Below are 60,287 nucleotides of genomic sequence, written 5' to 3' on the forward strand. Positions count from 1 at the left end.
AGTCAAGTGGCAAGAGAAAGCCATTTACTAAAAAATTGTTGATTTAAATCCATATGCCACATAAAGAATAATTCAGACAGAATGTTTTCAATGCAACTGATAATTTTTTTCAGTTGCATTGTTCATTCATTTCATGTAAAAAGTCTTGGAGTAAAATGATAACTGTACAAGCCAATGACGACTCAAGCTTCATTGTGTCCGTAGAGGGTTGTATATAGGCTACAAAGTAAAAGTTTCACGCTGACACGTATTTCACAAGTGGATGTGTGAAGATGTGTGTGAGTCCATTTTACCTGCATCAGAGTGATATGAGTAATCATATATGAGTGTGTGAATGTGTTACACGTGTCTGTGCAAGCATTTCATATGTATGTGTGAGTGAATGCGTTCCATGTGTCAATGCGAGCATTTCACATAATTGTACGCGAGTTTTCAGTAGTGTGAATGTAAAACATGTGAATGTATATGTGTTTCATATGTGCTTGTTTAATGACTGAAATATTTCTTAAACGACCCCTCATGTATCATTGACCAACTGACATTGGTGGTCATACTGTAGGCCTTTAATTTAGCTAAACATGTATCAACATTAAAACGTTTTAAATAGTGTTTACATTTAAACATGCAAATGCCTTTGTCTCTTGTATTTGACATTTTGGTCTACTGACAGTTGACACAAATCTGAACTCAAAATGACCATGCCGAGCTGAAATACACTTTTCCTAATGAGTTGGTGTAAATGTTTAAAAGATGACTCTTAGTGGTCAAGTCAATGATATGATCACATCTTTATTAATTAAATTCATAAGATAAGATTGTTTTATTCAAGCCATTTTAAGTAACACAAAATAAGAAATAATATAAAATTATACAAAAAGGAACTTAGTTGTATTTTGTCCTTTCAAACAAGAGTTGAAACAACAATAAAAAGAAACTTGCAGACAATGATTCTCAAACCTTTGCTTTAATGTTACTATACCATGTAGTACATCAAAATTAAAAAGATTTATATGTATATATTTATATATTTATATTGATATAATTTAAAAAATAAAAGCGGAAATGTCTGTCTCATTAATTCACAATAATCCTCTTAAAGTATTCACACGCAATAGCTTGATATATTTGAATATATATGTACACATAATAAATAACAATTATATTTACATCCAGGTACACTGCCTTTCTGTCTCTACCAAGAACACAGCAGGACACAACAGAAGTACATAGCAGCAAATTTTCCCAAGACAGAGGGTATTGTAGGCCTCCATCCATCACTTTTCCTCCATTTTCTTTCAAAGATCCAATTGCCTTCCTTTTAACATTCAGTCCTCATCTTTTCACCTCTATTCATAAACCTTTAAAATTGCCCAGACACATGAAAAAATATATGTCAACATATACTGTACACACTATAATTTTGAGAATTGTTTCTCATGTTTGTAAAATGTCCCTATCTAGTCAAATGTTTTCTTAGATCTATAGAGTTAGTATATATTGACATATACATCATTTTTCAAAGAAGAGTGGGTCCTGTTCAAACAAGTATACCACGCAAAACAAAAAAATAATTCCTAAAAATCATTACTCGTTCTATAAATACAGAATTTCAACATTGTCTACCACCCCATCATACCTGTTGGCTCAGCTACCAGCAACCTATTCCTATTTTGGAAAAAGACAGCCAGCTTGATTAAGCAGCTTCATTGACCAACCTTCAAGCTTAGGTAATCATTTACAAACTTCATCTTTCTCCTCACTTTAAGAAATATCAATAGACGAAAAAGGATCTAAAACGTCAACAAATTACAAGCTTCTTTGAGATTTCATCTACATTAGTTTTTTAAATGAAGAGAAATGCAATATATATATATATGCAGATCAATTCTTCAGTCTAGGCTTAGAGCCATTTTGTGTATTTTGCTCTACCTAGTGGCTGTCCTCAGTCAATGCAGTTATTGACCAGTCGCCCACTCCAGATGGAGTAAACAAAGGCTTCTGAACACTACTCGTGCAATGTGTAGATCATTCTCATTTACAGAATAAACAAACCTCTAACAGCTCTGATTGGCTATTACTAACAGATCATGTCATGATATCCCACCCTTGAGAATTCCGAAGCCTTTAAACTCTATTTCAACCTAGCAAACTCTTGTTTGAGGCTACAATGATTTAAGTACCAACACTCCTGAAAAAGAACATTGCACTTCCTTAAAGCCTCTCTTCAACCTAGCCTTTTGGTTCAGCTTCCTTAGTAATTAGGTGTGGTGTCTGTTCTTATAGCACCAATAAACAAAGATAAACATAAATATCCCCCCATTGTATCTGGATATGAACTCCTTGAACCTAATTTCAGGGCCATGTTTCAAAACCCTTAAAATGCATCCCTTTCACCTTCCTATTTCCTTCCTTGAGGTAGTCTCTGATCAAATCTGATTGTATAGGTTGAAAGGTTATGCTTGTCTATCTGCTCCCCAACATGCCATGTCAGAGCAGTGATTTCTCAAAAGAGGAGAGGAATAAAGTTAAAATTTCAGAGCATTCCAACCGTCATGGTGTTTACCATGAAAATGTCACAGTAAGAACTAGCCGTAGACCAGTTATCAGGGACATCATGTGCCCAATATGCCTTTGGGCCAGCCAAACAGTCGTGCAAAATTTGAGACTTGGTGATGTTTAAAGTTGCTCCCAAAAACTGATTTTGTAAAGAATAAATATGTATTTGACCTGCTCGTTTCTATCATATTTTTGTATCTGCTGATAGTTATAAAGGTTTGACTCCAATCCCAAAACAAATAATGTTTGAATTTATTCCAAACATTTCACCACAATCATGTCCAGGCTCATTTATGTTTTATGTATTTTTATGTCCACAGGGAGAGAACAGAGCACCATCAATTAAGTAAATCCTTCTATCAGTACACAAGTGCGTTTTAGGACTAGATTTGAATATCGCCCCCCCTTACCTAACCTTATAATACCCCCACCCCCTTCCAAAAACTCCCACTCTGTTTAGCCCAAAATCCTTTATGCCCCTTCTACATCATCCCATAGTGCAGTGCGTCCTAGGACCACTCCAGGGTAGTAAGTAGTAATCAGGAGTGCTATTTAGTAGCACTGAATACATTCTGTTATTACAATTTTGTTTAACAGTGGTAGGTTTATGGTATGAAGAGAATGCTTGATATGAATTCAATTGAATTGTAAAACCACATTCATTCTAGAAGTTAGATCTCGGTGGATTCTATCCTCTCCAGACGGGTGGAAACAGGCCAGGGAGGAGCCAGCTGGTGGAGGGAGGGGGGCTTTTTGTCCTCGGGAGTGATGGGAGGTGGGGAGAGGGACAAAGAGAGGGTGGGCAAAGGGGTGGCAGGGGCAGGCAGGGGAATGGGGCCCAGAGCCAGTCCTGGGGGTGGCGAAGAGGTGGAGGTAGAGTGGGTGTTGGCAATGGAGGAAGAGGTGCTGAGCCTGCCCCCCAGTTGCCCCACACGGAGCTCCAGAGCCTGGTTCTTCTGCAGCGTCTCTACATAGCTAAGCTGCAGCTGCGCTTGGTATTTGAGCACACGTTCCTTTTCATCCATCCATGTGTGGCGCTCCTTCTTGAAGTTGAGTGCCTGCCGCTCGCGCTGTTGCCGTTCCAGACGAAGCTCGCCCTGAAGGCGCTCGAGCTGCCTGCGCAGGTCCACTGCCTCTTCCCATGAGGCCTCCTGGCCATGGTGATAATGGGCCTCCTGACGCTGGTGGGCCTCTTGATACTGGTGGGCTTCCTGGCGTTGCTGGACTTTAGCCTCATCACTCTGGAGGCTTAGCATGGCATCTGGAGGTGGAACAGGAGGTGGAGGGAGTGCTGGATAAGAGAAGGCAGAGGCCTCTTGTGGGCTGTGTGGGGAGGGAAGCCCCCCCCTTGTCCTGGATGTCCCCCTGCTCCCACCTTTACCTCCCCCAATGGCCTCAACTCCCCCACCTCCACCCATGCTGAGTTCCCCCAAAGCCTGCTTGAGCCCTAACACCTCTGCCTCAAATACACCCAGCTTGTCTCTAAGCAGGGAGACCTAGGGAGATAAAACAGGAGGAGGGAGGCAAAAAAAGAATCAGTCATTAGTTATTTCAATAAGTAAAAGCTTTTCTCCAAAGTGACATATAAATAGTGCATATAGAATTTGGAGATTAATTCTAAGAGTATTTCTGTGGTTCAGTAGCAAACGGTGACTCTTAAATCTTGGCCCTCTGACCCCAATTACTTGTTGAAAAAAAACACAAGCGCACACAGGATTAAGGCCTTCATGAAATTGTGTTGGTCATTATGCACTATTGAGCCAGCCCGTGCGGCACGATTCACGGTAATTGTGCATAATGACGTTGCGTTGGTACATTTAGCCTACAGATTCTGCAAACACTAACATATTATCTCTCAAAATCTTTGGTTTTGCTGGGCGATTTTGTGTTCAATTTTTTGTCCTCGAACCGGCTTGTGTGTTTTGTGCATCTGACAATAAAGACTTTAATGTGAACTTGTATCCTATCCTTGTAGCTGTCTGACGTGGGGTAAGCTAAATATGGTGCAAGAGGAGGATTGTTTTGTCATAGCATCCCTTATGGAAAGAATATATTTACCAATATATGATTTGAAATACATTTTAATATATTGTAATATATTATTTTCCATTACATTGACCAATATATTATATATGGAAATACATGGGATAATATATTGATGATAAATATATTACTAATATATTATAAACTATGATATATATTCATGTTATATATTGCAATATATTGCAGAATACAGCAATGTTTGCCGTTTTCCATATATTGCAATATATGAAACATGAATATATAATATATGTGGTTATATATCCCCAAATATATGCAATTATGTATTCATAAATAACCACCATAATGTATGCCGCTTTATATGGGAAAATGTATGAGTAATATATGCAAAGATATAGTGTCACATGTATGCTTCATATATGGTAGAATATATTTTAAATATATGTACAATTATATGTACATATATACATGAAATATATGTACTACTACCATGGTCTGGGTGAATACTCAATTCTGATTGGCTGCAGGGGTGTACATTATAGGGTGATAATGGACACCTACTGCGTCATTGCAGAAAAACTGTCTTTTCACCGTTCTAAATTATTCCGCTGGCTACACAGGAGCCTGTACAAAGTATCTGAAATAAGTAAACATAACAACAGTCACGGAGTCAAAGCCTCCATTTACAATTTTGAAAGACTTTACCAAGCTAACTTGTATTTACAACAGTGAGTGACTTCAATATTTATTTTAACCTATTTGAAAAATGTTTCTTTTCTGAATGTAGTGTGTCAGTGTCAAGTAACCGCTCAAATCCCATTCGCTATTCACCTCGCTAGTCAATCTACTTCAGACAGTCTGCGGCCAACAGAACAGTAGCAGCAACTCTACACATGGCCGGTTATTCTTTTCTTAAAAATCTTGATTTTTGGGGGGACAATGACATGGCTCGATAGCTGGCTAGTCTTGTTGTTAAACATACTGTCAAATTATAATCACTGTTTGGAGAAAATGTCAACTTTGATGCGATCATCTCACATCCATTTGCTATTCAACTCGCTCCACAGGCTGCGGCCATACTGTAGCCTAGTATTTGGCGATATTGTTTGATTTTGGGACAGTGACATGGCTGGTTAGCCTGTTCTGGAGACTGTTAAATGTGCCTAAAAACGCCTAAACAGCATGCCTAAAGTAAATTGAAAGCTGTTCTTGAACCATTTGGAGTACATGCATGTAAATGGACTCTTTTGAAAGCTGACACTCTGAAGTTATGTTCCTTGTTGTCAGGACCCCTGTCAGTCCTACTGGTGTTGAGTAATAGAAGCTTGAACACAAGGAAAGTGAAAGTTTCTATTTCCGCCTAGATTTTGTTTTGAAAACAGAGGCCTGAAGAGGCCTAGAGGTGGTAGGTATTAGCTGGAAGACAGAATTGGACCACAGGTTGAAGCTTTACCCAATTCAGATCAAAAGTCAAACATAATACCACAATATATTCATATTTGACACATGTTTTTATAAGAGTACATCCAGGCGTTTTCTAAAAGGGCCTTTTGGAGACTCCAGAATGACCCTTCTAACCAAGGTCAAATTCTTAGGATAAAAAGGTATAATTGTTATCTCTAATGAAAGGTGGTCCTTAGAACTATCATATATAACAGCTAAATCCCTCATTAGTATTACTGAAACACGAAAACTGAAGCATGAACACATTGGAGTGATTTATCTGATTTCCAGGATTGGCACACAAAGAACACTGACATATTGCGCAATCGACTTTTATTTTGAAGTCATTTACAGCTAGCGCTAAGCTACAAGGATAACTAGCTCTTTTCAGAATCAGTCCAAGCCAGTTAGAAAAAATCGTGTAGAGGGGGCGGGGGGGGTCGGCGGGGGGCGGGCTGGACGCACAGACCTAGTTGGCTTTAGAGGACTGTCACCGGGGCATGGAAGCTCCTATTGGCTAAACCAAGGTGTCTATCAAAAGGTCAGAGTGTAGCGGCCATTTTAAGACTATCCCCGTGTTTCTACTTGACCCAGATCTCATGCTATGAGCTAAAGTGCGTTGAGAGACAGAATTTTTTTTTTTTACGAAGTAACAATGAAGCAACAAGATCGTGGCTATGTGTGGATATAATTCTTTGTTTGGACAACTACTCGACATGGTTTGATACTTTGGACCCTTGGGAATGTAAGCAGATGAGGTTTTGATGAGTTGTGTGCATACCTGGACATTCCTAAGTAATCGAAGGTAAGTACAACTTTTTTCTCTGGCATTGTTGAATGAACGGTCACCGGACAAAGACGTTGACGCTACTTTCTGTTGCAAGTTGAGCTTGAATTGGTTTATTTCAATGGAAGCACAAGAATCGTAGCTTTCCAAAGATGTATAACATGTGTACTAGTCGAAAAAAAATATTTATGATTTTTAATGCGTAATAACTGGGGGAGGAGGGGGCAGTGTTTCGGGCCCGCGGGCGCGAAACAGGTTAGCTAGCAAATCTTATTGTCAAACATACTGTAAAATTACATTTACTGTTTGTCAACCGTACACAATATTATTGCCTTTGAATCCTGCTAGCATAACGTTAGCTTTTGGGCTAACAGCTCAGCCAAAGGAAAAGCCGGTGTTGGTTCTATGAGCTGAGCGGACTATAAATATCAGAGTTGGCTAACGTTGAAAAACGTTAGATTTCTATTGCTAAACGCCTTAAAACATAAATTAATGTTTGTAAAAAAAAATCGTTGGCAAGTGACCATGGTATAAGCGGGATAATGCCCTTCGAGGTGTCCAATATCATCTGATAATGGACTCAGCGGAAGCTGCGCGTCGGACGGTTCACGCCTCCGCATCGTCCATTATCAGATGATATTGGACACCTCGTCGGGCATTATCCCTTACATATATATTGTACAATGTATGTGTACATATATGAGAACATACCCACACAATGTACAGACATATATGGTGATATTTACATTTAGCACACGATCTTATCCAGAGTGACTTACATTAAGAACAGGGACAGGTACGTCCCTGTACGTATGTCCCAAGGCAAGTAGGGTGAATTGCCTTGCCCAAAGACACAGCTTCATTTTTGCGCTGCCGGCAATTGAACCGCCAACCTTCTGATTAATAGCCTGATTCCCTAACCGCTCAGCCATCTAGAAGGTATTCTAATAAGGTTGTCAACCTGCTTACTGAAAATGTGCCCCCAAAAGCAGAAATACCGTAAGACTGACATTTATTTAGGGGTAAATGGCTAATTCAAAAGAAGTTTGCTGGAAGCGATCATTGTCATTATATATTTCAAATATTTTTCCATATAATTTTACCTATATTGAAAATGTATTCTACAAGATATTGAACACATCTGTACATATATTTCATGTATATCTTTCCATATAATAAGGATTCCCCCGTCAGGAATAGGCTCAAGGTGACTTCCCCCTGAACTACCCTGCAAAGTTTCACCTTGATATATGAAAATGTGACTGAATTAGAGCTGTTTGAGCTTGGACTAAATGTGACTATGATTGCCATAGGAGAAACGTCTTATTTTATTATTCAGTAACTGAACACTGCAAAGTCTAGATCTTGAAAGGGCTCAATTGGATGAGAGGTTGAGCTGGTAAATGAAGGGATCCAGGTTCAACTCCAGACATAGGCTTTTTTTTTAATACAAAACAGTTTCTAGTTTTCTGGGTAATCCCGGTGTAACTATCTATTTGGTCAATTTTATAATATTTTGCCATCTTGAAGGAGGAATCTGCCATTGTTATATTTTTTACATATATTTAAAATATATTCTACACTATATCTTCTACACTATATCTTTACATATATTAACAATACATTTTACCATATAAATCAGAATACATTATGGTGGTTTTTAAAGATATAAAACTGCATATATTTTGGGATATATAAACACATATATTATATATTCAGGTTGAATATGTTGCAATGTATTGTAAAATGTAAATATTAAATTCCATATATGGACATATATTGCTCAATATATCACATGATATTTTCCAATATACTGCAATATATTTTCCTTCCATAAGTGTCTCTTTTAGTTGGATTTGACATTTAACAGACATTTAATTAATTTAGCAAGTTCTTTGACTCCATTACACAGTAGCGTGTAAAAAAGCACAGCATTCAGATTAGCCAAAATTGCCAGCTTTGATGTTATCTTTACATATAGATGGGTTCTTGTGATTACAAACAATGAGGATGCGCACGCAGCTTCAAGGCAGAAAGATGTGTACCATTTCACCTTTACTGTATATGTTCCCACCACCATTCCTTTCTGAATAAAGTTTGATTGATCTGACTTGTTGATTTCTGTTGCTATGAAAACAAGTTTAGCCAAGCTAACTAACATTGTTTTTAGCTAGCTTACATTACCAGTCAATCACTAACAAAACATTAATACAAATAGCTTGCTAATCAGGCAGAACTGTGTTCCATCAACGTAGATCAAGGAAAAGCCAGACTTATTTCAACAAGTCTCGCTTACTTCAGCGAGAGTTCCGTTCTATTAAGGTGGCTTATTCTAGTTCTAGCTAAGTAACCAAGGAAACTTATACCTCTGAACTAGCCTGGTCCGTGTTAGGCTAAAAGTCAAGCTAATTTAAGATGTGTTGCAAATCATTTCAAACAGGCGGAAACAGAATCTCAAAAAACAGTTCCGTTGAGTGAATTCCGACCCGCAAAACACTTTTGTTTAGTCTGTCCCATAAGTGCAGACTTTGTATCTCACAAGCACTAGCATCTCATCATATTATGCAGTCGGAAGACAGCTAGATAAATATTGTAGCGTCAGCGCCCTTGGGTACCCAGCATGCAGTGCGGCATACCAAAAAAACGCAAAGAGGTGTGGAAAATAGTTTGGTTACAACAGCCGTGCGAGTGATTTCTGACGTTGTATTCGTTATTGTGTTCGTATACACATCGTACATGTGTATAATGTTATTGTTTGTTATTTAATATAATCCTGTTGGCCACCGTAATTGTGCATGTTGTGTAGTTTAATCGGATCAGAGAGTCTGAATATGTAAAAGTATTGTCAGGCGGCTGTACCATCACAAGGTAAACGAGAGTTCCTATAGCCATGTTTTTCTAACCAGTCTTGGAGAATTTTGAAAACAGTGTCACTGTGTGGGGTGTGTTTTTTGGGCTACTTCTGATCCTCATGCGGCCGCTGCACTTATGCCTTGGCGTGACCTGTGCTGGGAAAGAGGGAAACAGCGTGGATGGGGTAAGTGTGTGGGCAGAGCCAGCAGTAGTAGTACATAACCTACTCACACTTCCTTTAGTAAAGTGTATCCTCACTTTCATAAAGTTATTGTTGTAGTCAAAGCTTTTTAAGAATGGATCTCTGCATGATGGGCCTGACCAGAGGACAGGTGGCCTTACAGAACACGCTTCAAAGTTGTCACTTTCAAAAGGGTGGCATTTTGACCCTCTCAGGCCAAGATGTCTGAAAGTTGGTACGCATGCTCATGGGGACCAAAAAAGTCTCAAGAACCCATAATGTCGGCAGCATGGATTTTTCTCTACAGTGACAATTTTTGTGAAGAATTAAAAAAAGACTTAAAATCAGCCATTGCTCCAACTGTCTTGAAATGTTGTGTACATGTACGACATACAATATGTCTGTATCATGTAAATTTAGCAAAAGTTTGATTGTTGATGTTGAGGAGGAACCAGCCATTGCTGCCTGCAACTATATTTGATTAGTTTGTGATTGCGTTCCCCACAGCGGGCAGAACTTGTCATAAAGTTAGTTCTAACAAAACCCACCCATTAGAGGGAAGATATATTAGTCAATTTTACTGTCTATGGAAATTAGTCTTTCATGGCATTACAATTAATTGGCCCTCTGTAAATTCATAGCTGGACCACCAATCACAGTTTCCTCCCAACAACGGAGGCTGCAAAATTCTGATAGGGTGACAAAAGGGGATTTTTTCATTTAAAGGCCACATAACATGACAACTTCACTTTAGGAGGTTATTTAACATTAATATGAGTTCCCCTATTCTGCCTTTGGTCCCCCAGTGGCTAGACATTTCAATGGGTGTAAACCAAGTCCTGGGTATTCTTCTCCGCCTTTGAGAAAATGAAAGCTCAAACGCTCGGTTTTGAAAATCCCCTATTGTGACGTATCCCCTATTGTGACGTCACCTCCCCTCTCTCTGCTTTGACAGAAACTGAGCTACGACCATGCAAGTGTTTTTATCTTCGAAGGACATCATGGCTTGCAAACGAACGAAGCATTACATTTGCTCAGTTTGGTTGTACAAAGAAAATCTAAGTTTGGATGTACAAAGGAAAGGCTTTTTACAGTTCCTTCATCCTAGCCTCTGAAGACCCAGTGTCTTAATTTTATTTTCTCTTGAAATGCGCCGACACAACTTCCCAATGTCTGCGCCAAACATTTCAGCCACGACTGTTTCCTCAACTTGAGCTAATACAAAGCTGGCCTTGCTGAAATAAAATTCTGGATCAGTACTAACTCTCATTGGTCCAGCTACAAGCCTCGAACAAGTAAGTTAACTAACGCTATATCATTTTGTTGCTTTATGGTTACCGAGCTTGCTACCCTTAGAATGTGGCTGTAACATTAGCTCTGCAGTTAACAGCTGAGTTACTGTTGCTAATGTAAAGGTAGATAGCATCAAGTCTGTGTGTGAATACACATGCTGTAACGGCGAGTGTTGTACACTTCTTTGTTATTTGGATAACCGTTCTGCTGTTGGTGTTATGGCGCACACGATATCCGCCTTTCTCCTCATTGAAATGACTATGAGTTAGGGCTTGGCGATAAATCGATAAAAATAACTATCAAAGTAATGACTTCCCTCGATAAAGATATCGTAACATTAATTCATTAATTAATTCATCAATAATATCGATAAAGAAAAATTAGGAACAGCAGTCCATTTAATTTCTGTGATGCAGCAGGAAGTTGCGGATAAATGGTAGCCTACGCTCACTAAAATATACTGAGCACCTCGAGTGGAGTAGGTAATGTTAACCGCGGAAAATTTGTCTTATTCCTGAAAACAGTGGCAGCGATAGTCATGGCGAGGGAGCAACTTCTAATGAAGAAATTATTGATAAAAAGGCTTCTTCAGTTATTTGGAAGTTGTTTGGCTTTTTGAAATCCGACGAAAAGCAGAGCAATGTTTGGTGCAAATTGGTGAAGTAAACAAACAGGTGGCTACCAAGTCTGGTAATACGACAAACTGCAAATGTGGACTTCTTTTTGACCTCGACCTACGGTCTCGGTTAACAAATGTTTTAACAAATCTCTGCTTACAAAGGTGTTGGTAGATCTGTTGAAAAGTCAATATTTGTTTTTTTATATAATATAACAACACGTAGGAAAATCCCATATCAAAACGACAAATCTGGAGCAGACGCCATGTTGTCAACATCTTCAAGGCAACCGCTTATTAGGTCCGTAAATCGTTTGCGGATTTCTTAGAACGTCTCTAGACCAATAAGAACAGCGTATTGGTCCAATTATAATACTAATATATAAGAAACCTTTTTTACCACCTGAAGCAAAATCACTCGTTGGAACATACAGAAAGTGTGAGTTTGCGCCAAGGTATTGATAGGTAGGCTATTAATAAAAATCAAGGTTTTAAAAAGCTTAAGTTACTTGACCCCAGGTACGTGCTCCCTGGGTGCAAGCATTTCTCTCACACCGCTCTGCCTAAACTTTATGCCGAGTGTAAGGAAAAAGTTGAGGAGGAGACTTATTTAGCTACTACTACAGATCTGTGGTCTATCGTTTAATAATCGTTATCGAATGTAAATATAAATATCTATATTGATCATTTTTCACCCATATCGCCCAGCCCTACTATGAGTGTGCACCACTGCAAACCAGGGTGATCAGATGAGAAACGGCAAATTCTAGGCATCTTACAGCAACGGGGCTATGAGCCATTGCGATACATCCATTGTAAACATTAGCGCATGGTGCCGCCTCTCTCCTCCTCATAAACATTTAAAGCTACAGACGCTGAAACAGCGCATCTTGAGGAAAGCTCATTGTGGGACTGCTTGTAGTGGCTGTAATTATGCACCAAAGCTGAATTTCGGGAAAGAGACTTCAGATACAGCACTAGGGGACCACTAAGGCCTATATGGTTGACACCCTGACATCATGGTGTCAGGACAATAACCTCTATCTCAACATCAGCAAGACCAAGGAGACGACTGTGGACTATTGGAGGCGGCTGGATGAGGAGCATGCACCCCTACTCATCAACGGATCTGAAGTGGAGAAGGTCAGCTGCTTCAAGTTCCTCAGGGTGAACTTCAGCAACAACCTCACCTGGTCTGTTCACACGGACAAAGTGGTCAAAGCAGCCCGTAAACGCCTCTACTTCCTGAGGAGACTGAAGAAGTTTGGTATGGACTCAGTCATCCTCACTAACTTTTACAGTTGCACTATAGAGATCATTCTGACTGGTTGCATTACAGTGTGGTATGGGAGCTGCACAGACAGGGACCGCAAGGCCCTACGAAGTGTGGTCCGTTCTGCTGAGTTGATCATCGGCAGGAAGCTCCCAGCCCTACAGGACACTTACCACACACGTTGCCTCAGGAAAGCTGGCAGGATTCTAAGAGACCGCTACCACCCATCCTTCAGTCTCTTTACCCCGTTGTCTTCTGTCAGGCGTTACCGCAGCATCCGGTCGCACACACGCAGACTGGACAACAGTTTCTTCCCAAGGGCCATCAGGCTTCTAAATGGACACTGATTCACTGCACAGTAGTCACTTATACACTGTCACTTTCAGCTACTGGTTGCACTATCAGTAACATTGCACTACTGTACCTCACTGTACTTTGCCATCAGGCTCCTGTATGGTCATTGACATAGTCACTGATCTGCAAATTTGCACTATTGTACTGTACTCCACTTAGGTTAGAATAGGTTATAGGGTTGTAATAGGTTTTATTTGCATTTAGGGGTTAGTATAGTGTATTATTTATTGTTATCTGTATATTTAGGAAGTTTTAGTATTGGGGGTTAGTATAGTTGATGATTTATTGCTACCTGTATACTTAGGAAGTTACACTTATTTAAGCTCAGCATAGATGTAAATGATGTTCGGTGTACTTATATGTTATGTTATGCCAGTGGTTTGCGTTGTCTTATCTTAAGAATTTCAGTGCCCAGTCTGACCTTGTGTTGTTCTGTGTACCTAACAAATACAAGACTTGAACTTGAACTATATAAAAGCATCCACAAACAGCATGTCATGTGACCTTTAACTCTTCACATTCCAACACAAACTGAATTGGCAGCATTAAAGGGTTTATTTCAGAAACATTGTCTTTAGCAGGGGCAATTCTAGGATCAGACCTTTAAGGGGTCATTGATTGCGAAACCGATTTTACCTTGTCATAGTTGAATAAAGACAGTTCGGTACTACAGTACTATACACTATAGTACTATACACTATAGTACTACAGACAGTACTATACTATACTATTAAATATTCAAGTATATTGATTGATTGTTTGCATTTTCTCAATATAATATGTATAATGTGATATATTGGTTTTATATTGCATTGCAAGATTATTATGTACGCAGTATTAAACTGGCGTGGGTCATAGCAACACGATAACACTTGTGTGTCTCCTTGTTTTCACAGTTAAATCAAAGATACACAGTACTGTCCAGCCTGTGTTTCACTTGCTGCCGGTCCAGATATCCCCTGCGTCTGGAGCCGGTAACACTAATAACTGTTACCGACAAAATCATACTACAGCTTGCGGTTATGATGAACATAAGGTCGGAACGCAGCTCTTTTCAGCAACAGCGCCATAGCAAATCCTGCTTTACATTGTCCCAGGTACCAAAACCGTACTGAAATGGTTTGCGCAAATGTGTTGAGGGTTGAACTGCACAGGGATCTTCTACGCTACGGTACAGACAAACATCAGCCATGCCCGTCTAGTTAATGTTAGCTAGATTTTTATTAACGCTGATTTGCAAGGGATGCAAGAACAGCTAGTTAGCAAAAACACCTAGACTGTAGGCATGTAAACTAGTTTAGCTTGCTAACGCAAGAGCATACCCTTACGGAAGGAGAATTTATTGCAGTATATTGGAAAATATCATGTGATATATTGGCAATATATGTCCATATATGGGATGTAATATTTATATTGTACGGAAATACATGGGATAATATATTGATGATAAATATATTACTAATATATTATAAACTATAATATATATTCATGTAATATATTGCAATATATTGCAGAATACAGCAATGATTGCCGTTTTCCATATATTGCAACATATTCAACATGAATATATAATATATGTGTTTATATATCCCAAAATATATGTAATTTTATATCTATAAATACCACCATAATGTATTCCGAATTATATAGGAAAATGTATTGGTAATAAATGTAAAGATATAGTGTCACATGTATGTTTAATATATGGTAGAATATATTTGAATTATATGTAAAAAATTATAGCTGCAAGCAGCAATGGCGAATTCCTCCTTCAAAATGGCAAAATATTATAAAATTGACATAATAGATAGTTACACCGGGATTACCCAGAAAACCAAAAACTCTTTTTGAAATATATAATGACAATGATCGCTTCCAGCAAACTTCTTTTGAAGTAGCTATATCCCCCCCCAAAAAATGTCAATCTTATGGTATTTACGTTTTTGGGGGCACATTTTCAGTTAGCAGGTGGTACTGTTTGAATCGGGATTCCATTCGCAATACTGCCGTTGACAACCTTCTCAGAATACCTTCTAGATGGCTGAGCGGTAAGGGAATCAGGCTATTAATCAGAAAGTTGCCGGTTCGATTTCCGGACCGCAAAAATGAAGTTGTGTCCTTGGGCAAGGCAATTCACCCTACTTGCCTCGGGGTATGTCCCTGTACTTACTGTAACTTACCTGTAAGTCACTCTGGATAAGATCGTCTGCTAAAGGACTAAATGTAAATATCACCATATATGTCTGTACATTGTATGGGCATGTTCTCATTTATATACACATGCATTGTACAATATATCTTTCCATATAATTTTACATATATTTAAAATGAATTCTACCATACATGAAGCATACATGTGACACTATATCTTTACATATATTACCCATACATTTTCCCATATAAAGCGGGATATAAATTGCATATATTTTGAGATATATAACCACATATATTACATATTAATGTTCCATATATTGCAATATATGAAAAACGGCAATCATTGCTGTGTTCTGCAATATATTGCAATATATTACATGATTATATTATAGTTTATAATATATTAGTAATATATTTATCATCAATTCATTATCCCATGTATTTCCATACATTATTTATTGGTCAATGTAATGGAAAATAATATATTATAATATATCAAAACGCATTTTAAATCATATATTGGTAAATATATTTTCTTTCTGTAAGGGTAGGTAGATTGTGTGATGATTTAGCCTAGTTGATTGGCAATGGGGCTGACATTATTTTGTGTTCCTGACTGTGTTTCATTCGAATAAATAACCTGTGTTACCTGTCATGTAAATCTACAATTCAAGATGCATGTTTGTCCAGGGGCCTGTACTACAAATCAAGATCAACATGCTCTGGATTACTTTCCCGGCTACACAAAGCCTAACAATCGTAATCACGATAAGCGGTACTACGATGGCGGTTATCAACTCTCTAATTCAATCCATATCTTTCCAATCTAGAGACGTGCACGTTCACATAAAGGGCGGTGTTTGCACCGTATGTCCAATCGCAAACATGGACAAAACAAGCCGCATATTTCACGCAGGAGGAGCAGACAATAATCTTACAAACGCTGTTTACTCCTCCTGAGTAAAATATTCTAATACAAACATATCAGGAATACAGACATATGATACAGACATAAATTAACAAAGTCACTGCTGGCATAAAATAGCAGACGCTGTAAATGCGTAAGCTACAAGACTTATTGATATCGCACCAGGCACAAGATGTGACCATAATTGCATGTGTGCATTCCATAACTTTACACTTTTGTTGCTGTATTATTTTGGTTGCAACCCTGGCAGTGGCAAACGATTGTGGGAGCAAATAAAAAATTAATATAAAACCATAATTCTAAACAAAAAGTAGCAGTAGGCAATATTTGCACATATTCAAGTATATACAAGTACAAAGCTGAATTGCCTGAGTCAGTCCCTTTTGTAGGATATTGGTATAGCTACAAAGGGACTATAGAACAATGACATTGTTTGCAACCAACAGGAAGAAAAATTAGGCAAAGAAAACTGGGGGGGCCCTCCTCCACAGCACTTCACTCCTGCTGAGGAGCTGGCCCTCAGGGTCACCCATGATGGAAGGAGTGGAAGGGGGCATTTCTTCAGACTCTGGTGGCAGCAGCTCGGAAACCCAGGCGTACAGTGCCCTCCAAAAGTATTGGAACAGTGAGGCCAATTCCTTTATTTTTGCTGTAGACTGAAAACATTTGGGCTTGACATCAAACGATGAATGTGAAACCAGAGATCAACGTTTCAGCTTTTATTTCCAGGTATTTACATCAGGATCTGATGCACAAATTAGAAAATATCACCTTTTTGTTCGAACCCACCCATTTGTCACGTGAGCAAAAGTATTGGAACATGTGACTGACAGGTGTGTTTTGTTGCCCAGGTGTGTCCTATTACATACATTATTCAATCAATAAATACCACTGAATGTCTACACTCAGGTTCAGATTGGGTAAGATTGGGTAAGAGGTTTTGTCTATGCAGACTGTATTCAGAGGTGAAAACAACATGAAAACCAGAGCGCTGTCTTTGGGTGAAAAACAAGCAATTGTGAGTCTTAGAGAAGATGGAAAATCAATCAGAGCCATTGCAGAAACATTGGCCATAGCCAGTACAACCATTTGGAATGTCCTGAAGAAGAAGAAAACTACTGGTGTACTAAGTAACAGACGTCGAACAGGTAGACCAAGGAAAACATCAGCAGTTGATGACAGAAACATTGTAAGAGCTGTAAAGAAAGACCCTAAAACAACTGTTAGTGAGATCAGCAACAACCTCCAGATGGCAGGAGTGAAGGTATCACTATCTACTGTTCGCAGAAGACTTCATGAACAAAAGTACAAGGGCTACACCAGAAGATGCAAACCACTCATTAGCAAGAAGAATAGGAAGGCCAGGCTGGAATTTGCCAAAAAGTACAGAGATGAACCTCAAAAATTCTGGGACAAAGTTTTATGGACTGATGAGACAAAGATTAACTTTTACCAAAGTGATGGAAAGGCTAAAGTTTGGAGAAAGAAAGGAACTGCTCATGATCCCAAACACACAAGCTCATCTGTGAAACACGGTGGAGGTAATGTCATGGCTTGGGCTTGCATGGCTTCTTCTGGGACGGGCTCATTAATCTTCATTGAGGATGTAACACATGATGGCAGCAGCAAAATGAACTCGGAAGTCTACAGAAACATTTTGTCTGCCAATTTAAGGAAAGATGCAACCAAACTGATTGGCAGAGCCTTCATCATGCAGCAAGATAACGACCCAAAACACACTGCCAAAACAACAAAGGAGTTCATCAGGGGCAAGAAATGGAAGGTATTAGACTGGCCAAGTCAATCTCCAGACTTAAACCCTATAGAGCATGCATTTTACCTGCTTAAGAGGAGACTGAAGGGAGGAACCCCACAAAACAAACAACAACTGAAAGAGGCTGCAGTGAAAGCCTGGGAAAGCATCAAAAAGGAAGAATGCAAAAGTTTGGTGACGTCAATGGGTCACAGACTTGCTGCAGTTATTGAAAGCAAAGGATTTGCAACTAAATATTAAGTCTTATTCACTTAAATATGTTTTAAGTATATCTGTTCCAATACTTTTGATCACATGACAAATGGGTGGATTCAAACAAAATGTGATATTTTCTTAGTTGTGCATCAGATCCTGATGTAAATACCTGGAAATAAAAGCTGAAACGTTGATCTCTGGTCTCACGTTCATTATTTGATGTCAAGCCCAAATGTTTTCAGTCTACAGCAAAAATAAAGGAATTCGCCTCACTGTTCCAATACTTTTGGAGGGCACTGTATATTGCAAGGCTGGGTGTCAAACCTGCCCCCACCTCTCATATGCTTAAGTCTGGAGTTTCTGGACGGTCTCAACTTGATGGCTCTCACACCCCATTCAAGATGTGGTCTGATTGGTTGTAATGCATTGTTCTTTGGATTCTTCATCTCCTGAGACCTTCTCCTTAGTTCTCCCTTGTCCTACTGTCCTACTCCTTGCTCACCTCTTGCTTTCTCTCTGATTTACAATGATCACGGTAGAGTGGGTAAGATTTAAAGCCTTCATTTTGTAACATGTTTGCCTTGTAATTGATTTCATTCATTTGCAATGTTATTAAATGCGTATTTCATTTAACCGTACTTTGACCATTCTTGCTCTGCTTTTACCCATATTGTCAAATACCTGGAATTCTATTGGTATTGGCATTATTTGGTTCATGCTAATACACTGTTCAGTTTCCCATCTTCCTTTAAACCATAGGGGAATTCGTTTTGGTTGCTTGGCCAATATTTAACCCCCTACAGTTTCTAGTCATCTATGTGACCATGTTCATTCAAAAATTATTTATGAATATTGTAGGAGTGAAATAGTGAAATGTATTACAGTTCTCTGCAGTGACAGGAAATACAGTGGTGTTGCTGCCACCACCCACTGTCGTCCCACTGTGCCATACAGAGGGAACAGCGAAACTAATAGTCATACGCCAGTATGTATGCTATATGTGGTTGCTGAATATTGATCAAATATGCCATTTACTTTCTCAAGTGGAGGTCGGCTTCGATGTGTCGCATTGGCAACATACGGCTCAAGAAGCTGGGAAAGATACGTAAATCCCTCTGCTGAGAATCTATATCTTTCATAAAGATACTCTTTATGAAATAAGATGAGGTAATGCAAAAGGGTTTTGTCGGTCTCTAAATGTTCTGTCTCTTCTGAGCGCACCTCTCACTATCCGTGTACCAAGCTCCACAGGATCTTCTATGAACGGTGACGGCGTTATCCTCAAGAATGAGTTAGTGGGCGGGGCTTTTATAACGGTTGATCTCTGATCTCCAACTTAACCTGCTCCCGACCAGGTCAGGCGTTCAGCATGTGTTACCATGGCGACCTACCCCGGTAACAAGTGATACACAGTCGTAGTACAGAAAACCCTGGGTTGAACCTGAAATTTACATTTAGTCATTTAGCAGACGCTCTTATCCAGAGCGACTTACAGTAAGTACAGGGACATTCCCCCGAGGTAAGTAGGGTGAAGTGCCTTGCCCAAGGACACATGTAACCCAGGGTTAAAGGGCACAAATTAATTAAATGTAAAATACAATTATTTAAAAGTAACAAATAAATAACTATTATATTCACAAAAGTAATGTACAATAGCTATTATTTATTTGTTGATTAAGAAAAGTGATGCTGGTGTGGTTTGGTCCCAGGTTGATGCTGTGGATCCATGTACGTATTTGTTTCATGTTTTTATGTTAGGATAACTTGCTGTGGGTGAATGTGCATCTTTCGGGGTGCAGGCGGGAAAGTTAGGGGTTTCGTGCGAGAGCGCGCAGAGAAGGAGAGGCTGACTGAATTGGAAGAGAGACGAGAGACGAAAAAGATAGCGAGTTAAACAAATTACATTTTACTGAAAAGAAAGAGAAAGCGAAGATATGCGATTTAGTTAGTAATATATGTTATTGTTTTGTGAATGAATAGAGTATTGATTGAGAAAATATTTATTCTTTTGCTTATAAAAAAAGAACGTTTTGTTTCCGAGTGTTTTGGTTTTTGCGGTTGGCTACTGTACTGTAGTCTATCCGAAGAAACTGCTACGGTTGGAGAACTGTGCTACCTGGCTGTGTTTTTTCTACTAGGTAATAGAGGTAATAGAGAAACAAAATATCAAAAATAATAACAACAACAATTCTATTACCTCTAAAATATAGCCAACATGTTCAGTGTGTTTCATTCTGTAGTGCAAACAGTACCGTCTTTCCAAAGACACCACATATTCTGATACATCTCCCATTGATCACATTATTCTCTGTAGCGGTGTTAAAGTAAGACACTCGTTACAGAAAATTGGCGAGCCAGCCAGGAGAGAGATCGTGTTTTCACTAAAAGTGATCACACTATAAAACTGAGTTGACAAAATGTGTAAATGTACCAAACTCTGTCATTGTTAATGGTCTTACACAAACTAACTTAGACAAAGAGCTTGAGGAAAGTTTAGAGACTCATGGCCCTATTAATCGCCACTTGCTTATTGATAATCCAAACTCTGAATTCCACCGTCATTCAATAGTTACATTTACATTTATGCATTTAGCAGACGCTTTCATCCAAAGCGACTTCCAAGAGAGAGCTTTACAAAAGAGCATAGGTCACTGATCATAACGAGGTAGTCCCAAACATTGCAAGCAGCCAAAACATGAAGCATACATTGTGAAAAAACTAAACAAGTGCCAAAGGGAAGACCCATAAGAGCATGCAGTTATACAAGTTACAAATTAAAACAACATGAACCAGAACTGTACCTGTACCTGTAGAAGAACAATCAACAGTAAAATATTTCACAGCGAGTACAAGAGTTAACTTCGTTATAACTAACCTACAAGAGCAACAAGTCACTCAATAAGAGTCATTGTGATCCTGGAGGAAACTAACAACAGGTCCAGCCAAGCATTCCTAAGTGCCGTTGTACTCCCGGAACAAGTGCGTCTTGAGCCTTTTCTTGAAGGTGGGGAGACAGTCAGTGTCCCTGATGGAGGTGGGGAGCTGGTTCCACCATAGGGGGGCCAGGCAGGATAAGAGCTTGTGTTGGGACCTGGCAGTCTTGAGCGGTGGGACCACCAGGCGGTTGTCTGAGGAAGACCAGAGGTGACGGGTGGGGGTGTAAGGTTGCAGGAGAGACTTGATGTAGTCGGGTGCAGTCCCGTTCACTGCTCGGAAGGTCAGTACCAGGGTCTTGAATCTGATACGGGCGTTGATGGGTAGCCAGTGGAGAGAGATGAGGAGCGGGGTAACATGGGAGCGTCTGGGTAGATTGTAGACCAGGCGGGCCGCTGCGTTCTGAATCCTCTGAAGAGGGCGGGTTGCACATGCTGGGAGACCAGCGAGCAGCGAGTTGCAGTAGTCCAACTTGGAGAGGACCATTGCTTGGACTAGCAGCTGAGTTACTGGATAGTCTCAACTGGATGGCTCTCACATCTCATTGTGTTACTTACTGTAGCATTGCTAGTCATGTTGATAAGTAAGGGTCAAGATTCTGGTGTGATTGTAGTTGTTCTTAAGGAATTGTGAAGCATGGTTCTGTGGATTATTGACCTCCTGATACGTTCCTAGAAGCTCTAGCTTGTCCTACTCCTTCTTCCTCACTCTTGCTTTCTATCTCTGGTTTACAATAATCATGGTAGAGTAGGCATAATAATTAACGGTCATTGATATCATTCATTTGCAATATGATAAAAATTCTTGGACCATAATTTGACCATTCTCAAATTCTCTGATTTAAACCAAAATTCAAAATAGGCAAATAACTGTAATTCCATTGGTATCGGCTTTATTTGGTTAATGTTAATACACTGTTCAGTTTCCCAACTTCATTCAAACCATAGGGGAATTAGTTTAGGTTATTTGGCCAATATTGAACCCCTACAATGTTGAAATAGATATGCTGAAACACCATTTTCAGGATGATACATCATGTAAATTGTAGGAATCACATGAATCATGTAAATTGTAGGAACAATAGCAGAGAGAAATAGGCTAGGCTACTCATTGTCATTTCTATTTGTAGGCAATGAAGAAGACCAAATACAATTTCGATTATTTGTATTTATTTCAGTGCCCAAAAGCATCTGGTCAAATCTGAGTGCATGTCCACGGCATGTAACACTAGCGACGAAGGCCCAAGGGCTGAGAATGTTGGTAAAATAAATTTCAGATTGTGACGGGAAACGGTAACGTTAACTTAGGTATTCATCAGGGAATTAAAGCACATCAAATCACAGTTTTAAAATCGTCTCCCAGCGTATAACTAACCAAATTAAATTTTGTTCCGAGATCGCTCGGCTGAACCAGGTAGGCCTAATGATATGCCGTGTCTGCCAAAGCTATCGGGCTTATAAAGCGGGAGGGGATCGGTAGAAACGCAGAGTTTGGCATGGAAAATCTGCTAGCGAGCAGGTTCGTTTCACGGAGTAAGTTACCATGGAAACTTACCAAAAGGTTTCGTTACCTCTCTTTCTGGAACGTGGAACTCGGAGTATGCCTCTTTTCAGGGTTGAACAACTCAAAGTTTTCACTAAACCCGCTACCTGGAATACCCCCCTGAAATATAGCCAACGTGTTCAGTGTGTTTCATTCTGTAGTGCAAACAGTACCGTCTTTCCAAAGAACCACATATTCTGATACATCTTCCATCGATCACATTATTCTCTGTAGCGGTGTTATAGTTAGACACACGTTACACACAACATAATTTTTCACTGCCGGGAATCAAACCAGCAACCTTCTGATTACTAGCCCGATTCCCCGAGTGTGGACTTGCACTCAGATTTGACCAAATGCTTTTGGCACTGAAATAAAGACAAATAATTGAAATTGTATTTGGTCTTCTTTATTGCCTACAAATAAAATCTAACAATGAATAGCCGATTTCTATTGGCTATTGTTACTACAATTTACATGATTCATATGATTCCTACAATCTACATGATGTACCGTCCTGTAACTGTTGTTTCAGCAAATCTTTTTCAACATTGTTGTGGGTCAATATATTGGCTAAACAATCAAAACTAATTCCCCTATGATTTGAAGGAAGATGGGAAACTGAACAGTGTATTAAAATTAACCAAATAATGCCAATACCAATGGAATTACAGTTATTTGACTCTTTGGGTTAAATCAGAGCAAGAATGGTCAAATTAAGGTTAAATAATATAATCATTATATCATATTGCAAATGAATGCAATCAATGAAGTTAACTCTTGTGCCTACTCTACCATGATTATTGTAAACCAGAGATGGAAAGTATGAAGTGAGGAAGAAGGAGTAGGACAAGCCAGAGCTGAGGAGAAGGTCTCAGGAGATCAAGAATCCACAGAACAATGCTTCACAATTCCTTTTATACCCAAGAACAACTACAATCACACCAGAATCTTGACCCTTATCAACATGTCTAGCAATGCTACAGTAAGTTACACAGATGTGAGAGCCATCAAGTTGAGACTCCATCCAGTAACTCCATATTTTACCATAAGAGAGGTGGGGGCAGGTTGATAGACTTACAAGATCAGCCTTTATTCTTCTGCCCTAAGTACAACATCTTTTGGTCAAAATAGAAATTCAGCAAATTAATTAGCCTGGCTGCCAGCCCAACTTAGCTCCGCCCACAAAAACTTGGTTGGGAAGTTGGGTCTGGAGGGGCTCGTATTGGGGACAAACTAAATAAGACCAGGAGCTGGTCGGACCAATGAAATTGCCAGGGCGGGCTTTATACAGATGATCAACAGTAACGTAATCAACAACGTCACGAAAGAGCGCTTGGGTTGAATTTGTTTTCAACAAACAACATATTACGTTGCTCTGATTGGTTGTAGGCCTATCCAATTGAGCGAAGAGGTATTTGTTTTACGAGTTCGGTTGAAACACGCCCCATAGTCACAGCCCAATGGAGAGTTATCAGACTCATATTCTGACTAGAATTATGAGTATGACAACGTCAGGCTTACAATTAATATTAATGTAGGTTATTGTTCCTACAATTAACATCACCTGTGACCATGCATCCTCCCGTAACTGGTGTTCCGGTATTTTTTTTCCGAGATAAGCCTTAATTCTTCTACGTTAAGTAGGCCTACACAATCTCTTGGTCCATTTTGGCACTTTCTTCATGAGGTGCAATTTCTACCACTCATTTACTTGTAACTGGGTATACATGAGATTACATTAGCTACATTTCCCAGTTTCACATGCAAAATTCTGAATTAATTCAATGAACATCTCACTGTATACAACATCCATGCTATGTTCAACAGGATCAGAATGTGCATAGTTTTGGTAATGTAGTTGACGTATTTAGTCTTGCTGATCGCACATAACGCCGCAGTGAAAAAGCAGGAGGGGAGGCAGCCAGTAGCTCTGCCTCACTGAAGGGGGCATGTGTGAGCACACAGGCTTGTTCTGCTATTATTCTTCTTCATGTATTACAGACACATGCCATTGTATGGTTGTTGCTAGCTAAAAAAGTCAAATAGAAAAAGTGCACCCTATCGTTTTTTTTTTTTTTTTTGCCCTGATTGATGTAGTGAGGTCAGCAAGACCACACAGAGCCAACATCTTGCCACACCTGAATAGTGATTCAATCACATTAGACAAACCTAATCAGCCCTTGTGACACCCTCAGTATGCTGATTCCCCACCAAACGCCGATGCAAAGGAACCATAGAATTGGGGGGGGGGACCTCCCCAATCTCAGCCCTCTTGCTAGCTTGCAAGCTTCAAGGGGCCTGCTTGAGACAACACGTCTCCAGCACATTTGCGCTACGTTTTGGCGGCAATTTGAACAAGGAACATATTAATCTGAATATTTGAGGAAAGTTCTTCAGACTTCACCTTTACCACGAGAGTACAAGGTGGAGAATTATGAGAGAGATATTTGTGTCATGTTTGTTACTTTCTTTTAATGTTGTGTTCACTGAAATCTTGATTCTAGTAACTACTCCTTCATCCTGAAAGATAACCATGTCATTTTTGGTATCTACACAAAATTCTCATAATAAAACAATCATTCAACTATATTTTGTAAGTGTACCAAGATGTCCAGAACAATATTTGAACAATCTTATGAACCAGCCAGAGACCAGATCACACCTTTGGTAGGTGTGAAGGAAGGAGGGGGGAGTTGACAACCCAGCTTTCCCCAATCAACGTCTGACCCCAGACAGGTCCTCCCTCGAACTCTGAACTGTATAAATATCTGAGATGACCATCAATCTCTGACTCCAGCGAAACCAACCATGGCATGCATGAGTTATGGGTAATACCTGCCGCCATTGACACAGCAAGGCAGCTCATATGCTGTCTTGAAAAATGACGATTATGTGACGTATTTCAAGGTATATTATTAAAGCAGAAGAGAAGGTTTAAGACGTTTCGAACAGTCCTTGCTCTCTTAATAGGAAGGAAGGAGGCATTTTAAGACATTTCGAACAGAGCCGTGGTCTTTCTACGAGTCTTTGGATCATTTTGCACGTGACCGGCATAGGCTCTGTACTGGTAGCTAGAGGAAACAAACGATTCGTTCATTTCCCGACTCGGTCTTTCTACGAGTCTTTGGATCCATTTTTCACGTGACCCATATTGTATTTTTTTGTAGAGGAAACAGTTTTCTCATTCCCTTTCACGTGGCCGCTGCTTCTCCTGAGATTCAACTTTATAGTGGACGCTATCTGGACGATTCAACAGAAGAACCTTAAACGCAATATTAATTGCGACTTGACTGAGATCCCGCAGACTAAGTTACATACAGCGCAGCCGCGCTTTGACTTCAGATTCTTCAAAAGGACCTTTTGTGCGAACCGCCTTCAATCTCATTGATCAACCCCTGATCAAACGTAACAATGGCTAACGCTCTTTCCTCCCCGACTTGGCGTTGGCGTGAGCTCTGTTTATGATTTCTGATCCGTACAATTTCTGTCTTTCTTTAAGTTAGACCATTTCATTCTGTTCATTGAAACCAATATCTCATATCAAACCCATAATCTAACTTGTTCATAAGATATGTTTACCTTACTTGAATAAATTCATTGTAAAGATATTTTGACGTGCGTGTTCACTGATGTTACGATTGGCTCTATACTTATAACGAATTCATTCCTAAAGATGAGAATGATTATTACATGTTAAATGTAGGATTCCCTAATGTCCTAAACCAATATTATGGTGGTGCCCCGAACTTTATGATAAATAAGTATTTATATTTTAACATGAGGAAACCCCGCTACACTGATTATAAGATTATATATATAATCTTGCATTTTTATAATCTTGCATATCTTGCATATATATAAACTTAACATTTCTCAAAACTGGAAGTGATAAATCATGGAAGATCGATGCCCGGAGCTAAAAGATTTGCTTCAAACGACGGGAAAGAAGATACAAAATTTATATGAAACCAGATAAGAAAACATTTAGTTATTTTAAAGAATAAAACTACATTTGTCTTTTTGTTATGGACTGTACATACTTTCATTTCTATTGAATGAGTATGAATAGTGGAATTTTGATGGCAAAATAAGAACACGGAGGATGCGGAGCAAATGCGCTCTCTCTGAGCCTCCAATTTTCACCCTACGTCACACGACTGTCAAGCTGGCTCAACTGTGCATGTCGGTTGCTAAAGACTAGTGATGGGAATTTCGGATCATTTTACTGATTTGGTTTTTTGAATCTCGTTCAGTAAAATAAACTAATCTTTTTTGGAGTCATTCGTTCATTTCAACGGCGGGAGGGGGGGCTATCCGTCCACTGCAAACACGTACAGTATGTTCTCATGTAGGTTAGTGCATGACATGTGCACCAGCAGATACTATTTTAAAATAAATTCCTGCATTAAAATAATGTATCATGACAGTTTGTATGATTTGGTCATTTATTATCACACTAGCATTTAATTATCATGGCAAACAATTACACTGCACTAAACTGTAAGTGTAATGTAAAGTGAAAATAACAAAACATTATTGAAAAATGGATCCAAAGACTCGTAGAAAGACCGAGTCGGGAAATGAACGAATCGTTTGTTTCCTCTAGCTACCAGTACAGAGCCTATGCCGGTCACGTGCAAAATGATCCAAAGACTCGTAGAAAGACCACGGCTCTGTTCGAAATGTCTTAAAATGCCTCCTTCCTTCCTATTAAGAGAGCAAGGACTGTTCGAAACGTCTTAAACCTTCTCTTCTGCTTTAATAAGATACCTTGAAATACGTCACATAATCGTCATTTTTCAAGACAGCATATGAGCTGCCTTGCTGTGTCAATGGCGGCAGGTATTACCCATAACTCTGAGCGCGGGGTTACCGTGAGCAACAAGTTAAACAGAATCCGTTGACTGCCATTGCTGTAAGTTTTTACAATTCATATTTCAGCTAAACGGTACTTGTAAATCAGCATCTGAATTAAAATTTAACGAGATGTGGGCAGTGTAGTTGCTGAAAATGTACTTATTTTATTGATGAAACTCCTAATTTTTTAATTTGCTCAGACTTTTCGATAACGTAGCTAGCATCACATTGCAGTACAGACACTAGCTAGTTGCTGCGTTTTATCATAATCCTATCAAATGAGTGAAATACAAACACAAATGTTATGAGCTATATTTAACACAAGTTTAAATACAGTTTAACTTAGTGTGACAATAAACTTGAGTGACAATAAACTCAATGCAATTCACTGCCGTCTGACAGAGCGCGCTAGTGCGAGCACATAAGTACACGCAGCACGATGACGTACATCTTATCTTAATAGACTGTTCGAAATCAACGGTTTTGGGGATACCTTCCCCCGAAAGGACCGGTCTCGTCAGACACCTGTCTAGTAAGAGATCAAGGATTAATCATTAATTCTAAGATTTCGAACACAGCCCGAGTCGGGAAATGAACTAATCGTTTGTTTCCTCTAGCTACCAGTACAGAGCCTATGCAGTTCACGTAAAAAAAAATCCAGAGACTCGTACCCAAAGACCGAGTCGGGAAATGAACAAATAATTTCTGTTTACTGGGACGAGCCTATGCAACAGTCCTAATGCGCGGCCACGAGAAAATGAACGAATCACTCTTTGAGAGGACTCGTTACTCCCGAGTCTTTCACGAACGACACATCACTACAAAATACGACCTTCTCACGGGTATAATACACTGGAGTGTCGACCAGGTCATCATATATCTCTGTCCACTGGATTACAGGGCTTGACATTAACTTTTTGAGGCACTTGTCCAGTGGAAAAGTAAATTTACACTTCACTTGTCAATGCACAAAAGTCACTTGATCCCGATACCTTTAAATAGCCTGACCAAGTGATCGGGCAAAACTAGCCTGGCTAGCGGAGGTCGCTTTCTCAGGCAAATGATGAATGAAACAGGCTTGGTTAAAGAAATCCGAGATGCTGGCTATCTACAGCAGGCTCGTATCTACGATAGGCAGTCAGTCCTCCCTGACGTTTCTGGTGTAGAATGGAGTGAAGTACAACATTGTGCACACTGCCAGTGGGCGACGAGTCTGACTGAGGCTAACGTCAAAACAGTGTAATGAGGACGCAGTCTTACTCAGATTGCCAGTTTAAACAAATCACTAAAATAATCGGACGAGCTGGCTATAAGCAGAATTCCCATATCTCTTGAAAGCTGCCCTGCTCGACTTTTTGGATGTAGAATTGACTGTAAAACTGTAAAATTATGAACTTTGTAACATGACGTGAAGCCATGGCTGCCGCTCGACTATGCGGTCTGTACAGTACCGGGTGACATTCTCATTCAAATTTCAAGACTTTCATGACCCAAATCAAAATTCTGATGACAGATCAATGGGGAATCACTTTCTCTCTTAAAGGCTGTCCTCCTTGACTTTTTTGGTCTTTTTAAATCTAGCTATTTGTATGATCCATGTGGTCCTTTTGCCATTTTAAATGCTATCCTTTCCCGGTTTTCTGCAGCCACATTGCGCGCGCATCCCGAATGTTTACAAACAAAAACTTGGTCTATAAATTTAACACTTTTCCTTGGCCAAATGTGTGTGTGTAAATAATGCTGATACGGTATATGAAACATAACCATTAGTCAATGTGCAAGCAGCCAGTTGAATGGTGAATTGATGCTGCTCTGTTGAATAAATAAATCTGACTTTGAAAGAGTCAGTGCCTCCCCAGCCACAAACCTCACCGCACATCACTGGTGGTGTGGGGGTAATGTTCTTACTGTTATGGTCCACCACTTGTGGGAATGTAAAGAAAACACTGTAGTGTTGGCTGTATCAATGTGTGTGTATGCCAGTTCACCTTATTTGCATGTGGACCAAGTATGGCACTAAATGCATTTTTCTAGGGAAACACAATTGGGTTTTTTTTTGGGGGGGGGAGGCTCATACAAATAGCAGCCTAGGGGTCCCTGACCACCTTAATCCATCCATGCAGGTAGCTAACAGTGGTGAAAGTAATATTTGTTTGCAATCTGTTACGAGACAGTGCTACAGGATCCAAATCCACTCCACTTCAAGATGTTCTGCTAAGTGCAGCTTTGGGTGCCCATAAGCCAAGCACAAAGTAGTTAGTCCAGGTGGAAATTGGAGGTACAGTATGTCTTCAGACCTCATCGGAAGGATGGTAGTGATGAAGACTAGAGATCATTCCACAACTGAGGAGCACAGAAGGAAGAGCACCGCATGGTAGGTGTGCGAGAACCCTTCTTTCTCTGTCTAGGGGTCATTTGACAACTCGATGTTGCAGAGCGATGTGCCCAACTTAGGGTGTACAGATGGATGATGCCCTAGAGGTATGCACGGCTGGTCCTGCTGGCCGTAACGTATGTCAAGGTCAGAGCTTGACCTTGATCCATGCAGTGACCAATAGCCAATAGAAAAAACCTCAGCAGGGGTGTGAATCCTTGGGTTTGTGTATGTATGCCTTTGTGAGTGTGTGTGACCCCTGTGAAAGAAAATTCTAGCTGGACTGTGTAGATTTGAATAGTCGAATATGCCGGTTTCAATACAATTTATTTAGACTATACAATTACATAAGATTAAACAAAGCACTTTGTGATCAGTCATTACGAAGGGTGCACTAGTCACAAATCGTTCGCAAGAGTGATAGTGAACTATCACACATGCACTGCCTTATAGAAACTTTAGATCAAATGGCATTCTATAAGGTCAATCAATCAATGTAGCAAACTCTGTGATTGGCTAACTTAACTCAGTGACAGTTTGAAACAATACATCTCCATACCAAGTGTCCCAAAGTTCTTTGATGTCACAGCTCTCTCCAGAGCAGTAGATAATAAAGCCACAGGGGTTGGCCAGCTAAATGGTCAACTGTCCTTGGTGTGGTCATCTTCAAACAATAATTTTAATTAACACAAACAATGAAACAGGACACAGTCCTTCTAGCCAAAGTTCAGAGTAACTACGTCAATAGCCCCTTACACGAACTAGGGGACAGAAGGCCACATAAGATGCTTTACCCATCCCCCAGGGCAAGCTGCCCACAGAGCCATCAGCACCTCACATTCCTTTGAACTCAACTTAATTATCTTCCCTTCCTGTCTCTTACCAATAAACATAGAAGCTTATAGATTTCATACACATACATCTATGCATATGACCAACATTTCTACCACACCCCCACCCCACCGCTTGTCACCTCTTTCAGCGTCTTCTGCAGCTCCACCTCGCACCTATCCAGCTCTAGGGTCTTGCTGGTGTAGGAATCCTTAAGGCCCAGCATGGCGTCCTCCCTTTCCTTCAGCTGGACGTTGAGCTCCTTTAGCTGGCCCCGAAGGGCCACCATCTCGCCAGCCCGCTGGGTCACCTCCGCTTGGCTCTCCCGCAGCTGCTGCTTCAGAAGGGAGATTTCCCCTGCCTTCTGGCAAACCTGGGGTATGGAGGTGGAAGAGGTATGTGTGGAGGGATGGGTAGATTGGGGTTGGAGGGGTGGTTGGGGGTGGAGGGAAGGTTAAGAGGAAAGGAAAATAAGTTGGAGAAAAAGAAGGGTTGTTTAAAGAAATTTCCAAACTAACCCCCAGACCCTCGGACATACACATTTACTTGATATCCCTAATCCCCCTCACTCACACATTCCAATCTCACCTCCCACTTGGTCTCTTCAATGCGGGGCAGGATGTCGGCCTGCTCCTTCCTGTAATCTAGACACTTCCGTTCAAGATCCTCCCTCTGGGCCAGCAGTGCGGCCATCTCCTCTTGTAGACATCGCTTTTCCTGCGACAGACGGCTGATCTGGGCCTGCAGGGCACTCTGGGAGCGCTGTGCTCGCCGTGTAACCTGCAAAGAGGAGATAGTTGTTAGCAAAGATATGGGGCCATGAAATCAAGTAGATGCCATTAAATATCAAACAATATATGAAATGTATTGTATTCTGTTTACAGATTCTTGGAAATGTTTCTCCAAGGAAAAGTATTGGTTGGTGTTGACAAATAGTTGCCTATAAACTATCTAAGATGACTAACCTAATCATAATCAGACTACATGTTTTTTCTTAAATAAGAGTTCTGTGTCTCTATCCTCCACTTTAAATAGAAATTAAAATTCTATATTAGATATTGAAATTCTTATCAGACCTTGTATCAATGGGGTTAAGAGGATTATGCATTTTCTTTTAAGGCAGAAATCGGTCACAAATTTGACAAATGTAATATCATTGCTTAGATAGCGTCATTTCAAATCCCACTAGAATCTGATCCTAGATGTGAAGTTCATGACTGCCTGCTGTAACTTTAATTGCAACCATGGAATGCTGGAAACTCATCACATTGGCATTTTGGGTTTAGAAGAGGCCCGAAAGCCATTTGGCAAACACATATGACACTTTTATCAGTGAATATAGACCCAGGTAAAACGGTTTGTATTTCAATAAGCTGGTTTGAGCTTTGGTAAACTTTGGTAAGATTTGAACCTTATCTGGTATAATCTCTGAAGTCACCTGCTGTAGACGGGAGGCATAGTTCTGTCTTAGCTCATCCATCTGGCGCTCCCAAACACGCTGTTTCTCCTCAAACACCTGGACGATGGCTGCCTCGCTCTGGTCCAGGTTACGACGCATGTGCAGCACCTGAAAGCACCAGAGGAGAAGAGAGAGAAGGTGAATTTTTCCATTGTAGGAGAAAACAACAAATTACAAAATAGCCCAACATGGGTTCTGAAGAAGAATGTTGAAAAGTAACTTAACACCAAAACTTATTTTGTTAAACCCCTATGGTTAAGACTCATGCATGGCTTGTGACACCCAATAAATATTCACAAAATATCTCCCTACATTTAGTAGACGCTCTTATCCAGAGCGACTTACAGTAAGTACAGGGACATTCCCCCCCAAGGCAACCGACTATGCACCAACACATTTGTATGTTTTTATCATATATACTAAAATCATATTTTATCATATCACATATATCATCATATTTTCTTTCCTTTTAACAAATTTTTTCTTTTTTTGTACAATATCTTTATCCCAATGTAGCAATGTTCTTGTACTTCCAAATCAAATCTTACACCAAACCGTTTATCTCCTACCAATATATTTGTTCTCAAAGCAAAGTGTTACACCCACAGTCCTGTTTACAGGATAATCTGGTCAAAATACTTTTTTACATAAAGTTTTTTTAACTTAATCTTAAGGCATTGTCTGGGTTTGTAACTGTTGTCCATGGTTTGGACTCTCCCTCACCTAAGCGAAGTAACAGTATTTATTTGCTGTTGAGTAACAGTGCTCATGACCAAATACAGTACCTTTGTCTGTTGAATTAGGATAATACTTTCAAGGATAGTAAGCTTTGAAAATGTTAAATGTTCATCCTAACATTAGGACATTCATACTAAGCTTTATCTTCATCATTTTTGGTAATCCCCCTCTCCTTCTCTCCTTACCTCTTGCTCTCTTTCCCACAGCCTATCCTCCAGGTCTTGAATGACATCATCAGAGGAAGGGGAAGGGCGTAGTGGTCCGGGAACGTCGCTCAGGTGGCTCATCCTCTGGTAGGATGAGGAGCTTTTCCCTGAGGAGGAATGGCCACTGTCTGAGGCGCTCAGTCCATTTTGGTAGCCACCACCCCCTCCGCCACTGGCCCCGCCCCCGCCTGGCCCGGGCTTGTCCATTTTATCTAGAGCTCCGGTGGCCCCTAGCCTGTTAATATGGCTGGTGGAGGCGCTGAGGGGCCCCAGGATCGGCGGTGGGCCATAGCCCGAGCTGGAGCCAGCGTATGTAGGCAGGCTGGTGAGAGAGTTCCTTCCCGAGTCAGAGAGGCACCCCTGGCCTCCTCCTCTTCCACCTCCTCCCCCACCTCTTGTGCCTCCTCGACTCCCGGGGCTGTCCGTGTTCCTAAGGGGACCGGGCATACTTGGAGGTCCACCACCTGCACTGTGGCCTCCTCCTCCCCCTCCAACCCCCCCACCAGTCTGAGGAGGGCACACAAGGTTCTGCATGGAGTGGAAGCTTTTGGGAACCACTGGCTTGAAGGCTGAGGGTCGGACCAGTCCATCGTTGCTCTGAGAGGGTAGGGGGAGAATCAATCCAGTTAGAAATATAATAGAATTACCTAAGTATATGATTTTTGAACTCTGACCATCAAGAATGATAAAAACGTATTATTATTATTAGTATTATTCAAAAGTCTTATTCTGTAAAAACATTTGAAATATACAGTAGCTACACAGTAGAGGAAAGGGCATAGGTATAAAATGGCTTGCCTTGTCTCAACCACAATACCAGTCTACCCTTACGGAAGGAAAATATATTGCAGTATATTGGAAAATATCATGTGATATATTAGGCAATATATGTCCATATATGGGATGTAATATTTATATTGTACAGAAATACATGGGATAATATATTGATGATAAATATATAACTGATATATTATAAACTATAATATATATTCATGTAATATATTGTAATATATTGCAGAATACAGCAATGATTGCCGTACATTTTCCCATATAATATATATATTATATATTAATGTTATGGAACATTAATATATAATATATGTGGTTATATATCCCAAAATATATGCAATATATTGCATATATAGGAAAATGTATGGGTAATATATGTAAAGATATAGTGTCACATGTATGCTTCATATATGGTAGAATTTATTTTAAATATATGTAAAATTATATGGAAAGATATATTGAACAATGCATGTGTATATAAATGAGAACATGCCCATACAATGTACAGACATATATGGTGATATATATGGTGATGCATTATATTCCCATATATATGGAAATATATGGGAAAACGGCAATCATTGCTGTATTCTGCAATATATTGCAATATATTACATGAATATATGTTATAGTTTATAATATATTTGTAATATAATTATTATCAATATATTATCCCATGTATTTCCATACATTATATATTGGTCAATGTAATGGAAAATAATATATTACAATACATTAAAATGTATTTCAAATCATATATTGGTAAATATATTTTCTTTCCTTCAGGGTATGGTTGATGCATTGCAACATATTACCATATAGGAGGGGGGGGGGGTGTAATTCATTAAAAGCAGCTTGTCATGTTTGGTACCATAGATTAAAAGTAGAGGAAAGTGTGAATATGACAGTTTCTCAGTACTGGTAAGGTATCCTAATTCATGCCTGTATATTTATCAAATATATACATACAAAAATAGACATATTTGCCCACACACATCATATAAATGTAAGCCATTTGACATTGTATCTTTTAAACTGCCAATGAACAAGTTATTTAACTGGCTACTCACAGAAAGGTACATACAGTATACATTACCTGTACTACTGTTACTCACACATAAACACACACACAGGCAATGTTACCCACCTGTACCTGCTCCAGCTTCCCAGACATGGGCAGGACGTTAGAGGGGTTGTTGTGGTTGTCCAGCTTGGCACCAGCCCTGGCACCAGCCTCCTTGTACTGCGCCATGTGCTGCCTGCTGTTCTTATCATTGTTTGTGCTCACCACATTGTTCCCACATATATCCAAACTCAACGCCCCTCGGGGCATATCCCGTCCGTCACTCCGTGCCCCTCCATTCACAAAAGCAGAGTTTGACACCTGTCTGTCGCCGTTGCCCCCTGCTGTCACCGCCCGGTTTCCATTACTAACTGCCCGTATACCATTGGACACCACCTGGTTAACATTGTTGTGAGCAGCACCTTTGTTCCTGTCTCCGCCCTCATGTGGTGGAGGGCGGTCAGTGCTGTAGTACGCAGAGTTCTCCTGTGCAAAGGTGCGCTCATCCGCCGTGATGCCTTTGGCGTGGGTAAGAGGAGGCTGGGAAGGGTGGTCCGAGTTGTAGCTACGGTCCTCTAATCCAGCCCCCCAGCCCCGGTGGTTGGACGAGGTGGCGTTGGATGATGATGAGGAAGAAGAAGAAGAGGAGGGTGGTGGGGGAGGGGCCCGAGGCAGGCTGTTCTGGGTGGTACGGGTTCCTACGCTACGCATGGTGGCTTCCTGCTTCTGCTCTGAGGTGGTGGTGGTGTTGACCTCGCTGGCCACGCTACTGCCCATGCCCTAGGGACACCCCCCCCCCCCTCACTGCTGCGGACCCCTCGCTTTACACAGCGCGCCATGTGAGGCATGAAGGGGACAGGACCAGCTGACACACACTGTAGGTAGAGACAGAAGGTAAAGGAAGAAGGGAGAAGTAGGTTAATGAAAATAATTCAGACAGTGTACTCATACTAGAAAAGAGAGACTGTGAAAGAGAGGTTAATTATAGAGTAATGACACAACACAAGAAAGAAAGTACATGGACACATGTACAGCAGAAACATTCACACAGTCTGACAGTCTGACCCGACACACAAAAGATTAACCCATAGGGGATCAGATGGCTAAGCGGTTAGGGAGTTGGTCTATTAATCAGAAGGTTGTTGGTTCAATTCCTGGCCCTGCCAAATTACATTGTGTCCTTGGGCAAGGCACTTCACCCTACTTGCCTTGGGGAGAATGTCCCTGTACTTACTGTAAGTCGCTCTGGATAAGAGCGTCTGCTAAATGTAATGTAAATGTAAATATTCTGAATCTTTACGAATCAATCATATGCCAGTACTTCACTTTCATAGCAAACAAATATAGTTTGACAGTCTGTTTTATCTTGCAACATGACACACTAAAATGTGTGCTCCTCCCTTCCCTTCTCTGCTCCTTGTGATAGATACAGCGGATGAGGTCATCTTTTCCAAAAACCTTCCACCCCCATCCCTCCAACTATGCCCTGCTCCCCTTCCCATGGCAATGAGTTTCAAATTCCCCTTGCACTCTCTCCTCAAGTATTTCCCTTTCTCTTCCTCACACAATCTCCATCTCGCTGAGATGGAAGTCACACAATTTAAACTTCAAAGGACCTCAAGATCCATATGCAGGGCATGACAATGGCACCCGCCCACCCGCCAAATTCGGGTAGAATTAGGCTGTGGCGGGTAAAGCAGTCACTCTTACTAGCCACTTTGGCAGGTGGAATTCTATCTCTCGCTATAAGATTTTTTATTGTAGTCTTCTCAAAACAAAATAATAAACTCATTGCAAGGTTCTCAAGCCTCAAGCATTGACCATGAGACGCACGCATTTCAACCAGTACGTATCGTTTCCCCTGTGTTAAACAGTCTCGGCCACTGTACGTTCGTTGCTAATCAACATAGACGCGCGAACACACGTGAAAGCTCGTCTCGTGGGGCTTTTGATCAAACTTGAGGACCCTGCTCAGTGCAAGTCAAGGATGTGGCGGTAGGCTACTTAACAAATGTAGGAAAACCCGGAGGGCAGACAAAAAAATAGAAAAACTGGGGATGAAAGTGAAACCGAAAATCAAGAGACAAAAAAATAATTGTGTTGTTTATAAATATTCAACTGGACAAAAATAAATTCTGTTTAGTTCATATATTTTCAATACATCTTTACACCCCGTTATATGCAATGAACTACTCTTTTTGTCTTTGTCTTAATCGTTTAGTTATTTTCATACAAAAGGAGCTTTACAAAAACCACTAGCCACAGTGGCTGGTGGGCACATTTTTTTATGTCAGGCCCTGTCCATATGCATACTCTTTGAATGGGATAATAATCTCATTTTAGAATATAGCTGCAAGCAGCAATGAAGGGAACAAGCAGCATCCGATCTGGAAATTCAGTAGCAAAAGCAGCAAAACCAAACTCTTAATAAAGTCGCCATAGGGTTCAGTGGAATTGTCTGAATCTAAGGAATCTAATGATACCTCACTTAAGAAAAATGGTATTATGGTTCAAAAGTAATGGGCGTGAACACACTTCCAAATTTGACCCCTTGGTGGCGCTATAGTGCTTCAGTGGTCAACATGAAACTTGGTGACGATAATCAGGAGACCACCAATCGGTTCTATGGGCTGTCATAGACTCCTAATCCTAAGTATAAATATAAATCTCCTGAGAATTAAACGTTATCGTTACCATTATGATTATACTGCTAGACAGCTACTGTGGCATACTTGGCTTCGCTAAACAGATAATCCGGTATCAAGACTTGCTTGACGACTGTGGCTGGATTCGATCGTACGACCTTGCATATCAAAGAAGCCCGTTTTATCCCAGTGAGCTATTCTGGCTGCTAGGAAATAATGTGTTAGATTATTTTATAAAAAAAGGAAGCCGTTTCTCCCATGGCGAGCTTTGTCAGATTTGACCCAACTATAAACAGCTGTAATTTGTCATATTTTGACATATCAAGGTTATTGTGGTACGAAGATGAATAGATGACATGCTCGTGATGAAATTTCCAAAGTTTTGTCTCCATATGGTAAACCGTCGCAGAGTCACGCTTTGGCATGCTCTTTGTCAAAATCGTTTGCGCGTTAATTGTAAACGGTTTGAGTTATCGATAAAACTCTAAAGATTTTGCATCGGCATGGTCTGAAGATGATCTGTTAAGATTTCATAAAAATCGGAGCAACGGCCTAGGCCAAAAAGTTGGCATTTCTTAAAATACAAATGACGGAAAAAACCTTCGGGACAACAATAGAGTTCAGTCAAATCGTCTGCATCTACGGAATCCAATGAAACCTCACTTAAGAAAAACGGTGTAATGGTTCAAAAGTTATGGGAGTAAACGCACCTCCAACTTTAACGCCTTGGTGGCGCTATAGTGCTTCAGGGATCGACATGAAACTTGGTGACGATAATCAGGAGACCGTTCCAAATCAGTGTGCCAAATTTCAAAACTTCGCACCAATCACTATGGATAATAACAATAAATATAGCTGCAAGCGGCGATGCGGGTTCCTCCGCAAAATGGCAAAATATTATACAAATGTTCATTGTAGAAGGTCAACAGTTGGACAACAAGATAGCAAAACTACTTCATGTTGGGCCATCATACCTACAACCTTATATTTTGCAGGTCACTGTCCCAGTCCATTGAGCTATTCTCAGTGTTGAAGATTATCATTTTCAGTTACTGTATAAAAAAGTAAGCTGTTTCTTCTGTGGTAAGAGTTGTTAGATTCAACCAAAGTTTAAACTACTCAAATTCAATCATATTTTGACATACTAAGGTGAAATTGTTGATGGTACTTCAGAGTGATGTCACCTTGAACCCAATAAGGTTTGAAAACTATCAGTCAAAATGATATTAGATTTTATTGACACAAAGATATTGAGGCAGTGTGGACATTTACATAAATACACCCCTTTCATACATTTTGTATTACATTTCTCATTCCATTTCACCCTATATAAAAACACACCTACCCGCACACTATCTCAATCCATGTCGTTTTCCTCCCTCCCAGCACGGGTCACGTCAAACAGAAATATTGGAGTGTACGCATGAGGTGTAGACATCAACCAAAAATTGCCTCCCACAATCAAAACACATTGATCGCAACACTGTTTCCAGAATTTCTCAAAGATGGCTTGAAGACTGCTTTTCAGAATCACAGCCGATTTAAAATCAAGTGTAGCCTCATTTGCAATAGGTCTATGGCACAGCCCATGATAAACTCCTTAAAAGTCTCAATATACAATGGCCGACCCTCCCTTCTATTAAACCACACAACATGCACTCTCAGGGTTACCAATATGATTATTTTAACTAACAAACAACAATATTACAAACATCTAACTGAACAAAAGCAAAAACTGAAATCCCTTGCATAGTAGTTGTAACCAAACTATTTTCCACAAGTCTTGGCGTTTTTTGACATGCCACACTGCATGCTGGGTACCCAAGAGCGCTGACGCCGATTATCTAGCTGTGCTCCGACAGCGTGATATGACGAGATGCTAGTCAAAGTTGACCTTAGCGCGTGCTAAGGTCTCGGAGTCTCCTGAAATGGAACGCGTCTTTCTGCTTTGAAGCTGCATGCGCATCATCATCAAGACTCCATGTATGTCAAGAGAACATCCAAGCTAACGATTTCGCCAAATCTGACTGCAGGTTTGTATACCATATGTACTGTGTTATGGTTGTTTGAGTTAAACAACTTGCTTAATGAATTAAATGTCTGTTAAATGTCAAATCCAACTATAAATCTATAAAAGAGAGAGTTCCAATCAAATCTGAATTCTTCTTAAACCTAGAGGTTTAAAAAACAACCTTTGCCTAAACTGACATGCACCAACTCAGAGAACTGAGTTTCAACATCCATTTACACATTTAGTCTTAGTTTAAGAACATTGACTAAATGTGTGTAATGCGAAAGGATAACACAAAAATGTAATTGCTGTCCTAAATTATATTTTTTATTACACAATGGTGGAGCAGAAACTAGCAATTCCATGAATCCCATGGAAACAAAGGCAAATGTCTGAGATGGAACTGATGTGGAGCACAAATCATCCAAGAAGCAGTACTTCTCTTGAGTGGTTTTTATTCAGATGACTAATCATTGGATTCAGGTCAAAAGTCTATAACTTGAACTGGTTTCATTACTTAAGACACTAAAAGTCAGCAGCTTGGCATACTGGGACATGGAAAGGATTAAACCTTTAGACTTTCATCAAAGTAAAAAATGCTGGTTTGTCCTTTTTCATCAATGTCCTCAAAAAAGCAGTCTGCAGAGCTACTGTGTCTGTGGGGTGACTGTCTGTCTCTGGAGGGCTGGCAGGCAGGGAAAGCAGGGCCTGCAGGCAAGCAGTCAGGGCAGGCCAGCTAGATGAAGCTGGCCTGCGGTCAGGGCTGAAGAGAAGCTGTCCAGCTAGAGGGGGGTAGTCCAGCAAGGGATCTGTTTTTCTCTCAGCATCCTCTTTTGAACTCTGTTGAGCAGGCCTCTGCATGACCCTCCAGACCTGTAAAAGTGAAGAAAGGATCCATGTCAGTTGTGAAAAATGAAGCTTTTTACATCTACACTTGACATAAACTACAGTTTTGACTGTGAAATGCAGTGGCATTACTTGAACTTTAATCCAAATGTGTTGAACTGATGGAGACCCGGCCATGCAAAGTTACTCAAAAATTTGGCTCAATTCCAGGCTCTGGCAAGAGTATTTAGCTCTAAACTGGTCAATATACACATCTGACCTAAGACCAGCTCGACCTTTGCCTGTAAACAGTGATCCTGACTGTTAGAGACCTTTAAATAGGCTGACCGAGTGAAACTAGCCTGGATAACGTAGGTCGCTTTCTCAGGAAAATGACAAATGAGATAGGCTTGTTTTAAAAGAGCCTATATACTGACTATCTTCAGCAGACTCTTGTCTACAAAAAGCAGTCCTCCCTGACGTTTTAGGAGTAGAATTTAGTGAGTTACGATATTGTTTACATACTGCCAGTGAACGAGCCGAGTCTGTCTTTGAGGCTAAGTCAAAGCAATGTACCCCCGGGACGCAGTCTCACTCCACTTGCGAGTTTTCCACAAATCACAAAAATAATCGGAGCATCTGGCTAAAAGCACGCGACCAAAACATGGCTGCCTAAGCCTATGTGGTTTCCCTGGCGCATAGGCTTATTGCAAAGACTTTCACGACCCAAATCAAAATTCGGAGCCGACATGTCTGTGAGGAATCGCTTTTTCTCCTAGAAACTGTCCTCCTCTACCTTTTTGATGAATTTGCCGAGATGCTACATGATTCACTAATTACACAGAGGGAAAAAGCTAGCTACTTTTCGAGTTCGGTTTTCCGTCACTTCAAACTCACGATTTAAAGGTCTCAAAGTGCTCAAACCTTCACCATAATTCAAGAGTAGTGTACTTTCACGAACCCAATCATTGATTCTAGCTTAAAATGTGTAAAAATAGGACTTACCGAACGTGGCTGCCTCCAACACGGCTATCAGGCGATTCCAGTTGAAAACAACAATGGCCACCGAAAAAGAATTAATAGTCATAATGGCGAGCTGCAACTGGAAGCGCGCTGTGGAGCAATTCAATTGAATTCAATCATATATATAGATTCATACCAAGCTGAAATTGTTTGTGGTACTTCAGAGTGATGTCATCTTGAACCTTATTAGGTTTGAAAAACCATGAGTCAAAATTATATTAGATTTATTCGCACAAAGATATTGAGGCAATGTGGACATTTACATAAATACACTTCATTCAACCATTTTGTATTGCATTTCTTATTCCATGTCATCTAATGTAAAGACATGTATTCTACACATCTGTAACACATTTCGAGTCGATTGGATCTATGGTTCATGAGGAGAAGGGTTCTGAAGGTTGGACCAAATTTGGACAGTACAGCAAAATCTATCATGGCGGACCTTATGGGTTCTTGAGGCGTATTTGTTTCCCATGAGGAATAAGGCATGTATACCAATTTTCAGGCATTTTGGAGTAATGGGGCGCTGGGGAAATCACATAGACTTTGAGCGTGTTTTATAGCGCCACCTATCGGCGTACATGGGCCACTAGCCGTCTGGGAGTAATGAGTGACCTGTTGGATCATTGGGCCAAATTGGAAAAATCGGGACCTTTTGAGCTATTGAGCCATTTAACGGAGAAGAAAAATTATAATAATAGGAATACAAAAAAAAAACAATAGGTTCCCTCCTACCGGAGGAACCCTAATAAAATGAACAAAAACAATAGGTGCCACAGCAGCTTCGCTGCTGCTTGGCCCCTAAATATTATATAAATGTATAATGTGTGTGTTTAAATGTATATAATACACATGTAGAATAGGGTTGTTCACATTTATTCATTGCACAGTTCAATTCATACAGTGCCCTCCAAAAGTATTGGAACAGTGAGGCCAATTCCTTTATTTTTGCTGTAGACTGAAAACATTTGGGCTTGACATCAAACGATGAATGTGAAACCAGAGATCAACGTTTCAGCTTTTATTTCCAGGTATTTACATCAGGATCTGATGCACAAATTAGAAAATATCACCTTTTTGTTCGAACCCACCCATTTGTCACGTGAGCAAAAGTATTGGAACATGTGACTGACAGGTGTGTTTTGTTGCCCAGGTGTGTCCTATTACATACATTATTCAATCAATAAATACCACTGAATGTCTACACTCAGGTTCAGATTGGGTAAGATAGGTTTTGTCTATGCAGACTGTATTCAGAGGTGAAAACAACATGAAAACCAGAGCGCTGTCTTTGGGTGAAAAACAAGCAATTGTGAGTCTTAGAGAAGATGGAAAATCAATCAGAGCCATTGCAGAAACATTGGCCATAGCCAGTACAACCATTTGGAATGTCCTGAAGAAGAAGAAAACTACTGGTGTACTAAGTAACAGACGTCGAACAGGTAGACCAAGGAAAACATCAGCAGTTGATGACAGAAACATTGTGAGAGCTGTAAAGAAAGACCCTAAAACAACTGTTAGTGAGATCAGCAACAACCTCCAGATGGCAGGAGTGAAGGTATCACTATCTACTGTTCGCAGAAGACTTCATGAACAAAAGTACAAGGGCTACACCAGAAGATGCAAACCACTCATTAGCAAGAAGAATAGGAAGGCCAGGCTGGAATTTGCCAAAAAGTACAGAGATGAACCTCAAAAATTCTGGGACAAAGTTTTATGGACTGATGAGACAAAGATTAACTTTTACCAAAGTGATGGAAAGGCTAAAGTTTGGAGAAAGAAAGGAACTGCTCATGATCCCAAACACACAAGCTCATCTGTGAAACACGGTGGAGGTAATGTCATGGCTTGGGCTTGCATGGCTTCTTCTAGGACGGGCTCATTAATCTTCATTGAGGATGTAACACATGATGGCAGCAGCAAAATGAACTCGGAAGTCTACAGAAACATTTTGTCTGCCAATTTAAGGAAAGATGCAACCAAACTGATTGGCAGAGCCTTCATCATGCAGCAAGATAACGACCCAAAACACACTGCCAAAACAACAAAGGAGTTCATCAGGGGCAAGAAATGGAAGGTATTAGACTGGCCAAGTCAATCTCCAGACTTAAACCCTATAGAGCATGCATTTTACCTGCTTAAGAGGAGACTGAAGGGAGGAACCCCACAAAACAAACAACAACTGAAAGAGGCTGCAGTGAAAGCCTGGGAAAGCATCAAAAAGGAAGAATGCAAAAGTTTGGTGACGTCAATGGGTCACAGACTTGCTGCAGTTATTGAAAGCAAAGGATTTGCAACTAAATATTAAGTCTTATTCACTTAAATATGTTTTAAGTATATCTGTTCCAATACTTTTGCTCACATGACAAATGGGTGGATTCAAACAAAATGTGATATTTTCTTAGTTGTGCATCAGATCCTGATGTAAATACCTGGAAATAAAAGCTGAAACGTTGATCTCTGGTCTCACGTTCATTATTTGATGTCAAGCCCAAATGTTTTCAGTCTACAGCAAAAATAAAGGAATTCGCCTCACTGTTCCAATACTTTTGGAGGGCACTGTATATTGTTTTATCAGATATATATGTATTTTTCAGATGCTTCTGGTAGTTTGTTCAATCTCATTCCTTATTACAAGCATACATCAAAATTGTTATTTTTGCTTCATAATCCTACCAAACATTCTATAATGTAGTGATCTCCATCTTTTTATACAGTGTTATACTGTGGCTGATCAAATAAAGGAAACCATCAAATGATATGAATCAATCTATACACACACTTTGTTTCACTCACAAAGATGATACAAATGACATTGTTTCTTTAGCAAATGCTGATTGTGGCTGCATACTCAAAAACAGCAAACTTACTCCATAACACATACATACACACACAGACACAATTATCTTGTTTTGATCTGTTCTCACCTGTCTCTCACTGTCTCACATGCTATTTCCCAATTGGTTAAGGTGTGCGGATTGTTTTACACACCTGGTGCATTTGCATGTTAACCCTTTGTTTCCTGCACTCACGCACACACACAGGCCAAGCATGACACATTTCCCAAAGTCTATTACAGTACAAATAATGACAACATCTATTATAAACATTTGTCAACCTATCTAAGAAACAATATCCTGACACAACCTATTCAGTGATGTAGGCTGTCTGTAGTATAGCTATGTAAAGTCAGTGAATGCAAACCACACCCACGGAGTGTATAAGACGTGTTCTCTGGGTTGTGACATACTGCCGATACCATGCAACACAAATCTGCAAATGAATACATCTGTATTCAAAAAGAACTTAAACAGAACTGCACAGTTTTCTGTTCATATTAAAAGGTTGCAGCCAAACCCTTTGTGTTTGTCCAATCCTTCAACTTTATTGGGGGGTTTCTACTTGTGGCAGGACCAAACGTGTAAGAGGCAAGTTTTCAGATCTGTTTTAAAATGGTGGATATTGATATTCGATAGTATGTATGTTATGGGAAACAACAGTGACGAGACAGGGGCTGCTTGTGGATGCTTAAGTCGAGTTGCTCATTTTGTCCAAAATAGCTTCTAGGTGTAGTACTGCCTTGTGGCCAATTGAGGGACCACTCTCTGAGTGTTGGCTGAGTAATGGCACGTGCCTACACTCCCCTCTCTCTGCCATAGTTACACACGCCGAGGCATTACATCATTGTCTCCATGCTTCAAACAGAAAAAAGAGAGAGAGTGAAAGAGAGCGAAAGAGAGTGCATACACACACATGTTTGCACCCCATCTCTCATACACACTTAAACACATCCAATGCTCTCTCCCTCTCTCATACACTCACAATGAAATACATTCAGGGAATTTTTAATCTCCCCTGCAATGCTGACATTAGCTTAAGTATGGTAAATAATGGGATACACACACATACACTGCAAAGGTAATACATTATCTTTTTTATATATTATTTCCCCTCTTGTATTGACAACAGCCAGACACCTTGTCAACAACTGTGGTGCAAAGGCAAACAAATTGCTCCTTTAACAAAGCACTTACTGTTTTCACCTTAATCCACACACACATATGCAAAGGTAAAGAGACAAATAGCTGGTCGTGTCTGCAATGGGCTGTATAGGTCTAAAAGTCTAAGTAGGATGCACATTTGACATTAACACCATTTTATTTAAGCTTGTATTGAGGTTATATTGCCTATTAAGGCTATGAGTTTGAATATCAGCCCCCCCTCCTGCATCATAATGAAGATCATAAAAAATACATTCTCTTCATGTAATTACCTTGTAATATATGCATAGCCCACAGCGAGACGACAATGAAAAGAGGCCTAGAAATCGAGAACAGTGCTTTGACGACTGCCATTGCTGTCAGCATCTGAAGCCTTTGGCTTATTTAGCCTATCCAGACACTTCTCCCAATGGCAAGACACAGTACGCTTTTTGGCTTTGACGTCAGTCTGTGTACGAGTACAATCGATATAAAACATCCTCTTCAATTATTTTATATTTGAAAACGGCCACATCAACGACCCTCGCCTCGCTATCACGGCACAGATGTGCACAGAGGCAGGGTGACTGTCAGCTGACACGGTGATGTTGGTGCACAATGGAGATACGGCAGCTTCTTTGCACCAGCGTGAAAATCATATTAAACCACGTAGGGGTGAGAAAGCCCCACGAAATGATCATTGGCCATTTTCTCTCCGATTAGGATTACATGTGTGGCCCAGGAATCAAAGTCATTGTGTCTACTCGACTTGCAACTGTGGAGCAAGTACAAAAAGACCCCACTTGAGCAAGCATCGTTTACAACCGCTCACACAACGCTCAGTGCCCCCCCCCCCTTTTTACTCCGTCTTTACATTCACTCCTACAAACAAGGTATATGCATCCCTCCCCGTTTCTCTTTTGCTCTGTAAATTTCAGCAAAATGTCACAGCCTCCCACAACCTTTGCATCAATATTTTTTCTTCGTGTCAGCTTGTGCAACATGTAAAGTAGCACGGCAGATGGATTGGTAATGCGGTTCAATGGCGATAAATATCGAGGAACGCAGGTGTGGATTTGCGCCTCGCAGTGTAGCCTACAAGGTGCGCGGATTTCTCTATAGAAATTAAGGACTGGTGGGCACCATCACCTCGTTGTCGACAACAGCTCCGCACTTACTATTTGCGCCAGTAGAAGCACAGTCAACGCCAAAGGAAGCCAAATTACTCCGTCCCGCAGCCTCTCGGCCCGCTGTCCGATCCTGCTGTGCTCGTGGTCGCAAATAGGGAGGTTGTAGCGGCAGTGCGTGTCTAGCTCCAGTTGTGGGAGGCTGCAGCCGCTGTTGCCTGTAGCGAGGATCGGGTGATGGAGGCAGCTTGAGGATGCGTGTATCAGCTGTGTCACACACCCACCTCCGCCCCGCCCCTTATGATGAACAACAACACCGCCCCCCTCCCTGAAGACCCACCGCGCCTGCGCCAACACAAGTCAAAGCAAAGGTGTGAATTTTGGTATGTAAATATGACATAAATGGTCAATTGTATGTGTGACTTGACACTGTGTGTTTGGATGAGCCTGCATTTATTAACGTGTGTGTAGAGCTGATTATTGATAGGGAGGCCTGGAAAGGCCTTGGGCAGCGTGATGCAGAGTTTCTCATGTGAGAGAGGGAGAGGGACAGAGGAGAGAGATACAGAGAGGGAGGCTCTGTGTAGATGAGCCTTACTTAGGACTCATCAATACAGAACTGAGATGGAGCGTGAAGGAAAGTGGAGAGCCAAAATGAAGGTATTTTGTGGAAATAATATATTGTGAGTGTACACTACAATGCAAATTAGAAAAAAAGTATGGCCTAAATAAAATGGCAAGCCTTTTTTCAAATCCCCAAAATTTGAAATTCAGAAATTGGGGAAGACAGGAGGAAAACCGACCCACTGCATCATGTTATTTTATACTAGTTGGCTACTTATCTTTACTTTCTTATGTTCAAGTTAAGTTATGTTCTTATGTTCAAATGTAGCTGTTATTCAACTAGCAACCTAATGCAAACTTACAGCTACATTTGAACATAAGAACATAACTTAACTTGAACATAAGAAAGTAAAGAAAAGTAGCCAACTAGTATAAAATAACATGATGCAGTGGGTCGGTTTTCCTCCTGTCTTCCCCAATTTTTAAATTTTAAATTTGGGGGATTTGAAAAAAGGCTTGCCATTTACAATTTATTTACAACTAAGGTAAGGTAATGCACCCAAAGTTTATCCCCATCTTCCATAAGGATCAAATAATATATTATCATATAGCCTATTACAACACAAAGGATTCATAAACATATATTATATTATCTGTGAAGCTGTTCATCCAGCAGTCTTTATCCTTTCCTTTGCTGCGTAATCCAAACTGTGGAATGGTTGTGAAAACAAATAATCCACAAGTGCTTCTTCCGCATCACACTCGCTGCGGTCATGCCTCTCTGTGACACCCTCACTCAGGCTACAGTTACTTGCTTCGTTAGCATCCATTCAAGCCATAAGCCTAACGCTCCTTCAGGGCTGTCACAATAAGCTAACACTAACTAGACATTTCTCGATACAAAAACGGAGAGGGAAATTAGAAAAATCTAAAAGTGGTTTGCAATTTGCATTTATTATTTATCTTTTCTAATATGGTAGTGTATCTACCGCTATTGCTGTATTGCCATCCCTATCACTTTACCACCAGTTCGTCATACTCACAGTACAGTAACCTACATGTGATTGCGAATTCAATCAGAATCAGAAAGGGTTTCATTCAGCATGAAAGTTTGCACAGACAAGGAATTTACTTTGTCAGGAAGGTGCATACATTAAACATATAGGAATCCTAAAACTTTAATATGTGGTCTAACTATACTAAAGGTACAAGTCTATCTAATACTAATACAAAATATAAAATAAAGTGTAGCCAAATAATTTACAATATAAAAATACAAGTAGTACAAGTAAGATACAAATAGTTTAATATAGTGCAATTGCAACGTGGCAAGGTATCATTGTGCAGATTGTGAATTAAGTCAGTGTGAGCTCTTGGCCTTGTTGAACAGACCAACAGCAGATGGGAAGAAACTGTTTTTGTGCCACTCCCCTCTGGCAGAAGGCTGCGGTCCATCAGGTCCAATACAACAGTGGTTCTCAATCCTGGTCCTCGGGACCCCCTGCCCTGCATGTTTTAGATATTTCCCAGCTCCAACACACCTGGTTCAAATAAATGGGCTTGATAACGACCCATAAAATAGAAATAAAAGAAATAGACATTTGAGATTTAATTTTCAAAATATGCCCCAGCAAATGAATACCAAAATTCAATTTGAAATGTAAAATTTGAAAATTAAAATGCATTTCTAGAAATGCATTTTCATATTAAAAACGTGGCTGCAAAATCGTGACCACAATTCAAATTCAAATGCATTTCCAGAAATGCATTTTTATTTTAAGAACGTGGCTGCAAAATTGTGACCACAATTCAAATTAATTCCCAGAAATGCAAAATGAACGAAAAAGCATTCTGAGCGGCGCAGCAGAGTGTCGTCAGTAGCCGCTCTTCTTCAGCTCCCTGCTAACCGAGCTACCCATCTTGTTCGGTGGGGGGCGGTGTGCACATCTGCATTGCATTACATTGCAAATGTGCCGGGAAATTGATTGAATTGCCGGGTCTTTAGAGGACGCATCACGGACTGAGAAACTTGATGTCAAACAATGACTAAAACAGTGGCAGAGCTACAATTAATGTGTAAATCTGTATGCAGTATGCAGCCAAGCTCTCTATAACTTGTTCGATTCGGTCACGGGCATCAGACTCAGATATATTATTAGATTCTACCTGCTCAGATTATTCTAACAGTGTTTGCACAATTTGAGGGAGCGCCATGATCTGTGATGTGTCCTCTAAAGCAATGGTCCCCAACCTTTTTTGCGCCACTAACCGCTTTCATGTAAGACATATTTTCACGGACCGGCAGGGACGGACTGGGAGGAAAGATACGCCCTGGACAGCTGCCCTGCTAATGCATGCACATTCTGGGTTTGATGTGATCCTAGTTAGTGACTTCCACACCTAATGCGAGCGAGAAAAATAGTTTAGCTTTGAACGTCAATTGAACGTGCTGTATCTAACCAACTGTCTAACTTTCTTTCTCAGAACAACCTGCTTGACCCCAACCAATCGGCCTTCAAGACCGGCCACTCCACAGAGACTGCCCTCCTTTCAGTCACCACTGCCCTCCAGTCTTCCAGAGCGGCTTCGAAGTCATCCGTCATCATTCTGCTGGACCTTTCTGACTGTTGCTCTTGTTGGATAGTGGTAGCTGATTTAAACTGTTGTATTCTATTTTAGTTAATCCTATTTTTGATTGCTTTCCTACAGGTACACTTGCACTTAGAGATTCATGTTGTGTAATTGTAACTTGCTTAACTACATGCTCTTGTGGTTTCTTCCCTTTAGCACTTATTTTTTGGTTGTTCACAATGTGTACTTCTTGTTTTTGGCTACCCGCGATGCTTTGGGGGCTATCTTGTTGTTATTCAGTGACCTATGCACTTTGTAAAGCTCTCTCTTGAAAGTCGCTTTGGATAAAAGCGTCTGCTAAATGAATAAATGTAAGTGTAAATGTTTAGCTGATTTGAGCGGAAAATTGTTTTTGGAGTTTTATGTAAAATAAACAGCCGTTTTTTCAATTGACAAAACCATGTCTAGTGAATGTGATGTATTTTTGTCTCTTTATTTTTCAGCCCCATCATTAAGTTTCTTAGCCTGGTTTTCCATCGTTATATTGTTACTAGCTAGCTTTCGATGTGTCAGTCCCACTGTTGTGAGTGACTATAAGCTACGACAGTGACAGTGCGTTCCTTATAACCAGTTTAGGCCTATTCCATAATTTTGTTTGATTGCTGTCACGGCAGAAAATCCCGCTTGATGTTGGAAATTGAAGCAGTGTTTTCAGTGCTTTAGTGGCGATCTCAAGATAGCCCTCATCCAAAACACCGATAGAGTTGTTGTCTCAACAGGCTTCATTGAGTGGTAACTATCACTTGTCATGTGTCAAGAGGAAGAGACGCGCATGATACCGCTCAATAAAGCCCACAAATTAGCTAAAAATGAGTAAACTCATATGTCTTTGCAAAGCTTTTTTGCTCAGGGAAAAGGTCACTTTTCAGAATAAAACGTCTTTCAGACTGATAATTAATTAAAAGGAAATAATGATATAAATTATTTTTGCGCGGCCCGGTACGAAATGACCCACGGACCGGTGGTCCCCGGTTGGGGAACGCTGCTCTAAAGACCCGGCAATTCAATCAATTTCCCGGCACATTGGCAATGTAATGCAGATGTGCACACCGCCTCCTACCGAACAAGATGGGTAGCTCGGTCAGCAGGGAGCTGAAGAAGAGCGGCTACTGACATCACTCTGCTGCGCCGCTCAGAATGCTTTTTCGTTCATTTTGCATTTCTGGAAATGCATTTGAATTTTCAAATTTTACATTTCAAATAGAATTTTTGTATCCATTTGCTGGGGCATATTTTGAAAATTAAATCTCAAATGTCTATTTCTTTTTCATTTTAATTGAGTGAAAGATTGAGCACTCTTGAAGAAGAAAATTAAAATGCAAATAGGATGATTGATTACTTATTTCATTTATGAGTCAAATAATGCAGCCACATTCTGAAAATGAAAATGCATTTCTGGAAATGCATTAGAATTTTGGTAACGATTTGCTTCCATAAGAGGAAGCTAGTTTGAGCAAAGCTGACACTGAGAAAGCGCATGTTCTGCATTGCTCTGAGGATATTCTGCACTTTACCATAACCACTTAACTGTGGCAGGAAGAGAAAGGTCCTTAAGTAAACTCAAAATCATAAAATGACTTGCGCTCCACAATGAGCCAGGAGAGGCTCAATCATTATTCTTGCTATTGTGAAATGGCTAAACAAATTGACTTCAAATACATTATAAAAGACTTTGCATCCAGAAAGACAAGGAAGATAGCTGTATCATAGGCAAAGATGAAGGCAGGTAAATTGCATTTTATACTAGAAAAAGTGGTGTGAGTGTAGCAGATCTCAGTGTGTCAAATTGTAATTTTTATGTGTGTGTGTCAGGCCCAGCGCCACACAAGTTGTTAAGGCCTCTCAGTTATATTATTAAACTTTATCTTAAAGTTTAATGTATAAAGATGTATTTGTTTTTCTTAGTGCTGTCATTTTAACACGTTATTAACGGCGTTAACGCAAACCCAAATTAACGGCGTCAATTTTTTTATCGCGCGATTAACGCTCTTTTTGGCCTAGCAAACTTTGTAGTTTTTTTTCACATGCTGTTGCAACAACTACCGAAGTTAGAAAAACTACAACACCACACCGGATCTAGCTAGACCGGAAACAAAACAACAGGCACGCCACACACTTGTTTGGCTTGCAATCCGGCTAAAGCGTAGTAGCAGAGCCCGTTTACGGATATGAGACATTCTATGGTAGTAGGTTAACGTTTCGTTTTGAGTGGATGGCGAGCGCGAGACGCCGAAATGGATGCCAATAAGATTCTGAATGGAAAGTTTACTTTTAAAAAGTTGCCAAATGGTTCCATTGACAAGACCAAAGTGATCTGTGTGTTTTGTCGTTGTAAACTGAGCTATCATCGCAGCACGTCCAGTCTGAAATACCACTTGATGGCCAAGCACACAGATGATGCGAATTCTCCGCCCCCTCGTCAAAGCCAGGCAATTGCAATGTTGTTTTCAATAACAAAAAATATTTGCACGAAGCAATCCGAACCACTTTTCCATGTTGATAAGAGCATTACAATTTGAAAAAAGAATGGGACAAAAAGAAATCAAGGGACATTTAGAATAGATAAAAATGTGCGATTAATTGTGATTAATCGCGAGTTAACTATGACATTAATGCGATTAAACATTTTAATCGTTTGACAGCACTAGTTTTTCTATAATGTAGCTCCCATAAATGAGTAAGTCTCTCTCAGTTTACATATGCTTTATGTAGAGAGAAAGAGCACACACGTGCATGCGTCAATATAAGTAGTGTTGGAAGCTCAAAAGTGGTTCTTAATGGTGTAGGAAATAACAGGCTTGGAGTCGAGGAAGTTGATTACAAATGCTTTCGTCTTTATTGCATAGGCTCTTGGGAACACACGCGGAACTTCTCTAGCCAGAGAAGTCTGACATGTAATCAATAGACAAGTACTTTTATACAGTCCTACCTACGTCACACAAATATCTTGTCACCATTCAGACAACACATGCTTGTTCAAGATAAACAGATGTATCTGCTCTATTTGTTGGGTTCCTATGATACCAGGGTCGTTCTAACTAAGGGGAACACGCTGTTAGGTCATCCTGACCTGGCTTCCTGATGGTAAGAACATTGTAACGGGGGGGATGAGTGAACCACAAAGAAGTTCTTGTCCCATACACAAATATGGGACAACAACAATGTCTCAACTTTAGACTATTTCCTTACTAGGGGCTGTTTCCCAGCCTTAGCTGACCTCTGTCCTGGGCTACTCCCTGCACGTACCACCTCACCCAACATAGGCCCAAAAAAGACCCCAACAGTAGCCTAAAGACCTATTAGGGGGGGCCATTCACTATACCTTTTCAGGGGCCCAGCAATTTCTATGGGCGGCCCTGCCAGTAGGGAGGGGCGGTCTTTCCTACAGGCGGTATAGGCGGTCGCCTAGGGCGCCACTGCTTAAAATGAGCCAGGCCTTAAAAAAGGAAGGGGTACGTACTTTCTTGGTGTTATCAGAACATGCTAGCACAGTGAGGCGTTTGGTTAGTGTGTGTGTGTTCAAGAACTTTGAAGAACAAAATAATGAAGAGGCAAAAGCTATCCGGGGCGAAATTTAAGAAGAAAAGAAGGGAAGAATAAGAGAAATTTGCAAAGGCGAAAGGTAAATCCTTGAATTCTGGTCTTATCCTATGATGAATTCCAGATAAGAAAACGTTCATGAATGTGTGAATTGCCCCGGGCACTTTAGTGGAGTTAGAAGAAAAGATGTACCTTATCATTGAACGTGTTCCCACTCCCTGTCACGTAACCTAGTTCTTTAAGGATTTTACAGAGGCGGGTAGCCTATATCAAAAATTATATGTCCATTTATTCTACGTTATACAAAAAAAACACGATTAAAATAGGGGCGCACATATAAAGCCAATATAGTGCAACAACACTACAAATATCTTACTTGTTGCATATAGCACACCCAATAATTGCCGTGTTTGTCTTCCTTAATGTCCTTAATGCCTAATGGGTGTGCTATGCAACGACTAAGATAATTGTAGTGTTGTTGCATTAGGCATGAAGGAAGACAAACACGGCAATTTGTCAACAAGTGAGGAATGGTAAAAATCCAAGTGTTGTATTGTCAACTTTAGCGAATGGATTGAATGTAACTGTGACTTCTGACGTTCCTTGTTATTGCCATTCAGTCTAAACATCAGTTCAAGTTCAGCTGTACCGCAATTTGCGTCATTTTTGATGTGTCATGAAATGTTGGTGAATTCCGTTTTGTCTAATTTTGTTCAGGTAGATTGATTGCTTAAAATGAGTGAATATGTGCCACAAGTGACCCAGACCTTCTAAGATTGTTGTTTGCCAGGCATCAACAGAACAGAAGACAAAAAAAACACTAGAGAGCATACAATTTCTAGGGAAATTGTGAGGGTGCGCTTGCGGCTGCCCCAGCTGCCCATAGTCTCCTGGTGTTTAAATATTTAAAAAAGCATTTAAATGTATGACTGCAGTTCTGACCATTGTGTTCCCTTGATGATAATTTTGTAAAAATTACATGTATCACTCAGATGGAGGAGAGGTGATACTGGTAAGGAGGAGGCCAAATGTAGCTCATGAAGATGCAGCGCTAGGTAACTTATTAAATTGTAATCAGATATAAACAACTTGTTGGTTGCCCAACAAGAGGAAGACACAGCATCTGCTTCTTCAACTCCTTAATCCTCTCGAGGCAACTGTTGCACCTGGTTATGAGGTTGTAGGCTATGGGACATCTAATATTGCATTTGTCTAATTATGTGTAGGACCGTATTTCTCAAGTGGTAGGACGTTTTGATTCATAAGAGCATCTAAATGTAGCCTATCAACGTCAATATATTAATGTTTCCTGTTATTTTAAAGCAAGCTCAGAGACGTATGAATGTAGAGTTGGTCGCTATATGGAGTAGCCTACCGTATAGCCTACACCGTGAGCTGAGCTCGCAATGCCTAGCCTACGTGACGCCGCTTTTTATGACACACTTCAAAGATGTAAAGATGGTACCATTTAACCCTGTAAGACCCCATGGTTGTAAAATTACAACGGCACTTTGAACGGTCTAATTGCTCTTTTTTTTACATTATGGGTGGCTCTTAAGAGAGCCGTTGTTGTGTGTGCTGTGGCTAGCACAGGAGTCGTCGGAGACCGTCTTGGATGTTTCCCAAGAACACATTGTTTCCAACGTGATCAAGGTGGACACCGTCGGGTCGGTACATCCCCACGAAACCGTGTCGTATTTGGGGGTGTTGAATGCTCCCCATCCCACGGTCGGCCAGGAAGCTAGACACAGCTGCGTTGACTCAACGTCTTGCCCTGTCGATACCAGAAGCGCTGGTGCTCCTCTGATACCTCCGGACGCAGCGTTCCAGGATATCCGAAAACACCAGCAGAGTGTTTGGGAGCATCTCCATGATGGCCCCCAGGTCTCGCTTCATCCGCCTTGTCAGGTCCAGCCCGGTCACTTGGCTGAGGTCGTTTCCCCCGACGTGGAGCACCATTATGTTCGGGCTGGGAAGCATGCCACGCTTCTCACGGAGCTTAGGCACAAGGTCTGCCCACCTCATGCCCCTCACCCCTACCCATTCAATATGGCACTCCAGTGCAAGGTCGGGGTACAGTCCGACCTCCTCCGCGTGCCGCGCAAGCCAGTAGATCAACGAGCTGCCAACGATCCAGACGTGGGGATGACTTTGGTTTTCCATGGTGTGATATGATCCAACATCCAACATCTGCCTATTATATACTAGTTGGCTTCCCGCTTCTTCTTTTTCAAACAATGCAAGGCTAACATCTGCCTGTTTATTTGCTCCCTGTGTCTGTGTTGTTTTTATTCACAATATTCCCATTGGTTGGCCTTGAAGACAAATAGCTCTCTATTATTTCTGAGACACTTGCGTCCTATTTTGTAATTTTACCGCCCTGAATGGCATCATTTGAGTAATGATGGCAAGCGCAGGCTTATTGATTAGACTACTTAAAAAACGTTATGTTTCATTATGCAAGATAGAGGAGTCTAGTTAGAAAAGGATTTAGGAGTTGTATTATTACATTAGCCTATTGTATTGATAATTTTTGAGTAACCTCAAACCTTTCTTTTGTTTCTTTGACCTTACATTTTCTTTGAGGGCTTATGGTCTCGGTTTAACATCATTATTTATAGCGACTTCATTATTTATAGCGAAGAAGCCTACCGGACACTGTTAGCTCGCAACGTAGACAAAGAATGCTCCTGCAACAAAGTTGTTACTTAACTTCATTGCCACAGCCTCAACCTCTTGGTCAATGTCAAAACTGTCTGTTCATGAAAATACTTCATTTCAGCCTAAACTGCTAGCTAGGATATACATTTCACTGGGTCTTGCAGCGCTGCTTGATTGAATTAGCCGGTCTGTAGAGATCTTGGGACGAAGCCACTTTTTTGGTGTTTTACTGATGCAGAATTCGGTCAAATAAAATCGATAGACGTAGCCTAATGAGTGGCACATAACGTGAAGTAGGCCTAACATTGCATTTAATTTTATATGAGTTTTAATAACTTGTCCAGTGCAGTGGGGCAAGTAGCACTAGCCTAAATTTCTCTTCCAGACTTCAAAAATCCACTCTTCCCGGAGAAGGCTTAGCTACTGGCTAGACTGTTGCTACAGATCAGAATCCTTCATATCTTGGACACCCAAAATCAGCGAATCTTGCAGCCAAATCAAGTAGCCTATATATATAGATAGGCCTTATATGGCTACAAACTTCTGCTGGGCGTCTAGTATATGGTCTAGCTGGCCATTTGTTATTAAGACAACTCTTTAATGTGACACATTAGGCTATTACATGCAGGTTTTAAATTGGCTAAATATACCGGTGTAAAAAATGACCTAATCTCTATGATTTAAACATCATTCTAAGTTTTTCCCTTCTCGTGATATTTTCAGGCATTAGTAGCCTACTCATTGCATTGATTCATAAGCTTCTTTCAAAAAACGTTACTGTACTGTACCAGCAGTAGCTATCTCAGATGGAATCGCGATTCAAATAGTATCAAGTAGTCCAAATATTGACTGAGTTTTAGGGGTGTGAAGAGAAACAATAATAATAATAATAATATATATGTGAGATAACAATGGTTTGTGCTCGCCGAAGGCAAGCACACCCCAATTATTTGCAGGCGATGAGGGAGTGAATGTGACCGTGCACCGTGTGTGCACCATTGAACAGGGGGGCGTGGCCAAAGCGTAGTTCAGCACAGACTTGACATTTTCTCAGGGATTTTGTTCTTTATTTAATGTTTATTCATCGTTGTGATCGTTGTTGTGTTTATTTGAAAGAAATGCAGTCTTGCAGGGCAAAATAGCGTTTGAAAGTTGCAATTCTGTTTTTGTGCAAAATCATTTTAAACTTTTAAACTTTAAACTTTTTTAACGAGTGAAGCTCGCTTAGAGCGCCAAATGTGGTAGGACCGCCCCTGCCAGTAGACATACAGTATTTGGTCATTTAACTTTGTCATTTTGTCCGGTAAAGTTACATCTTTCCTCTTGTGGGTTTTGATTTTATCTTTTACCCTAAAACGTTGCATTTGGAATTGCAAGTTGTCAATATTCTGCTCTAATCCCTATCTGTTTTGAGCTCTGCATTTACCTGCTCGAACATATGCGGTACTTGCAAATTCCCTTTACATTGGACGTTAAGGTGATCTATGTGATTGTCTTTCCTTTAAATTTTCTATGTATGTTACGTAGGCTACGTTGACCAGACTTTGTCTTTCCGTCGATTTGATTAGTTCAAAGCGATTTTCTTTTTTTCTTAGCCTGGTATATTTTAAGCCACATATATTTACGTTCCTTAGTTGATTTATCTACTTCTACTATTTGGTACTCTATTTTAGTGGCGTTAACAATGCTAACTTGTTCCTGTAAACCAATCACTAAATCATAAGGTTCTCTAACATCAAAAATGTAATTTTGACTTGTCTCATCTGCATCATGAGACGCGCAGGGCAGAGTTTCTACAACTTCACGCCCATATTATGGAGGCAGTAGCTCAAACACCACACCGAGACACGATTCTTTATCACTAACTCTGACTAAATTATTGAATCGTTTCATCAGTTTACTTACAACAGTATGTACTCTGTTCCATATTTTATCATCAGTCATGTTTGTGGAGTTTAAAGTAATTTTTTATTATATTAAACATTACAAGGTTGGGAGTCAGGTGGCTGACCGGTAAGGGAATCGGGCTAGTAATCAGAAGGTCGCTGGGTCGATTGTCAAATGACGTTGTGTCCTTGGGCAAGGCACTTCCCCCTACCTGCCTCGGGGGGAATGTCCCTGTACTTACTGTGAGTCGCTCTGGATAAGAGCGTCTGCTAAATGACTAAAATGTGAAATGTAATGTAAATGTGTGTAATGTAACTTAGTCCTATCTAAAATGATACCTAATTGTACTGTCCTCCTTAAGGTGTTTCTAACCCGAATTAGACAGCCAGCCAAACTCCTATCATCACGACACGGGAGTCAGGAATTAGCCTTCTAGCTCCTGATTTATTTCGAAAATGACAAAGTAGTGAAACTGTAAAAAATACAGAATACAATAAAAATGTGGGTTGTATATAAGCAAACAAACAGCAAAGAAAAGCGACTTAGAAGAACACAATACTCACAAGCAATGCTTACGCACGGAAGAACAACAACACTTCGGAACTCGACAGCATGTTATGTGAGGCGAACTTCTAACTGAAACTAAATAGCTGCCTGGTAAATAAACCGCTGGCCAGCAGGGGGTGCTAAAAACACATGCATCTTACATTTAAAGGTAAGACAAAACATTCCCCGCCTAGCGGCTATGAGATGCCGCTAGCAACTAATTAAAGCTAACTTATCAACCCTCTTTAGGCAGGAGAAGAATGACTTCCGAAACGGGTCTCAAGAATGTTCCGGCACTACCTTGAGACGTCCTCAATTCAACCTTGCGTACCTTGCCATCCCGTCCGGATATGGCTGAAGTGATCCGTGCCATTGGCCACTCATTGCGAGAAACCTGATTGTCCTTTAAGATCACATGGTCCCCAGTCTGAAGGTTGCAGTGTGTTACGTTCCACTTCCGTCGACTCTGCAAAGTTGGTAGGTACTCGGTCTTCCAACGAGACCAGAACTTGGTGGCGAGACTCTGAACTTGTCTCCATTGGCTCCTGAAGAGATTCTCGTCTGTGAAGCTTCCTGGTGGAGTAGGAGATGTACCAACCTTCTGCGTCAGTAGCATTGCGGGTGTTAGGATGAGTGGTGAATCGGGATCGGTTGAGACCGGAACAAGAGGTCTTGCATTGATTATGGCAGTGACCTCAGCCATAAATGTGCACAGGACCTCATGTGAGAGGTGTGAGGTATCTTGTAGCAGCATAGAGTCAAGGATTCGGCGCGCAACTCCAATCATCCGCTCCCAAGCTCCACCCATATGTGAAGAGTGTGGAGGGTTGAACTTCCATGTGCAGCCTTGTTCACTCAGGAACCCCTGAACAGCAGCCTCTTCTGATTTCTCTTTTAGTCCTAGCTCATTACTTGCTCCAACAAAGTTAGTTCCACAATCTGACCTGAGTTATTTGGCTGGCCCACGAATTGCAAAGAACCTTCTGAGAGCATTGATACAACTTGGTGTCCATGGCTTCTATCACCTCGATATGGACTGCTCTTGTGCTCATACAAGTGAACATAACTGCCCAGCGTTTACTATGGGCATGTCCTCCTCTTGTTCTCCGGGCAGTTACGTTCCAAGGGCCGAAGACGTCCAACCCGACATAAGTGAAGGGAGGAGCTACACAAAGGCGTTCTGGTGGAAGATCTGCCATCTTTTGTTCTTCCATCCTGCCACGGAGCTTTCGACAGGTTACACAACTGTGAAGAACTGAGCTGATGAGCCTTTTACCACTAATGATCCATAGGCCTGCCACTCTGATTGCCCCTTCTGTTAAGTGACGACCTTGATGTTGAACCTGCTTGTGGTAATACCGGACCAGCAGCATTGAGATGTGACTCTGTCTGGGTAGGATTATGGGATGTTTCTCACCGGTGTCTAGCTCTGCATGCTTTAGTCTACCGCCAATTCTGATGATGTCTTCATCATCAGAATAGGACTAAGTCCTATCTTATAGGACTTAGTCCATAGGACATAGGACTAAGTTTTGTGAGTGAACTGCCTTTAGGAATATCTCTGTTGCCAGTGAGTGCAGCCAGCTCCTGTGGGTAAGCTTCCCCTTGGGTCGCCCTGATGATGACTTTTTTGGCTTGAT

At 40.6% G+C, this 60,287-nt stretch overlaps 1 protein-coding gene across 1 annotated transcript; it reads right to left on the bottom strand.

The window, feature by feature from the left end:
- Positions 1-3,227: 3,227 nt before the first annotated feature.
- LOC124484489 (leucine zipper putative tumor suppressor 3) lies at positions 3,228-46,910 on the bottom strand. The gene is made up of 8 exons (XM_047045418.1): positions 46,870-46,910; positions 35,289-36,079; positions 33,332-33,949; positions 32,388-32,516; positions 31,538-31,729; positions 31,092-31,322; positions 3,783-4,052; positions 3,228-3,704 (listed from the first exon to the last, which is right to left on the bottom strand). The coding sequence occupies exons 2-8, from the start codon at positions 35,979-35,981 to the stop codon at positions 3,228-3,230; spliced, it is 2,610 nt and encodes an 869-aa protein (XP_046901374.1). The 5' UTR covers positions 35,982-36,079; positions 46,870-46,910.
- Positions 46,911-60,287: the final 13,377 nt, after the last annotated feature.

This window comes from Hypomesus transpacificus, chromosome 22 (genome assembly GCF_021917145.1).
Source record: "Hypomesus transpacificus isolate Combined female chromosome 22, fHypTra1, whole genome shotgun sequence".
In the NCBI taxonomy this organism is placed as follows: Eukaryota; Metazoa; Chordata; class Actinopteri; order Osmeriformes; family Osmeridae; genus Hypomesus; species Hypomesus transpacificus.

Bases quoted from the DNA above. Each gene is read 5' to 3' on its own strand.
- LOC124484489 (XM_047045418.1), bottom strand. From the start codon at position 35,981: ATGGGCAGTAGCGTGGCCAGCGAGGTCAACACCACCACCACCTCAGAG. The intron at 33,950-35,288 runs GTGGGTAACATT...CTACCCTCTCAG, and splicing joins GGAAGCTGGAGCAGGTACAG to AGCAACGATGGACTGGTCCG. The intron at 4,053-31,091 runs GTGACAAGCGGT...TTATCTCCCTAG, and splicing joins TGCAGAAGACGCTGAAAGAG to GTCTCCCTGCTTAGAGACAA.